The sequence below is a fragment of the Vombatus ursinus genome, unplaced genomic scaffold (assembly GCF_900497805.2).
Source record: "Vombatus ursinus unplaced genomic scaffold, bare-nosed wombat genome assembly UNPS02014826.1, whole genome shotgun sequence".
Lineage (NCBI taxonomy): Eukaryota > Metazoa > Chordata > Mammalia > Diprotodontia > Vombatidae > Vombatus > Vombatus ursinus.
In genome coordinates, this window is record NW_020954604.1 from 3,020,006 (window position 1) to 3,092,094 (window position 72,089).

At 36.7% G+C, this 72,089-nt stretch overlaps 1 protein-coding gene across 1 annotated transcript; it reads right to left on the reverse strand.

Moving 5' to 3' along the window:
* Window positions 1-15,263: 15,263 nt before the first annotated feature.
* GLYATL3 (glycine-N-acyltransferase like 3) lies at window positions 15,264-34,800 on the reverse strand. The gene is made up of 5 exons (XM_027838355.1): window positions 34,723-34,800; window positions 29,835-29,942; window positions 27,684-27,810; window positions 18,440-18,563; window positions 15,264-15,678 (listed from the first exon to the last, which is right to left on the reverse strand). Exons 1-5 carry the CDS (start codon window positions 34,798-34,800, stop codon window positions 15,264-15,266), a joined length of 852 nt encoding a protein of 283 aa, XP_027694156.1.
* Window positions 34,801-72,089: the final 37,289 nt, after the last annotated feature.

Sequence of the window (72,089 nt, forward strand, 5' to 3'; positions counted from 1 at the left end):
TCTGAAAGAGACAATTTATTAATAACAGTTAGTGCTATTTGATGTGGAAATTGCAATAGACTCCAGCAATTTCCTACATTTTATAGTGATCAGAAAACAAAACAAAAATTCCACAGAAATATTGATACAAGGGTACAAAGTTTTGATAATGGTTTTTGATTTACTAAACAGAATCATAAAAATGTTCATATAGGGCACACCCCTGGAGAAATATCTTCCCCCTCCCCCAGCCTTTTGTTACCTATTTAACCACTTCCTCTAAATATTCCCCTTTCAATCTGGTCAAAGGTGAACCCACAAGATTACTTCTCTTAACTGAATTAAACAAAGACACTTTCACTCTTTTCTTAGGTTAAAGGTGAGCAGAAGATAACCTTCTTGATTTGGGTGTCAGTAAACTGAGCAATACTTCTGTGTAACAAAGGGACATTCACTCTACTTAATCTTAATGTCAAGGAGCTATCAAAGATCTCTCTTTGAATTTGAGTAGGTTTTCTATTACAAAAACTGATTGTGTCTTTTGACTGCAGTGAAACTAAGGATTTTAGATCAGGTCACTGTCATAATATTTTTCTCAATATTTTAAATATCACTTAATACTTGAAAGGCAGCGTGGCATAGTGATAGAGAGGTGATTTGAAAGCCAAGAAGATTTGCTTTCAAGTCTTGCCTTTCACACAAACTGGCTGTATAATCCTGTGCAAGTTGGCAGCTAACGAAAAGTTCCAATGAAGGTGTAAGTAGAGGGATTTTCCTCACCCAAGAGTTCCCTATACCAATGAAATTAAAGTTCCATTCTCTATAATATTTTATAGCACAAAATGTTAGGGTGAATGTCTCACGGTCTCATGAAAGCTCTGTTGAGGGAACTTTCTCATGGGAGTTCTAGCTTCTATCAGCAGAAGCTGAGGGTCACAACATAGTTGCATGACAAAAATAAGGAAGTCTCACAAGACCTCTCCTTTGCTGACATGCAGCTCCCACGGTTGGCTCGGCTCTCCTCTCATTGGGAGATGAGTCCTGACACGAGCTTCAGCAGACCTGTTGATTGGCTGTCACGAGGAGATCATGCTTTGAGCAGGCATCTCTAGGGTTATAAAAGAAGGCTACTCACACTCAATAAACGGAGCTTCTGCCATCTTGCTGTCTCCTGCCTCATCCATGCGTCTCCGGGTTACTGAGCACTGAGCTGGTCTCATGCTCTCCACTGCAGTGGCCGCCACAACAAAAGAGGCCTTAATGGATAATAATAGCTAACATTTTAGATAACTTTAACATTTACAAAGCATTTTACAGATATTATTTTGTTTGATCCTCACGACCACCTTCCCAATAGATTATAGGTTATTATTATACCATTTTGCAGATGTGGAAACTGAGGCTGAGAGGTTGGTTGACTTGCCCAGGGGAACACAGGTAATAAGTGTAAGAGGAATAATGTGAACTCAGGACTTCCTGAGGCCAAGTCTAACTTTTCAATTTATCTCCTAGTGTTCCCCTATGGACACCTTCAGCTGAAGCTAAAGATGCCAACTGTTCCCTGAACAAAACTTTCACCTTTGTATACAATTTCTTTTTTCCTGGAATATTGTTCTTCCTCTTTCCCAGTTCAAATTCTATACATCCTTCAAGGCCCAATTCAAATTCTACTTCCCAGAGAAGGACTCTTCTGAACAGATCTGCCTAGGTAACAACTCCTTCAGTCTATCTCTCCTTCCCCAGAAATACTATACCATTTATTGTTTCTTTTTTTTCTTTTCTACTTAAATGTTTCCATCCATCACTTATTTAGCACATTGCATATTGCTTGGTTTGGTTAACTATATTTTCATCTGTTTATGTTTTATTTGCCCACTTCCATTGCACCTCCATTTCCATTCAAGGTGAACCTTGAAAGCCAATATTGAATTTAACACCTCTTATAGCCCCCATAACATTCTAAACACAATCCCTTGCAAAGAGTAGATGCTATGGTGGATGAAAGATGAAATGACTGAGGAAAACAAAGGTTCCATCTTCCAAGAATATTGCTTTATTAAGCAATGCATGCCAAGTGTCCAATAAAGTGGGACCAGGTCCCTTCCTCCGTTTAGGTTTAGACCTTGAATTCGGGGGAGGGAGTGATAGACTTTTATACATTAAAAACAATTAATCAAATAAGACCAAATAGTTAAAAGGCAACAATATAACACTAGTAATTTGATTTCTAATTGAATGAAACATTAAAGACTTTCCAAGTTGGGAGGGGGAGAGTGAACAGATATAATTCTCTGAATTCAGAAAAAGAAGTGTCCCCCACAAACAATACCTAATTGATCAGTATTGGTCAGTTTTCAGATAAGGCATATGGATTGTTTGAGATGTACAATTGTGAGAAAATTTGCATCAATCTTTGGATCTGACTGAGTTTCTGGTCAGCATAACCTTACTCAAGGTAGAGGTAGTCCAACTTTCCAGCCGCAAAGGGCTAGGTTCAAACACTGCAATAAGGTTTTCTCCCAATTTCCACAATTCATAAAACAGAATTTGGACTAGACCCATAATTGAAGAGAAACTAAGCTAGCTTCAAAATTGAGTCACAACAATTAACCACTTGCTGTCTTAATCCCCTAAATTCCCTCAGTGCTCAATAAATTATTAGAAGGGTGTGGGATATGCCTTAGTCTAGATATCCTGAGGAGGTTGAACTAAGTGATACTTGGCTAAAGTAAACAGAGAAATGGGCTGGGTTGAAGGGCTAAGGTAAACAAACAGAGCCATAAAACATTAGAGTTAGAAGTGACCTTATAATTCATCTCTTTCATTATTTTTATTTTTTTGAAGTTTTATTGATGCTTTTAAAAAGTGTCATGGTCATTATGCTATGGTCATTAGTAATGAGCACCCCCCCCACCCCTACCACCACCTCACACACACAGAGGGGAGTGAGAGAAAGAGAGAGAGAGAGAGAGAGAGAGAGAGAGAGAATTTTGTAATAGGAAAAAGAAATTACCCTATAAAGGAAAAACTGTTATGCAAAAATGATACTGAATATTCAACTTTCTTCAATTGAAGTCATAAGACCATTACTATAGGTAGATAGATGCAATGTAATAGAGTATTAGATCAAGAGTCAGGAAGAGCTGGGTTCAAATAGGTCTCAGACACTAACTAGATGTTAAATCTTAAGTAGGTCACTTAACTGCTATCTGACTCAGTTTCCTTATCTGTCAAATGGGAATAATAATAGCACCTCTCCTCATCCTTTGAAAGGATAAAATGAGATCATATTTGAAAAACATTTTGACAGTCTTAAAGCACTACATAAATGTTGGAAGGTACCTCAGAGGTCATCTTACCCCACCCCCTCATTTTACAGATGAGGAAATTCAGGTCAAGAAAGATTCAGGCACTTACCAAGGGTAACATAGCTGGTAAATGACTGAGGCAGGAGTCAAACCTGCTTTCCAGATTTCAGGTCCCACAGTTCATCCACTAAACTTTCTTCCATAGCTCTCTACGTGGAGTGGGAAGGTGTTCTTGATCATCTATCCTCCAGGATCAATATGGGTTATTGCAATCATCAGAGTTTGCTTTTGTAACCCTCCTATTATACGGATGATGAAACTGAGACCTGAGAAGAGGTGACAAACAAGGTCTTACAGCTAGTTAGTGGAAGAGTCAGTCCTAGAATCCAGGGAATTTTGCACTTAATCTCTCTACCTAGCAGTGTCTCCAGAATCCATAAAGATCCAAAGATAAATTAAAGCTAAAATGGGTAATTTTGCCCTATGGCTGCTATTGTTTAAGGAAGGTTTATTTTGCATTATAAATGACCATCCCAGGCAGGGTGTACCTCAGGGCTAGACTCCTTAAACATCCCTAGAGTACAGCACTGCTTGGAAGGATGACATAAAAGGATAATGTCCTGATTTTAGCATTAAATCACAGCTCAACTGAATCTGGATGTTGGGATGGCCCTGTGGGAATAAAAATTATCCAACCTATAGTAAGAGAAACTGAGACAGAACTCTAAGCCAATGGCACTTTATTAAAGGGTCCATGGTCCCCTCTAATGAAGTGGACCTCAGATCTTCCTCCCAATCTGAGATGCCCCCTCCTTCCAGGGCCCTATTTTTATAGGGTTAGATATGTAAGCGTTCAAGAACAGCTATACCAGATACAGAATATTTTCATTGATTGACATGACACATAGACTAAATAAGCAAAATAAGCAAAGCAATATATCATCAGGGTCATGAGTTGGGCAAAGCAAGGGGTATCTCCACTGCCTAAGTGGTCATAAGATGGTCACAAAAAATGGGCACCTGCTCATGTTGGACAAGAGAGAATGGTCCAAAGGTACAAAATAATTTTGGGGGACTTTCCATGTAGTTGAGTCACCACACCGGGTGTCTGCCACACTGGGCTGGTCACCACATCAAGGAAAAACAAGGGTGGAGGGCTTCCAGTCAGCTTCCCATGATTATGCAAGTGATCTTACCATCTGCAGCTGATAGCTCTGGGACCAAATATGTCAAATTGATTGATGCTGATTGGAATACAGTAGGGGATCTTCAATGAATCAGCTTCCTCATCCCCCAGCAGTCACCTAGTCACAATTTCCCCTTTGTTATAGCTCTAAAGTAGGATCTTTTATTCCCTTTTATATATCTATATCTATCTATCTATCTATCTATATATATCTATATCTATCTATCTATATATATATGTGTATATGTGTGTGTGTGTGTGTATATATACATATATATATATATTTATATATATATATCTTGAATATAAAAAAGATCTGGAAAAAAAAAACGGAAGTCCTAAGACAAAGTATTAAGGGAGTGTTTACAAAGAACTTTATATTTCTTATCTCATTTGATCCTCATAAGGTAAGTGTTGTTGAATCTTGTCCAACTCTTCGTGACTCCATTTGGGATTTTCTTGGCAAATATTGGAGTGGTTTGACATTTCTTTCTCTAGCTCATCTTACAGATGCGGAAACTAAGGCAAACAGGGTTAAGTGACTTGCTTAGGATTACAAAGCTAGTAAGTGTCTAAGACCAGATTTGAATTCAGGAAGAGGAGTCTTCCTGACTCCAGGCCTAGAGCTCTATCCACTGGGCCACCTAGCTGCACCATAAGGTAAGTACTACAGGTATTATTCCCAGTTAAAATATGAGGAAGTTTAAAATTAGGAAGTAATATGTCTATGAGTACATAGCTAGTAAGTGGGAGATAAGATTCTGGCCGGGTCCCACAGGACTCCGGCCTGAACAGAAATTTCTTTCTTGACAAGTAATAGTGTAGCCACTGACTGAAGATTTCCAGTAAGGAAAACCCAATACCATTCAAAGCAACTCATTACACATTGGGAGCCACTCTAATAGTTAGGAAGTTTTTTCTGTATGTCCAATTTAAATTTACTTCTATCTACAACCTATACCCAGGGTCAGAAGCCTATGGAATTACATTAAGTAATTTTAATGTATAAGTAAAGTGTATTAATAACAATAACAATGATAATAATAGCTCACATTTATATGGGCAGCTAGGTGTCAGAGTAAATAGAGCACTGGGCTTGAAATCAGGAAGATTTATCTTGCTGAGTTCCAATGTGTCCTCAGGCACCTAATAGCTTAATAGACCTGGGCAAGTCACTTAACCCTGTTTGCCTTAGTTTCCTCATCTGTAAAATGAGCTAGAGAAGGAAATGGCAAACTACTCCAGTATCTTTGCCAAGAACCCCCAAAAGAGATCACAAAGAGTCAGACACAATTGTAAACAACTGAACAGCAACATTTATATAGTTCTTACAATGTGTCAGGTACTATACTAAGGTCTTTACAATTATTATCTTGTTTGACCTTCACAACAACCCTGGGAGGAAGGGGCCATTTTTCAGATGAGCAAACTGAGGCAAATAGAGGTTAAATGACTTTTCCAGTTTCACACAGCTAGTAAGTGTCTGAGGCTGGATTTGAACTAAGATTTTTCTGACTCTAGGCCCAGTACTCTATTCTTTGCACCATCCAGCTGACCTTATGATATTATTTATTATAAATAAAATAGTGGTGATAGTCATGTATTTATGAGAAAGCAGTATTTCATACTTTCTTCCATTTCCAACTAACAAAGTCCCACAGCAGACCTCCCCTTGATAATGCAATAGTGTTTTTTTGTTTGTTTGTTTGTTTGTTTTGCTAGGCAATGGGGTTAAGTGACTTGCCCAGAGTCACACAGCTAATGAGTGTTATGTGTCTGAGGCTGGATTTGAACTCAGGTCCTCCTGAATCCAGGGCCAGTGCTCTATCCACTGCACCACCTAGCTGCCCCGATAATGCAATAGTGTTGAAAAAGACTTTGAGTAGGTAGAACTGTATGTATGATTTGAGAGGTGCTGCCACCCAGCCTATAAATCTCATTCCCATCAGCCTGTCAATATGTCTGAACTCTATGAATAGAAATTATGGAATAATTAATGGATTGGGGATCAGTCTTTTAGTTTTCAGCTTTTTCATTCTTCATTCACAAGCCTAGTGGCCCTGGGTAAGTCACCTAACCTCCCTAAGCCTTTGTATTCTCAACTCCATTTGTATTATCTGCCTTACAAGACTGGAATGAAGAAGGCCCTTTAAAGGAAGCAAATGAGAATTGTTGTTATTATTGTTACCACCTTAAAATGCAAATACTTCCCAGAAAGTAGAATACCATCTTAAGTTAGTATTAACTAACAACTTGTCCAGCTTCCTTAATCAGGTCCCTGCACGAAGTAGTATGTTACTGAGAAGGTACTGAGAGGAAGGCCAATAGGGAACAGAGCATAAAATAGTAAACAGGGGCAGCTAGGTGGCACAGTGGATAGAACTCTAGCCTTGGAGTCAGGAGGACCTGAGCTCAAATCCAGCTTCAGACATTTAACACTTACTAGCTGTGTGATCCTGGGCAAATCACTTAACCCCAATTGCCTCACCAAAAAGCAAAATAGATAAAATAAAATAATATAGTAAACAAGGATTGGAGGAAGGGCAACCTGATATAAGAGAAGTGAGTTGATAAGGATGGTGAGAAAGGGATTAAATAGCAATTTCATTTTATTCACAATATCTCTTAGGACTGACTAAATGATAATATGACTATCAAGCACCCCGATGACCTTTTCCCCCCACCAAAAATATTATCCCTACTTGTTAAGGATGTTACAATGCCTCTCTTAGGGTACAAAATTCCATTTCTATTCACGGTAGAACTGCATTTAGGTTTTAGGTCTGCCATCTAGTGCACATTATAATAACTGCATAGCCTTGATCAAAATAAAGGAAACTCTCCAAAATCTGGGTCTATTCAAATCAATATTTATTACAAACTTACAGTAGACAGAGTACTGTGGTTGGAAGATAGATAAAGGTCAATTAAGATTAATTTCCTTCCCTAGTGGTCTTTATAAATTAATAGGAATTATAAGGCATTCATAAACTTTTTTTTTAAGTGGAGGGAGAGGTAAATTAATGATTTCATCCATGTTGGGAATTCTTGGATGGAAAGTCCTTTCACAAGTCAAATTGCAGATAGCCATCTCTTCTACACCTTATAGTTTTGGAGTTGTCTGAGGCACTGAAGTACCTGTGATCACACAGCTAGTACGCATTCAAAGAACTTGAACCTAGCTCTTCCTGATTTCAAATTGTTGCTGTTCAGTCATTTTCAGTTGTGTCCAACTCTTCATGACACCATTTGGGGTTTTCTTGCCAGGGATACTGAAGTGGTTTGCTATTTCCTTCTCCAGCTCATTTTTGCAGATGAAGAACTGAGGCAAACAGGTCTAAGTGACTTGCCCAGAATTGCACAGCTGGTAAGTTTCTGAGGCCAGATTTAAACCCTGGAAGATGAATCTTCCTGACTCCAGGCACAGCACTGTATCCACTGTGCCACCTAGCTGCCTCAGATTTCAAATTTGTCCCTCTATTCATTGTGTCCCTTATCTCTTTGCAAATAACTAAAACAGAAAATAATGTGCTAAGTGCCTAAGAGAGGTAGAAACCAAGTGCTTGTGAAGGAAAGGTCATTAATGACTGGATAGACCAGGAAACATTTCATGGAAGACTTGGGCTCTGAGTGGGCCTTTAAATGATGAATGAGATTTCAGTTGTAGGGGAGGGAGAAGATAGCTTCTCAAAGTTCCCAAATTCTCTTGGTTCAGAATAGCTGATCAATGAACTGTTACCTTGCTTACGGAACATGGTGCTTTTGCCCCTGGTTTCATCCACAGAGGTGGATTAAGCAGGTCAGTCCTGAGGTCTAGCTCTTCATGGGGCTTGGTTGCTAGAAAACTGCTTTTTTTTCTGAAATTTTGAAGCTCACAAGGTCATTCAATCTCCAATACTCCACCTAACATAGGAGAGAATAAAAACTGCAGGGAAAGAAGAAATTACAGTCAGGTGTTCACAAACCACATGTCAGACTAGGGGAAATCAAAGTCAAAGTTTTCTCTCCCCACCCTGTAGTTCACAGGAGTGGTGTCAAATTCAAATTGAAACATCCCTATAGGCTGCATATTGACTTGGAAAACATCAAAATATTTATGTTGTACTATAGTTTTATTTATTTTGTTAAACATTTTCCAATTACATTTTAATCTGCTTCTACTCTACTCTTGAAAGTGGGCTGGGAGTTTGGCAGCCTTGGTTTACAATTTTTCTTCTTGGCGGCCACTGTGGAAGAAAAAGAGAGAAAGATCAAGTTTCTTCATTGGGGTCCTTTGTACTCTCTAAGCAGGTAGCAAACAGTTTAAGAGTATATGTAAGTGTTGTGAATCAGGGAGGGTACACCTCCAACCCTCCCAGGTGGGTTTACAGTGGGAAGAACCTTTTGAAAGTATAGTCCCAATTATGCCCACAGCTGGCCAGTCCTTGTTACATACAGAAGAAACTAGATGTTTATTTTATGTCCTGCTACTTTCCGGAAGTAATTGTTTGATTTAATTTTAGTTTAATTTCAAGGGTCCTCTAACATTTGCTGTAAAAAAAAATTTGTCTTGGGGCTCTGATTTGTTCTTTAAACTAAAAGCTGTATTTTATTTTTAGATCTGTGTTCTCTCCCTCCCACCTCACCCCGCCAATCGAGTAAGCAAGAAAAATAAAACCCCAGTTAAAAACATCTCTGATTTGTTGTCACATTTGACCATAAAGTATGTGTCATGTTCAGAAAATACACTTCAAGGGAAATAATGAAACAAAAGTACCCTGAAAACCTTGAATTATGAGGAATTAAAAAACCAAGCAATGTTAGAGTTAGAAGGTAGGCTAAAGGTTATATAGTCCAACCCATTCAGACCCAGAAAAATGAAATAACTTACCCAAAGTCATAGTAAATTATGTGATGATAATTTTGATACTCCCTACTCAAATTCTTCATCATTTACTCAGTTTATTGTGATTTAATGGGTATTTGTGACTGTATTAGTGAATTTGAGCCAAATAGGATCAAGTTTAAATTAGTTATGCAAGTTAATGCTGTTAGGATAAGAGGATAATGCTTAGGATAAGGATAAGATATGTTAGCACCAAATAACCTCCTATGGATTAGTGGTATTGATATTATGTATTAGTGATATCATTGTAGATTATAGGATAAAATCACATGACTGTTTTAGCGTAGCACATTACATTTGACCCTAACATTTGTTCTAGCAGTATCAACACCCCTCACCCCTATGAATCACTGTCACTGCTCCATTGTGACCTTTCTGTGTACCCACCCCTTCCTTAACTCCTAGAATACTGCAGGCCAAAACACCAGATGTTTTACTTCCTAGAAAAATCCCTGCTGAGGTGGCAGGTGGAATGATTTTACAGGGAAAAAACCTGCAGTTAATGACTCAAAAGCTTGCTGACAAAGTTGTTATGATTGACGGACGTGCCCCTCAACCAATCATAGAGTTCTCCTTGCTTCTGGTGCTAACCAATCATGAAATTGTAGTCTCATTCTGTTTTTAGTGCTCTCCCAAGTGTATAAAAGTAGCTAACACTCAAGGGAAGGGGGTCCTGATCATAAGGAAGATCTTGTACCCAGTTAATTAGGGACTTCTGGACTCTCTAATTAATTGAAAATACTTGGAGTGCCTCCCTGTCCCTTTGTTCTACATTGGATTGGAATTTGGGGGTCACAGGAGGAGAGCCAGAACTAAACCCAGGGCTTTTTCCACTAATTCTCTTTGAGAATTGGGACTTTTTTTTTAAACTGTTTTCATATCTCCAGTGCTTAGCACAATGTCTGGCTTTTTAATTTAATTTAATTAATTTAATTAAGCATTTAATAAATTCTTGTTGACAAACTGGGAAACTGTCTAAATTTCTCAAGCTAACTCAACTCCTTTTGTAACTCACTCCATGTTGCAAGTATGCTATTCAGGTTAGCACTAATACAAAGTGAATTCCATCTCAAATCTTCCCCAGAATGCTAGATATGGGTTTAGATTTCAAAAGACTTTTCAGTTCAATAAGTAAATATAATTGAGTCCTCAGCCAAGTTATAATTACTCAGGGTAGGTACTGACTGTTAATAATGGACACCTGAGAGATCAACAAAACAATGACTTCAGTAGAGTAGATGTTATTAATAAAGTATAAGATAAAATTTATCACAGGTTCACCATGCCTAATACAACTGATTGTATTAACATGCAAATAACTGTATTAAATTTTCTCTTATGCTTGCCAAATGGATGATTTGAATCTATGTTAATAACTGAATCACTATGTTCCCTTTCTAAATTTCGTTCATTTCTGCATCCATTTCTGGAGAAAAAAAAAATTAGAACACAAAATAGAATCAAGTGTTTTGGTATCACTACAGGATTGGACTATTACCATACCTCCAAGAGTAAGCCCCGTAAATTCTCATGACGAAAAGCTTCACAGTAAATGTTCTGTGAAGAACATCCTGCAAAAGTTCTATTCTGATCAAGAAAATTCAGAAGGCACACTGGACACATACTGTGGATACTGACAAATGCAATCATTTTGGGTAAGGACGTTTGCTTTCATTTACCAAATATTCCTTAACGGGTATCTGCTGTGTTTCTATCAGTGGTCTCATGCAATGCATTCCTCATTCTGGCTGAGTGGATGAATATAAATGGATAAATGGAAAGAAGCCCAAATTAAAAACTCACCAAACCATTTAGGGATAATCAAGAGTCATTTACACCATTAGGGAAGGATAAAATCAAAATAAAAGTTAAGAATAATAATCACAGCTGTAACTGATAGGCAGTCTTAAAAAAAACTTATTGATGCTTTTTGTCTTTACAACAGTCAGTTCTTTTAAAAAATCCCACTAAATTGGAATCTTCTCTTTTGACAAAGAAAAGCAATTAAGTAAAACCATTTGAATCTAACAATATGCAGCATTCTGCTATGGTAGCCACAGTCCCTGGCTCCTCCATCATGAGAAGGGACCTGTGCTTAATCATCTGCTCTGTGAGACCTCCATTGGTTCAGCTTCCTTTTGGTGGTCTTTTCATTTATATTGTTACAATCATTGTATTCTCTTGTTCTGACCCAATTCTTTATCAGTTTATATAAATCTTCCCATATTTTTGAATTCCTCCTATTCATCATTTCTTACTTCTGGCAGAAAGTATTACAGATACCTTATTTTTGGAGGTCAAGTAAAGGAGTTTGGACTTTGTTCAGGAAGCACAGGACAAAGGATATTTTTTTTTCTCTTTTTCTAGTGTGTGAGTGGAGGTTGGAGGGAGAGAAAATAAATGCTTGCTAATTGAAAAATAAAATCAAAACAAAAAAAGAAGCACCAACGAAGATGTTTAACAATTACTTTGGATGAGTATTCCCATTTACCTTTGGGAAAGTCACTTAATCTCTCTGGGTTTCAGTTTCCTCATCAGTAAGATGAATGATTTGGACTAAACGATCTCTAACATTTATTCCAATTCTCAATTCTATTATCTTCTTTTTGCTTGGCTCTCATACATTGTTTCTAGATAGGTTCTCTTTTTAGAATGATATTTCACCTTCTCACCATGTTCCCTAAGTGGTCGTATCTTTACTATCCTTCTGTTTGTTGAGATGAGATGATAAATGGACACTGGATACCTTCCAGTTCTCCTCCCCCTTTACTTCATTAATCTTGATTCATTTAATAGATTTTGTGTAAATTCTACATTTCACAATAATTAAAAATATTTGTTGGAGCATGTAATGAAACAATTCTATTTAGCAAGCCTTGCCTACTAAGTGCAAGGCACTGTGTTACATAACAGTGATATTGAAAAATGGTTCTCACTCTCAACTTACATTCTTTTGGAACAAAAGTTCTTAGTGAATTTAAATTCAGCAAAAGAGAGAGGATTATACTAACCACAGAGACCTATAATTTTTAGGCATGTCTTTTTATGTCTGATGATTCATATTCCTGATTAAAATTGAATGTCTATCTTCTCTAAACTTACGTTATATGCTCTTCAAAGGCTCTTCCTGGTCTACCTTTCCCAACTGACACATTCAGGTTATCATGACCTTCAGAACCCTGTGAAAATTTGGCAGCTCCACAAGTTAATGATGAGGCCCCATGAATTAATCTGTATGGCTGAATCAATCTTATCAGATGTTAATAGTTATTTTCTTCTATAGCTGCTCTAAAGCAGAAATAAATACACACAGACAATATGTGAATTTGTTCCTTTATTGTTAAATTCAAGAAATATTTATCAAGCATTTACTCTGTGTAAGGCATGCTTGGTAGGTGCATCTCTTTTGAGATAAACATACACAAACATCCAGAAACCTAGTAAGCAAGAGTAGCAAGATGGAGAAAAAGAGTTAAAGAATTCTAGCTTGACAGTTAGGAGAACTGGGTTCTAGTGAATTTTGTGCTATAAATATTTGATTTAGAGCAATTCATTCAAACTTTCTGGGCCCATTTACCCAGGGTTAAGGGGGGTTAATTTTTTTCCTAAGGTCACTTGACAATATAAAATTTATTTATTTAATGACTTCTAAAATTATATAAAAGGGAGCATGGTACAGTGAATGCTGTTTGATTTTGGACTACCTAGTGAATACAGAGCTGACATTAGAGCTAGGAAAACTTGGGTTCAAGTTCAATCTCTGAAATATGCTGGCTTTGCATATCTTTTCCTGCATGTACTATGTGACACTGGGCAAATCATTTAACCTTTCAGTATGTCAGGCATCTTTGAGATTAGGTTTCAAAGATGGTGTTGGCTTGCATCAAAAGAAGGAGTTTCTTTATCTGAGAGTTTTTATATCAATGTAGTCACAAGTCTATTTCCTATCCCTTAAATTACATGGAAGTTGTCTTTATGAATATGTTCTACTAAGGAGTAGGGGCCATACTCCACATATACATATTATATATTTCTTAATAGAGTGTCCTTCACATATAGCCTCTTAAATATTTATCTGTGAGGAAAGCAGTATGACTCAATAGAAAGAGTGCTAGATTGGGAATCAGAGGAACTGGGTGCTTAAGATTATGGATCTAGAGTGGAAAAGATCCCCAAAAGTCATCCAGTCCAACACCTTAATTTTCCCAATGAGAAAACTGAGTTCCAAGAAGTTTAAGTGACTTGCCCCATGTCCAAAATAGTAAGCATCAGACAATAGACTTCAATAGACTTTGACTCCAGAGCCAAAGTTCTTTCCAACTTCCATTTTGCTACTTTACTACCTATGTGAACCTTAGGTATAAACCTCAGTTTTCTCATCTGTAAAATGAGAGGATAATAGATGATCCATAGGTCCCTTTTAAGTCCAAATCTAGAAATTCACATTCTGTTTTTATTTAAATGGGACTTTGATCATTTAACCTAGGGAGTGGGCATGCTAGGGATGTCACAGATACCAGCAGAACTACTGAGATATTAAATTATGGAGGCTGTTAATAAAAAATCTCCCTGCTAAGCTGTCATTATGAATCTTCTTAGCTTTGTTTCTACTTCTTGAAATAATCAAATTTCTTGGATACCAATATATCTTTCCTGACTCCTACTCAAAGGTAAACTATGCAAGCATATTCACAGTTCCTACTCAGTAGCATGGCCATCCTATGACAATTGTTTTATTGTTATCAAATAGAAGTCTGGAAAAGTTATTAAAAAAAAAGATTTAGAGATTTTCAAAGTCAATGGTTCTCAAGTGTTTCATTCTGCCATGGCTTCTCCTTATAATAGAGGGGTTTCATTTTCTTGCACCTAGGACCAAGGACAGCTATAAATCTTGCCTTAGACCAGATAGGGTTTCTACCTTTAAAGTTAACCAGTGGAGGGGTTGGGGGAGGCAAGTGAAAAGAGGGAGATAAGTCACAAGATAATAGAGACATGCATCGTGGTTGACTTAGAAACAGTAACAGTAACAGCCACTGCTTAGGATTTAAACAGCCCACACTATTATTCTATCACCCAAGGAGTGTAGATTATGAAAGGGGCGAGAAGTGAAGGGAAGGAAGGGAACAAGCATTTATTAAGTGACTCCTTTCTGCCAGGCACTATGCTAAGTGCTTAACAAATTTTTCATTTGATCTTCACAATAGCCCTATGAAATAGGTGCTATTATTATCCCTATTTTATGGTTGAGGAAATAAAGGCAGGCAGAAGTTAAGTGACTTGCCCAGTCACACAACTGCTAATCTGAGGCTAGATCTGAACTGAGACCTTCCTGACTCCAAACCCAGCCTTCTATTTACTGTCACCACCTAGTTCTTAGAAACACAAGAATGAATCCCAATAAGATAAAGGGAAAGGGAAAGAAAAGGCTAATAAATGAAGAGCTGAGTCAAAAATGATGGGAATAGAAGATGATAGGTTAATATAGGGAGATCAAGGTGTTAGAGAGTTGGGTCAGTAGCCTAGATTATAGCAACTAGCTATAATTAAGTACTTACATGTCAAGTCTTTTATCCTGAGATGCTAACCTCTGTCATAAATGCTAAGGAAGGGCTGCTGACTGTCACATTAGCTTATCATGAAACTGGAACATGGAATTGCCTGAGCTGAGTACCAAAGAATGGCAGACATATCCACTTTCTGCTAGCTCCTGACTCCTTTAGTTACTTCCAGAGGAGCCTGGGAAGAATAGAATCATGGTCTCCCAGATCTGATCTTGTCTCTTCCAAGACAAGATTGGGACTCTCATATTTATATTTCAATTCCTTATTCCCTGGCAGATAAGGAAGCATTGGGTAAGCAGAAAAAGTAAGAAAGAGTATCAATTCTGCTTTAGGGATAGGTATATCTAGACAGAAAAAGCCCTAGGAGTGAGGATAAGTCTATGAAAACGGCAAGGCAAAAATCGAACATTAAAGCTTTTGAGAAGAGTTATCGATGCTATGTTATCATCTAAGACATTGCCTTGACATGGGAATCCCCGGCTTTGGAGCTTTCTGGTCAATGTCATAGTCACCAGCCGGCTATAACCTTTCCTACGGTGCTCCGGCAAGGTGTAACCATGAATCATTGTGGCAAATTGGTCTGTGATACTCCAAGAAACTGGTCTGCCATTTTCATCTCGGACACACACACTAGGAAAGCAGTAGATGAGGTTGGCAAGGTATCGGTGGCACTGTTCATTTCCACCCCGGGACCAAGTTCTGTTTAGCAGATCAGCTTCAGCAACACTCAGGTAAGACAGCTGAGGGGAAGGTGCCACTCTAAAGGAAAATGTGGCATGTTAGATGCAATTCAGTCACAGAATTAGAAATCATTTTGTCCATTTCCTTTTTGCCACACAAATTCACAGATAAAATCATTTTAGATAAGAGTAGTATCAAGCTAGTAAAGTACTTAATTGATGTACAAGTAATAAATTCCACAGTTCTCTGTGTGATCCTTTTGAGGCACTTAAAAAATTCTGATCATCAGTAAGTTTCTCCTTATACTTAATCTAAATCATTTCTGCTTTAATATTAGCTCATTTATTCTTTTTTTCAATATATGGAATAAAACAAACATTTCCTTAATAAAGTACAATAAAAAGATGATTATACATGAAACTGAAAATCTACTATGCACAACTTGCTATTCCTTTCAAACATACAACAAAATTATAATGTCAATTTCTTTTTTTTCTTCTCTCTCCCTCCCTACCCTAGAGATGGCTATCATTAAACACAAATATATATATATAATATATATACATGTATGTATGTATATGTGTATATATATATATAAAATTATTCTGTAACTACTTTTATTTATCAGTTCTTTCTCTGGATTCAGATATCACCTTTCTTCATATGTCCTTTATAGTTAATTTGGGTATTTATAATAGACAAAATTACTTATTTGCTAAAAATCATTCCTAAAACAGCATTACTAGGGGCAGCTAGGTGGCACAGTGGATAGAGCTCTGGCCTTGCAGTCAGGTGGACCTGAGTTCAAATCCGACCTCAGACACTTGACGCTAACTAGCTGTGTGACCTTGGGCAAGTCACTTAACCCCAATCACCTAAGCAAAAAAATATATATATATGTATATATATATATCATATATATATATATTGCTGTTACTGATGACAGTTAAAAATTGTTTACCATGGTATTGATAATACCCCTTTTTAGAATTTGAAGTTTTATCAAGTTCTGTCTTTGACACTCACTACATACACTTTTGGCAGGATTTATATCAGTTGAGAAAGTTCCCACACCAGGAATTCCCCACATTGATGAAATCATAGATCTTCCACATCATCACATATAATATTTTGCAAATTCTCTATATCTCAGTCTACAAAAAAATACAGGGAAAAAGTAGAAAAATCAGAGCTTACACCAAAAAGCTACAATAATGAGAATTAGATGGACTATACCTAAATCCTGGGCAGGAAGACTGTAATTACAGAAGAACTAGCAGAGAGAATAATATCAATAAAGTTATCATCTGTCATACTGTGCTAATAATAGCCAAAATTTAGATAGGGATATACTTTCTAATTCAAAGGTGCCTAACTGTCCTATGATCTTTTTTTGTAGGTTCCAGATTGATAATTGCAAAGCCATATCAGAAAAGAAGAATGTCACTTGCCTTGTAAGAAAGAAAATTCCTTAGCTTTATGTGGCATCCTTTTGGGTACCTTAAGAACTTCTGACCATCAGTAAGTTCCAGCACTGCATTGCCAGCTTTCTCTTTAGTGTTAAAGGTGACTTTATCAGTCAGTCAGCTGTCTAACTATGAAACAAGAAAACAATCTAGCCTTTGGCTTAATTTTAAAGCCTTTGGCTTTAATTCCTTCTTCAAAATTGTAACCAAAAGAGGCCAGAAGACATGAATCCAAAGATTGAAAGGTGTTGCCAATGAGGATATGGTCAATTACAAAAAAACAAAACAAAAAACAAAACAAAACAAAAACCCCACCAAAACAACAACAAAAAAAACACAAACAAAAAAAACAAAAAACAAAATAAAAACAAAAACAAAAACAAAAAAGTTCTATAGTTGTAGGATATTGTAGGATCAGTTGATCCTCTGGACAGCAGTGGTCAGGTAGGTTACCATATTCCAGTTTTTGTTTCTTTTGGTCAGTGAGCAGGACACTGAACAAAGAATGAATGAGTGGGGTCAGTGGCCTAATTACTACAGTTAGGTGGTCTAACTCTTTATGCAGAAGGTTTCAGCTCCTAGGCCAATGTCCAGTGTAACAAGGTTGTGATTAATAGGATTTAGTGACTATTGTTCTACAATGATAATATTCATAATAATATATTCCACATAAACCAAATAAAAAAGTATGAAAACAAGATCATGATAGATTATAATGATCACTACTTATATTTATAAATTAACCTTGGTTTCTAATTTTGTTTAAGCTTTTGTTATGCACAGAGCTAGAATTAGCATTTTTCATTCCTGGCAAGATTCACAAAATGCACTCTGGAAAGCACATGAAATGTACCCTCAACCCCAACTTTTTAAAAGACGAATTCAGTGGAAGTTGTGCTGAGTAGAGCTAGGGTGGGGCAGGAGTTTATCTGGATACAGTAGCCTCTGGAAGAGGCATGAGGCAGTATCTCATTTAAATCAGTTATTCTTGCTAAACAAATGCTAAACGAAGCTAATACTTTCTTTAGTTGACTTAAAACTTCTAAATTGAGTAAGGAGAATACAAGTGCAAAATAACATGATTTGAAGCTGACCATAGACAATTCAGAATCTATTCATACTTAGTATCCAGGAAAAATAAAGATCTTTTTTGTTGTATATTTGGTGCGAAAAAAAATATGCAAAAGTCTTAATTCATTGACATCAACTTTACCCCTCCAAAACCCCCTGAAAATTGCATTTCAGTTCTAGTACCAATTTGAGTGTCAAGTCCCTAATTATTCTCAAGGAAAGGTTTGGATATTTTGACCCCTGCTGCATATATTTTCTTAATGCTACTCCTCCCCTAAACTGAGAAAATTGGTTTAACATACCGGGAATTGACATCTGGCATAGAGAATGGAGGAAACTCAACTGCCTTAAAGGAAGTCAAATTTACATCCAACTGTTTCGAGTTTGCAACAGCCCTGGAAACTTCATATATCCCATCCTGGAGTCCTATGAAGAAAGAATTAAAAAAAGAAGTAATGAAAATGAGTGTTTTATTTGAGAAATAAAGGGCAACTGTTCATTACAGAATTCTTATAGAACTTATAGTATACACTAAATAACATAGCAACATGCAGGGTACAGCAAGAAGAAAACTAGGCTTGAAGCCTGAAAAAAATTGTTGTGCAGTGGCATGATTTGGAGGCAGAGAAACTCTTTCCATAGCTCAATCCTGGCATTTATTAGCTTCATGACCTTGTGTAAGTCACTTTATATCTGTTCGGCATTTTTCTGATCTGTAAAACAAGTAGTCAATTGACTTCTGACCTTTAAGGCACCCTCCTGCTCTGCATCTATGATTCTGTGCACATAGTTTCAAGTTCTGGATCAGTCAGTCACCTACTAGGAGAGAAGCCTCGAGTGTCAATTGACTTCTCTGAGGCTCTGCTCCTCTCCATCCCCTTTCCTCCCAAGATGAAAATTGTCAGGATTTTCCTCACTGGGTAGTTGTGAGGAAAAAATTAGGTAATATGTGAATGTGCTATGTGTACAGTAAAGTGCTATAAAAACATAAACTTGTTAGTTATGTATTTGTTGTGTTTTGTCATTTTTAGTCTTGTCCGACTCTGTGTGACCCCATTTGGAGTTTTCTTAGAAAAGATACTGGAGTGGTTTGCCATTTCCTTCTCCAGCTCATTTTACAGATGAGGAAATTGAGGCCAACAGGGCTAAGTGACTTGCCCCAGGGTCACACGGCTAGTGTCTGAGGCCTGATTTGAACTCAGGAAGATGAGTCTTCCTGACTCCAGGTCTGGCACTCAATCTACTGGGCCACATAGGTAGTCTTTTATTCTAATTAATGTCTATATTGCATATGATTTCCTATTTTTTTCTTTACATTCTCTTTTATGGTAGGAATTTAACAGTCATCAACAAACATATCAATTTACAAAGAACAAAAAATGAGGATTACATGTGAACTTGTGAACTTACTACATTTTTTAAAGGTATATTATTAAATTTAACAAGAAAGTAACAAATTTGCTGTTTGTTTGTTAAGCCTGATTTTCAAGATAGAATTGTTAGCCCCTTGAGGTCAGGTAGCATTTCCTACTTTTGCTTACAAAGTAGATAACAAAATATGAAAAATGGAGGGGATAATAGAGATGAAAGTATTCAATAAATACTTGACTGGATAATAATAATACTTCACATTTATATAGTGCTTACTATGTGCCAAGCACTGTGCTAAGTGCTTTACTTATATTATTATATCATTTGAACCTCACAACAACCCTGGAAGGTAAGTGCTATTATTATCCCCATTTTACAAATAAGGAACCTGAGGCAAACAGAGATTAAGTGACTTGCCCAGGGTCACATAGCTACTAAGTGTCTGAAGGCTACATGTGAACTCAGGTCTTCCTGACTCCAGACCCAGAACTCTATCCACTGTGCCACCTCTGGATGATCCCGAACTAGGTAATATGAAAACCTTAGAGTTACTAGGATGTCTCCATAGAGTTGAACTATGTTTAGCAAATCTAAGATGACATCTCAAGTGTAACAATGATAGTTAACATTTATATAGAGTTTTATGGTTTGCAAAGTACTTTGTGTGCATTATTTCCACATTATTCCATATTATCTCCACAAAACCCTGTGAGTTAGGGCTATTATTATTTTACCCATTTTACAGAAGAGTAAACTAAGGCCCAGAAAGTGTAAATGACTTGCCCAAGGTCATGCAGCTCATAACTGTCTAGTAGAGGATTTAAGTCTCGGTCTTTTTGAGTATAAATCTAACGCTTTATGGGGTATGCAGCTCTCTTACGGCAATAGAGTGTCAAATAAAATGTCATTTTTTTCAGAGACATACAAACGCACATATACCTAGATAGATAGATAGATAGATAGATAGATAGATAGATAGATAGATAGATAGATAGACGGATGGATGGATAGGTAGATATATGACCTAGTCCCCACAAGACAGCACAATACTTCCAAAGAATGACTTCCAAGAGATAAATGTGGCAACAACAAATGAGAACTCACATTTGAGTAATACTTTTAAGATTTACAAAGCATTGTTCTCACAACAAGCTATAAGGTAAGTATTACAAATATTCTTATTCCCATTTTACAGGTGAGAAACCTGACACTCCGAAAGGTTCAGTGACTTGATTTTGCTGTTCAGTTATAATTAGTAAATTCCCAAGATGGGATTTGAATCCTATGACTCCTGAATGAAATCCATCTTTTCATATGCTGTGAAAAGTTGCTTCCCTAAAATACATTGGTCATTGGTAAAAACACATTCTTCCCCTTTTTCTTTCTTTTCTTTTTTATTATGAACTTAACAACAATTTCAATATACAATGGAGAGCAAAGGATGAGGACTGCAGGTGAAATCACACTATTCCGTTATGCAGTTTGTCTTAAAAAAAAGTGTATATAAAACTAAGGAAAGCAAAAGAAAAATCGCCATTTGTGACTCCTGAAATTTTGGTTTTTTTTTTAGTGTGTTTTGGTGCTTTATTCATGATTTTTCCTTACTTTTTCCTTCCTTCTTTCCTTCCTTCCTTCCTCCCTCCCTCCCTTTTTTCTTTCTTTCTCTTTTTCTTTCTTTCCTACTAACTTGCCCTCCCCTCACTCTATTGTAACAAATAAGTATGGTCAGGCAAATGATATTTGAAAATATGTACCCCATTCTATACTTCTAATCTACCACTTCTCTACCAGCACCATCTCCTTTTTCATGCAGGTAGAATGAGGAACAAGAGGTCATGTGATGGATGAAGCAGGGGATAAAAATTAGCTCTAGCTTTTTTATTTTAAATAATTGCATAGAAATAAGGAAACCTTTGGAGATGTAAGAGGATGTAGTGCTACGATGAAAAAAAAACACACTGAATTTGGAGTCAGACTACAGGTTCAGATTCTAGTTCTGCCACTTTCTACCTGTGTATTCTTGGGGAAATCACTAGATATCTCTGGTTACATTTTCCAATTTATGCAATGGGTTTGTTAGACTTGATGACCTTAAAGATTCCTTCCAGATCTAAATTGATAATCCTATAAAATATAAGGGACCCAATTCATAGAATCCAAATTGGAGGGAACTGAAGCTGTGTAGTCCAACCACTGACTAAGTAAGAATCCTTTCTAACATGTCTGTGATAAATAGTCATCCAGCTTTTGCTTAAAAATTTCTACTGAGGGCGGAGCCAAGATGGTGGAGCAAAAGCATTGACTTGCTTAAGTTCTCCCCCAAACCCCTCCAAATACCTATAAAAATGACTCTAAACAAATCCTAGAGCAGCAGAACCCACAAAAAGACAGAGTGAAACAAATTTCCAGCCCAAGACAACCTGGATGGTTGATGGCAAAGGTCTGTTGTGCCAGGCTGGGAGAGGAGTGCAGTTCAGTATGGGCTGTACTGGCAGGGCCCCAGGAAATCCAGAGCAGGCTTCAGGGGACTGAATCATGGGCAGCTGTGGTGGTTTCTTTAGTTCTCAAACCACAAATGCCAAAGACAACTTAGAAGGTCAGTAGGAAAGGGTCTGTCAGACCTGGGTGAGAGAGGAGAGTGGTCCAGCACCAGCCTGGGCATGGCCCTAGGGTGGCAGCCACAGTGGCAGTTGATTCCAGAGCTCTCAGCCCACAGATGGTGGGGGATTGAGTGGCTGATCAGAGGGGGATTGCAGGGATCTCTTTGTTGGTGCTGAGACAGGATTATCTTGCTTTGCCTGTGCTTGGATCTGGGTCACAGTCCTGGGTGGCAATCCTGGGGTGAGGAGGAGCACTGGCATGGAGGAGCTTGTGGCAGCAGTGGAAAGGGAATCCTCCTTATAGTTCCAAGGCAGAAAAGAGGGTTTGTGTTCACTCATAGACCCGAGCACAGGCCAGGAAAGGAGTAAACACCTCACCTTTGATCATACTACCTTGGAAGAGCTGAAAATTTACATGTACCCAGAAGTATCTCTGAAAACAGCTGCACAAAACCCCTGAAGTTTGGAACAGTACACCCTCCACTCTGGAAGCAGAGCCCAGCCTTAACAAAGAGTTAAAAAGTCAAGTAATTGGCTGGGAACGTGAGGAAACAGCAGAAAAAAACCTCAGACTATAGAATCTTATTTTGGTGACAAAGAAGATCAAAACATACAACCAGAAGAAGACAACAAAGTCAAAGCTCCTACATCCGAAACCTCCAAGAAAAATATGAATTGGTCTCAGGCCATGGAAGAGCTTAAAAAGGATTTGAAAATCAAGTAAGAGAAGTAGAGGAAAAACTGGGAAGAGAAATGAGAATGATGCAAGAAAATCATGAAAAACAAGTCAAAAACTTGCTAAAGGGGACCCAAAAAATACTGAAGAAAATAGCACTTAAAAAATAGACTAACCTACATGGGGAAAAAGGTCCAAAAAGCCAATGAGGAGAAGAATGTCTTAAAAAGCAGAATTGGCCAAATGGAAAAGGAGGTCCAAAAGCTCACTAAAGAAAATAATTCCTTAAAAATTAGAATGGAGCAAATGGAAGGTAATGACTTTATGAGAAATCAAGAAATTATAAAACAAAACCAAAAGAATGAAAAAAATAGAAGACAATGTGAAAAATCTCATTGGAAAAATAACTGACCTCAAAAATAGATGCAGAAGAGATAATTTAAAAATTATTGGACTATCTGAAAGCCATGACTGAAAAAAGAGCCTAGACATTAACTTTCCAGAAGTTATCAAGGAAAACTGCCCTGATATTTCAGAACCAGAGGGCAAATTAGAAATGGAAAGAATCCACCGATCTCCTCCTGAAAGAGATCCCCAAAGGAAAACTCCTAGGAATATTGTAGCTAAATTCCAGAGTTCCCAGGTCAAGGAGAAAATACTGCAAGCAGTCAGAAAGAAACAATTCAAGTATTGTGGAAACCCAATCAAGACAACACAAGATTTAGCAGCTCCTACATTAAGGAACCAGAGGGTATGGAATATAATATTCCAGAGGGCAAAGGAGATAGGATTACAATCATGAATCACCTACCTATCTTACCCTACAGGAAAATAAGGGGGAAGCACACGATAAGAGAGGGGAGGATGATAAAAGGGAGGGCAGATTGGAGGAGTGGCTAATCAGAAGCAAACACTTTTGAGGAGGGACAGGGTCAAAGGAGAGAATAGAATAAATGGGGGGCAGGATAGGATGGAGGGAAATATAGTCAGTCTTTCACAACATGACTGTTATGGAAGTGTTTGGCATGACTGCATATGTATAACCTATATTGAATTGCTTGCCTTCTCAATGACAGTGGGTGGGGAGGGAGGAAGGGAGAAAATTTGGAACTCAAAGTTTTAAAAACGAATGTCAAAAATTGTTTTTACATGCAACTGGGAAATAAGATATACAGGCAATGGGGTATAGAAATCTATCTTGCCCTACAGGAAAAAAGAAAGGGAAAGGGATAAGAGAAAGGGAGGGGGGCAATAGAAGGGAGGGCAGATTAGGGGAAGAGGTATTCAGAATGCATGCTGTCTGGGAGTGGTGGGAGGGGAGAGATGGGAAAAAATTGGAATTCACAATCTTGTGGAAGTGAATGGTGAAAACTAAAGATAAATAAATTAATTAATTTTGGGGGGAAAAAAGGAAAAAAAAAAACAAAAAAAAATCCTACTGAAATGGAAATGATTCCTTCCCAAGGCAGGCGATTCCATTTTTTTGCATAGCACTAATTATTGGGAAACTTTTATTTAATCAAGCCAACCTCTAACTTTCTAAAACTTCTATCCATCAGTCAGTTTTGCTCCATGGGGACCCAAGACGACAAATCTGAACCCCTTTCCAGATAACAGCCCTTTCAGTTCTTGAACATAGTAATCATGTCTCTAAGTCTTCTCTCTTCCAGGTTAAATATACTCACTTCCTAATTAGACATTTTGGCATCTAAGACACCACCCTTTTCTCCCTCTGAATGACCCCACCTTTGAGGTCACCTTTGAGTCCTTGGTGGGGGGATAGAGAAAAGGTGAAAAAGGGAATCCAAAGAGGAGTTCAGCTGAAGTGGGATTGATAGAGGAATTATAACAATAATTATCCAACTCACGATAATAAGCAGATTAAGCTCAATTTTTTCTACTGAATATGAGTACTATCAAAAGATACATACAATGCATTTTAAAATTATCCAATTAAAATTATTATTATTATATATTGTATTTATTATATATAAAACTTGTATTCTTCCTCCTTCTCTGGTCTCCAAATTATCCATGCCTTGAAACAAAGTCTCAGGTGACCTACCAATTTCTTTCAAATGCTTCTTATTCATGGTTTCTGGACCCTTAGAATCCTAGATGTAGAGTGGCAAGGGATCTTAGATGTCATCCACTTCAGTACTTTCATTTTACAAAGGAGGAAGGTAAGGCTCAGAGGAGTCAAGTGACTTATCCAGGGTCACATAGATATTAGTGACAAAGATGGAATTTGAATGCATATCTTTTGAATCACTAATCTTTCCATTGCACCACACTGCTTCTTCACCAGGTTGTCCTCTGGATGCTTTCTAGTTTATCAATGTCCTTCTTAAAATGCAACTTTGAGAACTAAACACAATACTCCAAATGTGGTCTGACTAGAGGTACAGGAGAACTATGATCTTCCTAGTCTGGGATATTATATATCTCTTAATGCAGCCTCAGATTGCAAACTTTGTTCCAAAAAAGAACGGCTGTCTTCCTAATAATATGTATGTTATCTGTAATAGTAAGTACTTCTCCTTCATGTCTAAGGTCTTAAAGCAGTAGTTTGCAAAGTGTGATATGGGATCCACACCCCTGCCCTAGACTCTTTCAAGGTGTCCATTAGGTACAAAATATTTTCATAATAAAAGAAGAATAAAATTCTATGTTCTAATTTCTAATGTGATATATATATATATATAATATTTTCTAACGTGAAACGTGTGTGTGCATGCATATGCGTGCGTGTGTGTGTGTGTGTGTGTGTGTGTGTGTGTGTGTGTGTGGTATATTCCACCTAAACAGAAGCCTTTTGGGGCGGGTAGGAATAAAAGCTACTCAATAATTTTTTTTTATTTTTAAAAACTTTTTTTTAATCAATAATTTTTAAGGGACCTTCAAAATGTTTGAGAACCAGTGCTTTAAAATAATGAGTGAGTCTTTGGAATACCAAGTAGCAGGATATTTGAAAATAATGATAACTATATTTCACCCTAATCATTTTGTTTTTAAGACTGAATCTCCTTATTTCACACAAGATAGAAAAGCAGTAGTCACTCATGGGCCAATACCACCGCTGATCTACACAGAAACTTTGATCTTCTCTGTTTCTGACTTAGCCTGGTTCACTTCTCTTTAGGCAACCTGGTGGTCTTCTCTTCCTAAGAACTCACCATATTGGTGTTGTACAATCATCTTTAGCCCTAGTGAAGCTCAAAACTCCTGAACTTAAGCAATCTACAAGCCTTGGTCTCCCCCAACAGCAGAGATTACAGGCATTTATAACTATACCAGCCTTAATCATTTTCACTTATCAGTGATTTTGGTGGAGAATTATGGAAATTACTTGCATTTAAAATTTTATATTCATTGATATATTTTGTTTCTTTCATTTGAAAATATATTCTTCTCCCCTCCAACATCTAACAAGCCATATCTTACGGAAAAGATTTGGGGAAAAGGGGCAGGGCATTTTGGAAAATCAACAAATCCATCATGTCTGAAAGTATATGCAATATTCCACACATTTCCCTACCTATGCAAGAAAAAAAAATGAGATGCAATTTTTCCCCATTTTTGTCCAAGGTCAAGTTTAGTCATCGTAATTACTCAGTGTTCAGGGTTTTTCTCCCCTTTCCATTTATACTCCTGTAGCTATTGTATATGTTGTTTTGTTGATTCTGTTTATTCTACTCTGCATCATTTCATGTTCTTTTACTCTTCTCTGAATGCTTCATAGTCATCATTTCTTCAAATGTAGTAATATTCCTCTATGTTCATGTACTACAATTTGTTTAGCTATTCCCCAAATCAATGGGTATATACTTTATTTTTATTTCTTTGTGATTTTGAAAAGTAATACCATTAATATTTCTGTGTATATGGAACCTTGTTTTCTGTCTTTGACCTTTTAAGGGTATCTTCCTAGCAAAGTGATGTCTGGGTCAAAGGGTAAGAACATTTTAGTCATTTATTATTATTATTTTTTATAATTCCAAATTGCTTTGCAAAATTGTTGGACCAATTCACAGCTCCATCAACAATGAAATCTGATTGCATTTCTCTAAGCAAATGGTCATTCTGTGAATCCTATGGTTAGGAACTAAGAACAAAAGGGAAAAAAGAAGATACGTTGGTAAATATGAGTTGGGCTGATACAAATTTGGGGAACCAAAGATTTTTCATAGGCTTAATGATTTCTAAAAACAACTTACAGGGCAAGTTTTTTTTTTTTTTTTTTTTTTTTTTATGTGAGGCAACTGGGGTTAAGTGACTTGCCCAGAGTCACACAGCTAGTGAGTGTTATGTGTCTGAGGCCGGATTTGAACTCAGGTTCTCCTGACTCTAGGGCCTGTGCTCTATCCACTGCACCACCTAGCTGTCCCCAGGGCAAATAATTTTAAAATGAACATCATCAAGCACCAAAGTTACAATAATTTGTTCTGCCATGTTTGCTGAGAGAAGGAGAGAGATTGTGGATCTTGTAATGAAAGAATAGGAATGCTATTATTACCTCTTTCTAGTTGTGGAAGAATAAAAATCTTCCCTATTGGATCAATCTTATTTCAAGAGATTGAGAAGAATTATAGTGGGATTGTGTAAAGGAGGATGTGAAAGGAATAATATTGCATGTATCCACCTTTTGAGAGCACCTATAGAAATCTATAACCAGTGCTATTAAAATTCCTTCCATTAAAATGAATTGTAATTAAAAGGGTCTTTTTTCCATAAGAGCCAACTCTTCATATCATATAACAAAGAAACAAACTTTTAAAAACAAATATTACCTCCCCACCAAAACAAACAAATAAACAAAAAACAAAACAAAGCAGAGCCATGAGTGGAAGTAGGAGGGAAAATTGCTGAACCCATAGCTCTTTTGACATACTACTTCACCTTGTATCTGAAAGACTTGCTCCCAGTTGATAACATCAGGCTCCTCTAGAAGCTTACGATAAGCCCTGAAATCCTTATAGAAGACTGCATAAGCATTGGTATAATGGTCCAGATCATCTGTTTTAGCCTAGGGAAGAAGTATATCATCATGAAATTAACAAAAGCCTATATGAGATCCAAATCTTGAAGGTCTATGGCCTGCTCAGTTACAAATTTTTAAATAAAATTTCTCCTTTACAACTTCCCTTTTTTTTTTAAGGCAACTGGGGTTAAGTGACTTGGCCAGGGTCACACAGCTAGTAAGTGTCAAGTGTTTGGTCTGAAACCAGATTTGAACTCAGGTCCTCCTGACTTCAGGGCCAGTGTTCTATCCACTGTGCCACCTCGCTGCCCTTCAACAGTTTCTTCCAAAAGCTATTATAGATGTATATATGTGCACAGATGTATGTATGCAAGGCAGACTCATCTTCCTGAGTTCAAATCTGGCCTTAGATACGTACTAGCTGTGTGACCCTGGACAAATCACTTAACACTCTTCGACTCAGTTCCTCACCTGTAAAATGAGTTAGAGAAGGAAATGGCAAACTGCTCCAGTGTCTTTGCCAAGAAAACCCCAAATAGGGTTACAGAGAATCAGACATGACTAAAAACAACTGAACAGAATTTGTATAATATGTATGTGCGTATTTTGATATGTTTATATATATGTATATGTAGGTGCATATGTGTATAGATGCAGATATGTATGTATCTATTTGTGTATATATGTGGGTGAATACATATGTGTGTGTGCATATCTATATGCATCTTTATGAATGTGTGTGTGTGTGTGTGTGTGTGTGTGTATAATAGTCACTTAATCTCTCAGTTCTCTAAGTAATTCTCTTAACTCTAAATTGCAGAGAAGGTGCCACCTGGCATTGGTAGGATGAATTTCCTCACCTAGAAATTCCCTATACCAATAAAATCTAAAGTCCAGTTCCTATCCCTATTTAATCTTATGATCCAGAACCCTGAAATTCCTCCCTATGTTCATGACAAACTACTCTTCTTTCTTTTCTTCTGCCTCACTCCTCTTAAGCCTGTTTTTCTTTCCATTTTGACCTCTATGTACTCTATCTCTCCCTGTTCTCCCAGTCCATCTTTTTTTTTTTTTTACAATTAGGGTTAAGTGACTTGCCCAGGGTCACACAGCTAGTAAGTGTCAAGTGTTTGGTCTGAGGTCGGATTTCAACTCAGGTCCTCCTGACTTCAGGGCTGGTACTCTATCCACTGCGCCACCTATCTGCCCCTCTAGTCCATCATTTTTGCTCTGCTCTCCTTCCCCTCCAATGTCAATCTTTACCCCTGTAGTTAACCAGTTCAACAATACACTATCCTCTCTCCTTGAATCCCTTGCTGGCTTGTCTTATTGCTGACCACATCTTGCCAAATTTCAACCTCAGGTTATCTCCCACAGACTATATTCTCTGATCCTACTCCTGCACTACTGCATGTATTGTGGGGAAAGTCATACAAGTGAAAAGCCCTATATTATGAAACTAATTAGTACATTAATAATATAGTTCTAATAGCATAGCTATAAATAGGGTGGGTCAACTGGAACTTTTCCCCAGTGCACCACATCTGAAGTACTTCCTCCAAATGAAAACCTCTCTGTCCATTGGCCCTAAAGGGTTTCACCACTCTCATAGGGTCTATTTTTCTTCAGCTGCCTCTTTTCGTGGGTTATGGTCCTAGGGTCACAGACAATACCAGGAGGAGGATTAAAGCTTGACTTTCAGTAGTCTTCCAGCCCAATTACATCTGATTAGAGTAGACTGTCTCCTGTGTTGCTCCTTCTCTTCCCCACCTCATCCCCAACCTCTACACGCTACTTTGACCAAGGCCCCAGAAAGCTACTTACGGTTCAGAGTAATAATAGAAAATAACCAGTTTGTTAAAAGTGGAGAGGTGTTAGTTATGTGTTATTTTGTATGATAACGATTTCACTTAAAAGTATATAAAATTACCCTGGCCCTGCCTCTGTTCCTTTCCTCCTGAATGGTTCTAATCCCTATTCTCCTTCTTCCCCTCCAAACTGTCACCTATCCTCCATTACTAAACTCCTTCTCCGTTCTTGGATAACACAATTTCAATACCAATAGATACCTGTTTCTGCCGCCGAGTGATGACAGTTTTGAAGTCTGGCCATGAATCCACTACCACTTCCTTCTGAAAGGGATTTCCACGATTCATGTTCATTACTGCTCCATAAACCTGAGCCAACAAATTCAGAGAAGAAGGAGAAGAATGTAAATAAGAATCCAACCCCTAATGGCTTCCATTGAGGTGGTATTCTTCACATGATGTTCTTCATTTCATATTGTACTGAGCAATGATAGCCATCCTACCACTGGTTATCTAACCAGGAGAAAAATGAAAAGGAAATGGATTCCTTTGCTTTCTCTGTCCATTTTCTTAGAATCCCACCCCCTTCAAAAAAAACAAAACAAAACAAAACAATAAGTGCCAGATTTAGGCAATCCTGTGTGACTCCACACAAATTTAATCAATCGGCAAACATTTATTGAATTCTTTCTGTGTTCCAAGTACTAGTCTAGATGTTGAAGACACAAACACAAAACAAAACAAACAAACAAAAAAAAACAAACCAACCCTGAAGTAGTATCTATCCTCAAGTAATCCACAGTCTATTGTAGGAGACATGTACATATGTAAATATATACAGAATAAATGCAAAATAGTTTAGGGAGGTCACTAGCAGATAGGGGACGAAGAAAGGCTTCATACAGAAGCTAGTGCTTGATATGGCTGCATCATAAAGTATAATACAGTTATGTCAAACACCTTTATGATGGGCACTTGATACCTATGACCTAATAAGAACTGTCAAATACAAATACATCTTTATCAACCACTTGAGACTGTCAAGTAAGGTGGGAACATGGTATAAGCAAAAAAGATCACTAGACTTGTAACGAGGAGAAATGTGGGCTCAGTTCCTCCCTGAGACACTTATTTGATATGTAACACTGGACAATTCATTTAACTTCTCTGAGCTTCAGTTTTCTTAACTGTAAAATGGGGGCAACAGTACCCACAGGGACTTCTTTGTAGTCATACATCACTGGAAGAAAATTGGTGTTAACAGGATGGGCCTTTGTTTCAGGGAGAAAACTTGGATACATAAAAGAAATGGGAAATTTCTCAGAGGTGATCCTGCCTGAACTCTTCCTCTTTCTCTTCAATTTTGGGATGCATAATGGAATATTATAACCTCTGAAGATTTGAAGTTGAATATCACCCAAAGGGCAATGGAGAGGCTTATGATGGGCATGTTCTGGCTGCACCCATTAGAAAAGATATATAGGAAAAATGATAGAAAGGAAGTCATCAAAGAAACATATTACCAGAATAAAAACAATTAATTGGTTACATATGGAGAACAAGAGATGGCTGATAGCAACCTATGTCCTCCATTTGTATTTACATAGTGTTGAGAACTTAAGATTCTTAGCCTTTAAGAAACAGCTCAAGTGCCATCTTCTCCATGAAACCATTCCCAATCCTCCCATTGCTAAGGCTCTCCTTCCTAAATTACTTTTTTTTTTTTTTACTACTTTGTACATATTTGCATTTATTCATTTTATAATTCACTTGGCAGGTAGGTAACCCAATGGATAGAACTTGGAGCCAGGAAAACCTGAATTCAAATTCTGCTTCAGACATGTACTGGTTGTGTGACCCTGGGCAAGTTGTTTAACCTCTGTTTGCCTCAATTTTCTCTTCTAAATGGGAATAACAATAGTATCTATCTCACCAAGGTTGTTGTAAGGATGAAAGGTGATAACATATGTAAAACACTTGGCAAACCTCAAAGCACTATATAAATGCTAGCTATTATTTAGTAATAATGTATGCTTTATTTTTAAATTTACTTTTACACTCTCTCATTTAAATGTAAGAGTTTTGGTATTAGGGATTATTTCATTCTTTATACTTGTATCCCTAGTGCCTAGCATAGCACTTGACACACACTATGCATTTAATAAGTGTTAATTGAGTGGTTCATTCATTTGTAGGAAAACATGAATGAGAATCACACAGGATACAGGGGTATGTACATACATACATGTATATGTTTGCAAATATATGTCAGATGATATTAACATTTTCATTGGGAAAGTGTTGAATAGGGGGAAATCTAAATAAAATACAGTTGTATATCAATGAAGGATATAACAAGGTTGTATACTAGTTTGAGCTTTTATATAACGAACATAAGATCAAGCATAAAGTTATATTTTTGAGGCATTCTACAATTCCAAATGCTGCAGTAGATAGTCCCTTTGCTAGTGTAGATCCTCTGTGACTTTTGTCTGTGTCAAATCACAAAAATCCAATGGTGGATCCATGTAAGATACTAGAGGCCTTTCTTGAAGTCTTTTAACATTTTTTGAGTCCCAATGCAGCTGTCCACCTATCTGTCTCTTAACCTTCACTCTTTTACTATCCTCAGCTAACTTCCTTTTCAAACATTTCCAACGACATTGTTTATCCAAGCTTTCACTTTATGAAATTAATGAAAGAGTTCTCTTCTCTGGTTCCCTTTATATCAAAAATGATAACTTCCATTAGGCATTTTCTTTGTGGGTTTCATGACATTATGCACAGATGGTTTAGAGGGTAGTTAAGTCAACTTGCTTTTAACTCCTTAGATCACTTTTTTGCTCTAGTGTCTGTGACTTTCCAAGTTGTTCTGTGTTCCTAGAGAATCAAAGCTGTTTGGAAGCAGCATAGTACCATGCATAGAGAATGGGGCTGGATCCTGACAGCCCCGAGTTTAAGCCCTGCCTCTGACACTTAACAAGCTGTGTGACTTTGGGCAAATCACTTAACCTCTCTAGGACTTGATTTCCTCTTCTCTAAAATGAGGGGTTCAGACTACATGAATGCTGAAGTCCCTTCCAGCTCTAAATCTATGAGCCTGTGATCTTTCCTTTCAATACTCTCATTAAGTCCATTTGACTGAGGAAGCCTTCCCAAACTTGGAATGATTTTTATAAATAGGCAGGTGATGTAAATCTACTTTAAATTCACGTAATTCTAGTAGATTGGAGATGTTATGTGTGTCAAACAGAATAATAAACTATGTCTATCCAAATAGATACAATAGTAACATAAATTTTACAAAATCATAAGATTGCTGAGTTGGAAGAAACTCAGATGGCATTTAGACTAAGGCCTTCCAGAGACAAGAATCTTAAAACACCCCCAACAAGTGACCATGCAGCCTTTACTTGAAGGTATCCAAGTTGTGAGGTACTCTTTACCACTGTGATAAATCAATTCTTTGAATTCTTTGACAACTGTACTTATTATTAAGTTTTTCCTTATACGGAGCTAAAAACTTTTCCCCTGTAACTTCTTTCCTGCAGTTTCAGTAACTTTTTTTCCTTCAGTAGTAGTAGTAGTAGTAGTAGTAGTAGTAGTAGTAGTTTTAGTAGTTTTCTACTATTTAACCTAGTTTTCTTTCTGTTCCAAATGATGAATTAAGAATTCTGAAGTTGAAAATGTAACACTTCTTTCAAAACTCAGGTTTAGAACAAAAAGAAAAAAAGTGACTGGCCTCAGGATTAGAAGAGAAAATTTTAAAGTCTGTGGGGAGACATGCTTCAGTAACAATCATTATTTAAACATTAAGTATTTGTTTTTTAGGGTTGGCAAATGAAGAAACTAGAGGAATAAAGAGTTATAGAAGCATGATTAAGAGTTAACTATAGTTAGTTACATAACTATTTAAGTTACTAGCTATACTAATTATTAAATACTTTTTTGTTGTTCAGTTGTTCAGTCATTCAAGTTGTGTCAGACTTTGTCACCCCATTTGGGGTTTTCTTGGCAAAAATACTGGAGAAGTTTGTCATTTCCTCTTTTACAGATGAGGAAACTGAGGCAAACAGGGGTAAGTGAATTGCCCAGGGTCACACAGCTAGTAAGTGTCTGGGGCCAGATTTGAACTCAGGAAAATGAATCTTCCTGACTCCAGACCCAGAACTTTATCCTCTGTGCCACTAATCTGCCCACTAAATATTTTCCTAACCTATAGGCTCCCTGAGAGCAGAAACTATGGTTTATCAAAACTTTCCTCTCTTAGCAACTAACATTGTGCTCTTAAATGTTCAATGCTTTTCCTTAATAAATGTTTTTATTAGTTAATCAGTTAAACATAGTAGAACCACAGCAAGAGTCTTTGAAAAAACGAGGACAGGAGAAATTTTGCTATATGTCTATGTGTATATGTAATAACATATATTATATATATCACACACACACACACACACACACACACACGCACACACACACATATATATATTTATTGAGAGGCAACATGGCATAACCTGGATTCAAGACCTACCTCCCAAGTGACCCTGGGAAAATTACTTGACCTCTTAGTTTTCTAGACTCTCTAAGATTGTAAGTTATAGAGGAGGTATCAACTTGTACTGGTAAAAGTTTCCTCACTTGGGAGTTGACTATACCTGTGAGATCATAAGCACAGTCTCTATCCTACGAATAGTAATATACAAAGGTGGCTATTTAATCAACATTTACACAATTTTATCAATTATGTTTTTGCTAGAAAATGCACATGTAACTAGGTCAAACAATAAATGTTCTGAAAGATAATTTTTGGAGTAAGTTTGTCCTTTGGGCCATTGTCATCCTGTTGTAACTACCCAAATTTCATATATGGTGGCAAGAAAACTAGCAAGCCTTGAAGACTCAAAACTATTTTCACCATAGCAAATATCATGTATGCATTATGTAATTGGACTGTCATCAACCTGTACGTAATCAAGCAGATAGTATCATTTTCAAATGAAGAAATTGAGGCCCAGAGACGTTAAATAACTTGCATATTGTCACACAGCAATATGTTCTCACAGGCATCTGGCAGTGCTACCTCTTACTAAAAAAAAAAAAAAACTAACAAACAAACCAAAAAACCCCCCAAAAACTAGGTATATAGTACCTTGAGTGATTCAGGAAAGTTACTCTTCAGCATTTGCTCTAATATCTGAAGTTTGGTGGAACAATTGAGCAGTATCATCTTCTCTAGAACTATTAGGAACAAAATAGCTTCTAATAAAAGACAAAAAAAACCATGAATGTTTACTTTCAGATTTTGACTTAAAAATTAATAGTATTTTTTTCTCAATTATATGTAAAGACACTGTTAGCATTCATTTTTACAAAATTTGGACTTTCATTTTTTTTCTTTCCTCCCTTTTCTCCCCTCTTCCTAAAATGTTAAGCAATTTGATATAGGTTATATACGTGCAATCATGTAAAACATAATTCCAAATTAGTCACAGTTGTGAAAGAAGAAACAGACAAAAAAGAAAATAGCCACCAAAAAAAAAATGAAAATAGTATGCTTCAATCTACATTTGGAATCCATCAGTTCTTCCTCCAGATGTGAATAGCATTTTTCATCATTAGTCCTTTGTAATTGTCTTGGATCCTTGTGTTGCTGAGAAGAGCTAAGTCATTCATAGCTGATCATCACAATATGTTGCTGTTACTGTGTATAATGGTTTTCTGGTTCTGCTCATTTCACTTTGTATTGGTTCATACAGTTTTTTCCAGTTTTGTCTGAAATATGCCTGCTCATAATTTCTTTTCTTTCTTTTTTCTTTTTTGACTAGGCAAAGGGATTAAGTGACTTGCCCAAAGTCACACAGCTAGTAAGTGTTATGTGTCTGAGGTCAGATTTGAACTCAGGTCCTCCTGAATCCAGGGCGGGTGCTCCATCCACTGCACCACCTAGCTGCCCCTCATAATTTTTTATTACACAATAGTATTCCATTATAATAATATACCACAACTTGTTCAGCCATTCCCCAAATGATGGGCATCCTCTCAATTTCCAATTTTTGACATCACAGAAAGAACTGCTATAAATACTTTTGTACATGTAGGTCTTTTTTTTCTCTTTTTCTATGATCTCTTTATGATACAGACCTACTAGGTATCACAGGGTATGCACAGTTTGGTTGTCTTTTGGGCATAGTTCCAAATTACTCTCCAGAATGGTTGGATCAGTGCATTGGTGTTCCATTTTTCTCACATCCTCTCTTACATTTATCATTTTCCTTTTTTGTCATATTAGCCAGTCTGATAGGTGTGAGATGGTACTTTAGAGTTGTTTTAATGTGCATTTCTCTAATCATAAATGATTTAAAGCATTCCTTCATATGATAATAGCTAGCTTTACTTTCTTCATCTGAAAACTGTCTGTTCATATCCTTTGACCATTTATCATTTGGGGAATGGCTGGTATTCTTATAAATTTGACTCAGTTCTCTATATATTTGAGAAATGAAGCCTTTATCAGAGACACTTGCAGTAAAGATTGTTTCCCAGATTTCTGCTTTCCTTTTAATCTTGATTGCATTGGTTTTGTATGTGCAAAAGTTTAATTTAATATAAACAAAATGATCTATTTAACATTTTATAGTGCTCTTTATCTTTTGTTTGGTCACAAATTTTTTCCTTTTCCATAGATCTGACAGGTAAACTATTCCTTGCTTTTCTAATTTGCTTATGGTATCACCATTTATGTCTAAATCATGTACCCATTTTGACCTTATCTAGTTATATGGTATAAAATGTTGGTCTATACCTAGTTCATGTCATATTGTTTTCTAGTTTTCCCAGCAGTTTTTGTCAAATAGTGAGTTTTTTTCCTGGAGGCTGGGGTCTTTGGGTTTATCAAACACTAGGGTACTATGGTCATTTACTACTGTGTCTTGTGTACCTAATTTATTCCACTAATCTACCACTCTATTTCTTAGCTAGTACCAGATAGTTTTGATAATTGTTGCTTTATAATATAGTTTGAGATCTTGTATGACTATGCCACCTTCCTTTACATTTTTCCCCATTAATTCCCTTGATATTCTTGACCTTTTGTTCCTCCAGATGAATTTTATTATTATTTTTTCTAGCTCTATAAAATAATTTTTGGTAGTTTGATTGGTATGGCACTGAATAAGCAAATTAGTTTAAGCATAATTGTCATTTTTATTATATTGGTTCAGTCTATCCATGAGCAATTCATATTTTCCCAATTTTTTAGATCTGACTTTGTTTGTCTGAAAAGTGTTTTGTAATTGTGTTCATATAGTTCCTGGGTTTGTCTTGGTAGGTAGATACTTGAGGATTTTATATTATTTACAATTATTTTAAATGGAATTTATGTCTTGCTGCTGGCCTTTCTTTGTCATATATAGAAATACTGATGGTTTATTTTATATCCTGGAACTTTGCTGAAGTTGTAATTATTTCAAGTAGTTTTTCAGTTGATTCTCTAGGATTTTCCAAGTATAACATCATATCATCTGCAAAGAGTGATAGTTTCATTTTATCATTGCTTATTCTAATTCTTTTAACTTCTTTTTCTTCTCTTATTGCTATAGCTAACATTTCTAGTACTATATTATATAATAGAGGTGATACTGGGCATTCTTGCTTTACCCCTGATCTTACTAGGAAGGCTTCTAGCTTATTACCATTACAGATAATGCTTGCTGATGATTTTAGATAAATATTACTTTAGCTTATCATTTCAAGGAATGTTCCCTTTATTCTTATGCTCTCTAGTGTTTTTAATAGGATTGGAGGCCGTATTTTGTCAAAAACTTTTTCCACATCCATTGAAATAATCATATGATTTCTGTTGGTTTTGTTATTGATATGGTCAATTATGCTGATAGTTTTCTCAATATTGAACCAACTCTGCATTCCTGGTATAAATCCCATCTAATCATAGTGTATGATCCTTCTGACATATTGCTGTAATCTCTTTGCTAGTATTTTATTTAAAATTTTTGCATCTATATTCATTAGGGAAATTGGTCTATAGTTTTCTTTCTCTGTTTTGACTCTTCCTGGTTTAGGTATCAGCACCATATCTGTTTCATAAAAGGACTTTGGTAGGACTCCTTTTTCACCTATTTTTTTCCAAATAGTTATATATTATTGGAATTAATTGCTCTTTAAACATGTGGTAGAATTCACTTGTGAACCCATCTGGCCCTGGGGATTTTTTTGGAGTTCATTAATGGCTTGTTCAATTTCTTTATCTAAGATGAGGTTATTTAGGCATTCTCTTTCCTTATCTGTTAATCTGGGTAATTTGAATTTTCATAAATATTCATCAGTTTTGCCCAGATTATCAGATTTATTGGCATATGATTGGCCAAAATATTCCCAAATGATTGCTTTAACTTCTTCTTCATTGGTGGTGATTTCACCCTTTTCATTTTTGATCCTGGATATTTAGTTTTCTTCTTTATTTATTTTTTAAATTAAATTAATCAATGGCTTATCTATCTTACTGTTTTTTTCATGAAACCAGATCCTAGTTTTATTTATTAGCTCAATAGTTTTCTTACTTTCAATTTTATTAATCTCACCTTTGGTTTTTAGGATTTCCAATTTTGGTGCTTAATTGGTGATTTTTAATTTGTTCTTTTTCTAGTTTTTTAGTTGCTTGCTTAATTTATCAATCTGCTCTTTCTCTGTTTTGTTGATGTAAGAATATAGAGAAATGCATTTCCTCTAAGTACTGCTTTGGCTACATCCCATAAACTTTGGTACAGGGGTGGAGAATCTTCATGTTGGAAAGCATTAATATTTAGTTGTAATCAAATAAGGCCACATTCAAAAAACTTCAATTAGATATACTTTAAAATGTATATTATTTTGTAAAAATCTAACTACTATGCACTTAATAATTTCAAAAAATGAAAACTATTTATTATTTTTAAAGTTAACTAACTTTTAATGACTTTGTTGTGTCTGCTTTTTGTTGGACAGCACTTGAATTTTTGGTTGTAGCAGTTTCAGTTGATCCTCTAAATGGGTATCAGTCATTTGTGACCTTAAGGGTGTCTTGATTTGGGTTGGGTAGCAGAATGTAGATTCGCAACAATAAGTGGTTGAAAAGCAAGAAAGCATTTTTTGGGCATGTTGCTGAAAACATGGGTATTCTACTGCATTTTCCTATATTTCTATTGGATCTTTCTTAGCATCAAACAACAACTTTAAAATGTCATCTGCTGAGAGCTCAATCAATTCCATTTGTAGTTCTTTAGGTACCTTAGTGATATCAGCTAGGTGAGGGTGAAATGCTAATTTGAGTGTGATGTCATGATTCTTAAAGTTAGTGAATCTTTCATTGTATTCTCCAATTAATAAGTCTATAGCAGTTGTGTATTCTTCAAATGATTTGCATATATCATCCTGCTCATCAATGACCTTTGCTAACTGGGGAAAATGTTCATCTGAAATTTCCTTTTGAAAAAGATGTTTTGAAAAAAGATAGCTTTTTTCAAAATACTTGGATTTTTTGCCACATCATATATAGACTTAGTTTTACCTTGCAAAGAAATATTCAAGTTGTTTTGACTTGACATGATGTCACATACAAATGTAGCATTCCTATAGAAATCTTCCTTGGATAATCCACATTGCTAATTCTGTTCTTCATAAAATTTAACTATCTGTTCTCACAGAGATAAATTTTGGCTAACACCTGTCCCTGTGATAGCCAATGCACTTTAGAATGATATGGCAAATCCATACTGAATACCTCATTATTAAACTTTAACGTGTTATGAAACTGACAATGCTGTGTCACATTTGTACAAATATAGTTAACAATACTTATGACTTGGTGAAAAATGTCACTTAAAATAGTAGCCTTAGCACAGAGATTTTGCTGATGCAAGATACAATGAAAAGAAGTAAGAGTATCTAGATCTGTTAATTTTGCTTTTTATCTGTGCAATAAACCTTTCGTATTTTTCTGTCATGGAAGAAGCACCATCTGTATATACCCTCACTAAATTTACCAAATTTAGTCCAACTTAACAACATTTATCTTGAAAGTTGTTGAGGACTTCCACTTCCAGGAGCCAAGATGGTGGAGTAAAAAGGTAGTTGCTCTCACCCTCCCCTAACAACTTCTGAAAACCCAGAAAATATCACCCCAGAAAAAACCCTGGAACAACTGAACCAGAAGAAAGACAGGGTGCAGCAGTGCAGTAGCCCAGGTAGCTACAGGGATTAACGGGAAAGGCCCCTCTTACCCTGGGGGAAGGGGAGCAGTATGAAACAGGAGTTGCCCAGCCAGCTAGTGGAAAGACCCACTTTAGCACACCAGGAGGAGATTCTGGTGCCTTGGCATTCTACAGCAAACGGGTCTCCCAGTGCCTCAGCAAAAATAAGGGAAGCAGCACTACAAAGGGCCCTAGGCAGATCAGCACCTGGCAGCATTCACTGAAAGGAGCTGAAGAAAGCAACCCAGAGGTGCCGAAAAGTTCCAGCCTTGTTGATTTCAGCCCAACACTAGGTAAGCTGTCAGAACCCTACAGCCTCCAACTGCCAACCAGGAGGAGATCCCGAAGCCCAGGTGGTCGAGCAGGCAAATGCCAACAGCTGGACCTCCGAGTGCCTCAGTGAGGATAGGGTAACTGGTGGAAACCAGCTCAGAAAACCACCAGGTGCCTCAGCATTCTACAGCAAAGAAGTCTCCCAGTACCTCAACAGAAATAAGGGTGGCAGCACTGCAAGGGGCCCCAGGCAGATAAACACCTGGCAGCACTTATCTAAAAGGAGCTAAACAAAGCAAAAGGAAAGGAAAAGCAGGCAACTTAGATTTACCTGAAAGTCCCAGCCTTGCTGATTCCAGCCCAACACCAGATAAGCTGCCAGAACCCTACAGCCTCCAATTGCCAACATAAGAGGCCCCAGAACACCTAGGCTCCCAACACAAGAAGCTTGGGTCAGTGTCCTCTGATCCTCAGCAGGAGAGCTTAATCTCTTTAAAGGCCAGGGAATAAAGAAACACCATGAGTAAAAGGAAACATATGATAGATTCATATTATGAGAAGAGTGAAGATCAAGACAGAAATTCTGAAGAGGACAGCACTGTCATCAAACCCACATCTGCAACATCAAAAGGGAATATGAACTGGTCTGAAGCCCAAAAAGCCTTCTTAGAAGAACTCAAGAAGGATTTTAAAAGTCAAATGAGAGAGATAGGAGTCCTTTAAAAGTACAATTGGTCAATTGGAAAAAAAGTACACTGAAGAAAACAAGTCCCTAAAACACACAATTGGCCAATTGGAAAAAAAGTGCAATGAAGAAAATAAATCCCTTAAAAATACAATTGACCAATTGGAGAAGAAAGTACAAAATCTAACAGAAAAAAACAATATGTTAAAAATTAGAATTGAACAAATGGAAACTAATGACTCTGTGAGAGAGCAAGAATCAGTCAAACAGAAACAAAAAAAATGAAAAAATAGATGAAAACATAAAATACCTCATGGGTAAAACAGCTGACCTGGAAAATCAATCCAGGAGAGACAATTTAAAAATTATAGGCCTACCTGAAAGTCATGATGAAAAAAAGAGCCTGGACAATATTCTTCAGGAAATCATAAAGGAAAACTGCCCTGAAGTCCTAGAACCTGAAGGTAAAATAACTATAGAAAGAATCCAACGCTCCCCACCTGAAAGAGATCCCAAATTGAAAATGCCAAGGAATATAATAGCTAAATTCCAAAATTACCAGATTAAAGAGAAATTACTGCAAGCAGCTAGAAAGAAACAATTTAAATACCATGGAACCACAGTCAGTATTACACAGGACCTTGCAGCCTCTACATTAAAAGACTGTAGGGCATGGAACATGATATTCCGTAAGGCGAAGGAGCTTGGAATGCAGCCAAGGATTAACTACCCAGAGAAAATGAGTGTGATTTTTCAGGGAAGGAGACGGATATTCAACAAAATAGGGGACTTCCAAACATTCCTGACAAAAAGACCAGAGCTCAACAAAAAATTTGATCTTCAAGTACAAGATTCAAGAGAGACATAAAAAGGTAAATGGGACAGAAAGATATAATATGTTGTTAATAAGGGCAAAATGTTTACATCCCTACAAGGGAAGATGACACTTACAACTCTTGAGAACTGTATTGTTATTATACCATGTTAAAGGAGTATACATAAAGGGGGTGGATATAAGTTGACTTTGATGTAATGATAAAAAAAAATTTAATCAAGTGGGTTAAATGGATCCAAGTAAGTGGATTAGTCTGAGCTAAGAAAATGTACTGAGAAAGGAGGAGGCAGACAAGGGTAAATTACATTACAGGAAAAGACACAAAAACCTATTAGAGCAGAGGTAAAGAAGGGATGGGGAGGAGCACTGTTTGAACCTTATTCTCATCAGATTTGGCTCAAGAAGGGAATAACATAATCAGTTAGGTATAGAAATCTAACTTGCACTATAGGTAGTAGGAGGGGGAAAGGGGAAAGAAAAGGGAGGGGGGATAGAAGGGAGGGAATAAGAAGTAAGGGTAAAGGGGAAGAACAGAGAAAGGGATAATAGAAGGGGTGGGACCGAAGGAGGTGCTGGTCAAAAGAAAAACAGTAGTGAGGGTAGGAAAGGAGAAAGGAGAAAGAAAAGCATAAACGGGGGGGGGGGGGGGGGGAAGGATGGAGGAAAAGACACAGATAGTAATCATAACTGTAAATGTGAATGGGATGAACTCTCCCATAAAACGGAAGCATATAGCAGATTGGATTAAAAACCATAATCCTACAATATGTTGTTTACAGGAAACACATTTGAAAAAGAGTGACACGTACAGGGTAAAGGTAAAAGGCTGGAGCAAAATATATTATGTTTCAGCTGAAGTAAAAAAGCAGGAGTAGCAATCCTAATCTCAGACAAAGCAAAAGCAAAAATAGATCTTATCAAAAGAGATAAGGAAGGAAGCTACATCCTGCTAAAAGGCACCATAGACAATGAAGTAATATCATTACTAAACATGTATGCACCAAATGGTATAGCATCCAGATTCTTAGAGGAGAAGTTCAGGGAGTTACAGGAAGAAATAGATAGCAAAACTATACTAGTTGAGGGGAACCTCAACCTCCCCCTCTCTGAACTAGATAAATCTAAGCACAAAATAAACAAGAAAGAAGTTAAGTAGGTGAATACAACATTAGAAAAGTTAGGTATGCTAGACCTGTGGAGAAAACTGAATAGGAATAGAAAGGAATATACTTTTTTCTCAGCGGTCCATGGCACATACACAAAAATTGACCATGTACTAGGGCATAAAAACCTCACAATCCAATGCAGAAAGGCAGAAATATTAAAGGCATCCTTTTCAGATCATGATGCAATAAAAATTATATGTAATAAAGGGCCATGGAAAGATAGACTAAAAAATAATTGAAAACTAAATAATCTAATCCTAAAAAATGATTGGGTCAAAGAACAAATCATAGAAACAATCAATAATTTCATTCAAGAGAATGACAATAATGAGACAACATACCAAAATTTATGGGATGCAGCAAAAGCAGTTCTTAGGGGAAGTTTTATATCTCTAAATGCTTACATAAATAAAATAGAAAAGAGCAGATCAATGAATTGGGCATACAACTAAAGAAACTAGAAAAAGGCCAAATTAAAAATCCTCAATTAAACACCAAATTAGAAATATTAAAAACCAAAGGAAAAATTAAGAAAATTGAAATTAAGAAAACTATTGAATTAATAAATAAAACTAAGAGCTGGTTTTATGAAAAAACCAATAAAATAGATAAACCTTTGGTTAATCTAATTAAAAAAAGAAAGGAGAAAACCAAATTACTAGTATCAAGAATGAAAAGGGTGAAACTACCACCAAGGAAGAGGAAATTAAAACAATAATTAGGAATTATTTTGCCCAACTATATGCCAACAAATTTGACAATCTTAGTGAAATGAATATATATTTACAAAAATATAAATTGCCCAGATTAACAGAAGAGGAAGTAAAATACTTAAATAACCCCATCTCAGAAGAAGAAATTGAACAAGTCATTGATGACCTCCCTAGGAAAAAATCTCCAGGGCCAGATGGATTTGCATGCAAATTCTATCAAACATTTAAAGAACAATTAATTCCAATACCATATAAACTATTTGGTAAAATAGGTAAAGAAAGAATCTTAACAAATTCTTTTTATGATACAAATGATACCTAAACCAGGAAGAGTCAAAACAGAGAAAGAAAATTATAGACCAATTTCTCTTATGAATATAAATGCAAAAATTTTAAACAAAATATTAGCAAATAGATTACAGCAAGTTATCACACAAATAATACACTATGACCAGGTAGGATTTATACCAGAAATGCAGGGCTGGTTCAATATAAGGAAAACTATCAGCATAATCCATCATATCAACACCAAAACTAACAAAAACCACATGATCATTTCAATAGATGCAGAAAAAGCTTTTGACAAAATACAACACCCATTCCTGTTAAAAACACTAGAGAGCATAGGTACAAATAGAGTCTTCCTTAAAATTATAAATAGCATCTACCTAAGACCTTCAGCAAGCATAATATGTAATAGGGACAAACTAGAAGCATTTCCAATAAGATCAGGGGTGAAACAAGGATGTCCATTATCACCACTGTTAGTCAACATCGTACTGGAAACGTTAGCTTTAGCAATAAGAGAAGAAAAAGACATTGAAGGCATTAGAATAAGCAAAGAAGAAACAAAGCTATCACTCTTTGCAGATGACATGATGTTATACTTAGAGAATCCCAGGGAATCAAGTGAAAAACTACTTGAAATAATAAACAACTTTAGCAAAGTTGCAGGCTATAAAATAAACCCACATAAATCATCGGCATTTCTATATATTACCAACAAAGCTGAACAGCAAGAGATAGAAAGAAAAATTCCATTTCAAGGTACTGTAGACATTATAAAATATTTAGGAGTCTACCTCCCAAAACAAACCCAGGAACTCTATGAACACAATTACAAAACACTTTTCACACAAATAAAATCAGATCTAAATAATTGGAAAAACATCAGTTGCTCATGGGTAGGCTGAGCTAATATAATAAAAATGACAATTCTACCTAAGCTAATTTACTTATTCAGTGCCATACCAATCAAACTACCAAAAACTTATTTTGTAGAGTTAGAAAAAATAATAACAAGATTCATTTGGAAGAACAAAAGGTCCAGAATATCGAGAGAACTAATGAAAAGAAATGCAGGGGAAGGTGGCCTAGCCATTCCAGATCTTAAATTGTATTCTAAAGCAGCAATCAACAAAAGTGCTTGGTACTGTCTAAGAAATAGAGTGGTGGATCAATGGAATAGGTTAAGTATGCAAGACACAGTAGTCAATGACTATAGTTATCTATTATTTGATGAACCCAAAGACCCCAGCTTCTGGGATAAGAACCCACTCTTTGAAAAAAACTGCTGGGAAAACTGGAAAAGAGTATGGAAGAAACTAGGCATAGACCAAAATCTCACACCATATACCTAAACTGGGTTCATGATTTAGATTTAAAGGCTGACACTATAAGCAAACTGAGAGAGCAAGGAATAGTTTACCTGTCAGATCTATGGAGAACAGAAGAATTCATGACCAAACAAGAGATAGAGAGCATTATGAAAAGCAAAATAGATAATTTTGATTACATTAAATTGAAAAGGTTTTGCACAAACAAAGCCAATACAACTAAGATTAGAAGGAAGGTAGAAAATTTGGAAAGAATTTTTACAACCAGTCTCTCCGATAAGGGCCTCATTTCTAAAATACATAGAGAATTAAGTCAAATTTATAAGAATACAAGCCATTCCCCAATTGATAAGTGGTCAAAGGATATCAACAGACAGTTCTCAGATGAAGAAATTAAAGCCATCTATAGTCATATGAAAAAATGTTCTAAATCACTATTGATTAGAGAAATGCAAATCAAAACAACTCTAAGGTACCACATCACACCTATCAGAATGGCCAACATGACAAAACAGGAAAATGATAAATGTTGGAGAAGATGTGGGAAAATTGGATCACTAATGCATTGTTAGTGGAGTTGTGAAATGGTCCAACCATTCTGGAGAGCAATTTGGAACTATGCCCAAACGACTATAAAAAAGTGCATACCTTTTGACCCAGCAATAGCACTTCTAGGGCTATATCCCAAAGAGATCACACAAATGGGAAAAGGACCTACCCGTACAAAAATATTCCTAGCAGCTCTTTTTGTGGTGGCAAAGAATTGGAAGTTGAGAGGATGCCCATCAATTGGGGAATGGCTGAGCAAGTTGTGGTATATGAATGTGATGGAATACTATTGTGCTATAAGAAATGATGAACAGGCTGACTTCAGAAAAACCTGGAAAGACTTGTATGGTCTGATGCTGAGTGAAGTGAGCAGAACCAAGAGAATGTTGTACACAATAACAGCCACGTTGTGTGATGACTAATATTGATAAACTTAACCCTTCCTGACAATACAAGGATCTAAGACATCTCCAGAGGCCTTGTGATGCAAAATGCTATCCACACCCAAAGAAAGAACTATGGAAGCCAATTTCTTTCTGATGGTTCCTCCTATTGGTTTTAATTTCTACTTACAACATCACTAATGTGAAAGTATGTTTAATATGAATGTAAATGTATAGCCTATATCAGATTGTGCGCCGTCTTGGGGAGGGTGGTGGGGAGGAAGGGGGAGAAAAATTTTAAACTCAAAAGCATATGGAAGTGATTATTGATAAATTAAAATAAATTAATAAAAAAAGAAAGTTGTTGAAGATATCTATTCCCTACATTCTGTTCCCAATAGTGTCCAAAGCAAGTAACTCTCCACAGTGAAGAAAATCTTCTGTTATGACTTGAATGAAGTATAAAACCTGTGCCAAGTGAGTAGCATCAGTTTATTCATCCAAATCAATTGAATAATTTATATTTTCCTTTTGAAGTATTGCATGAAGTTGTTCTGTTAAGTTGAAGGCTATTTCATGCGGTTATGGTTTTCCTTGAAAGAGGCAGTTGTTTGTACTTCGAAATATTGTCAGGGTCTAAGCATTCTACAACTTTGACAATGCATTCTTTCACAATTTCTACATCACTGAATGGCTTCCTTTATCCCCCCGAGTATATAATCTACTTTATAAGTTGCTTCAGTGGCATTATTTCTAGGTCTTATTGCTGCTTGAAAGAATTGTCTTTGCTTTTCTTTTCATCTTTTAATTTCTGCAGTACAAACTTTTGTGCTTCTCCCTCTAATTTAAAATATTTGTGGTCCTTATGAGTGTTATAATGCTTATGAGCATTGAATCTTTTTATATTGATATTGCAGTATCACAAAGCAAACAAATTATCTTATCTTTAGCACAAACAAGATAATATTGCAATTCCCAATCCTCATTAAAAAAAAATCTGTTTTCTTCCTTCAGCATTCTCTTGGTCTTCTTTGATATGATGGGCTGTTAAACAGACAGAATTAAAAAATACTGTCGAGCTATGCAACTATTCACAAGTTGCACTTCAAATAGAAACACAGTGCACCATTGTCAAAAGCTAGTAACAGACTGGTGTACTCAACTCCCATAAACTCTCGCCAGCCAGCCTCATGGGGTAGTGGTGCCAGTAAGGTGGGGGAAGTTAGAACCAAATCATGAGTGTAACAGCCATCAATTTAGTCATTATGGCTTACTAATGTTCTAATGGTGCCAGTCAATCTAGGACGATTATTTCACTGAAACTTTTTTTATTCTTTGGTGTTTTAAATATGTTCATTTTAAAAGTAAAATAAAAATATAAAAGATGAACAAAAGTAATTATGATTAATTATTAATATTATTTTATAATACATTTATATTATTATTGTTGTTAATATATTATTACTGAAAATAAAAGTATTTGTTCTGTAAAATTTGGATTTGGACAAAGGACACACTTAAGGACCTAGAAGGCCACATGTGGCCTTAAGGCCCTAGGTTCCCCACCCCTGTTTTGGCATGTGGTCTCATTTTTGTCATTCTCTTTAATGAAATTATTGATTGTTTCTATGATTTGTTCTTTGACCCACTTATTCTTTAGGATTATTTATTTCCAATTAATTTTTAATCTATCTTTCCACTGCCCTTGCTGAATGTAATTTCAGTGCATTATGTTCTGATAAGGATGCATTTAATATTTCTGCCTTTCTGCACTTGATTTTGAGGTTTTTTTGCCCGAACACATGGTCAGTTTTTGTGTAGGTGCCATGTACTGCTGAGAAAAATGTATATTCTTTTCTATTCCCATTCAATTTTCTCCAAAAGTCTATCATATCTAACTTTTCTAAGATTCTATTTACCTCTTTAATGCTTGGGAATGTGGAGGGTCCCAGCATTGGTGCTGTATGCTTGATATAAATGGGTAGGTCCCTCTACTGGCTCATGCCTATTTGCCTGGAGCTACATTGAAACATGTAGCAGTCCCTGCACTGGCATCTGCTCATTCTTCTTGATATGCTGAGGCAATTGGGGGGTTCCAGCACTGATATTTACCTGTTGCCTAGCTATGCTGAGGCACATGGGGGGCACCCCAGTGTTGATGTTTGCCTACTCCACCACTCTGGGTCTCAGGACCTCCTGCTGGCTTGCTGAGGCAGTGCTTGCTGCCGGCTTGCCATCCAGGACAACACTCCACCACCACCCCCCTGCTTTTTTTTTTCAGCCAAAGACAAGATTTATTAAAGATCTGCCATATTGGCCAGACTCTTAAGGAATCTAAGCATTTGTATCGCTAATGCAAATGGGCCAAATTTTAAGACTTTGAGCACCTTAATGGAGACAAGATGGATCTTACATACAGAAAGCCTGTGGGAGGGATCTAGAAGTGGCCAAGTAGTTTGGGGTAACTGGAGGAGGGGTCTGGGAAAAAGAGAGTCTAGGGAGGATCTTGATGGAAGTGACTGGGAGGTAGAATGGGGTATAGATAGAATCAAAGGTGAGAAGTGACTGAGGGGCATCCAGAGATAACAGACAATAGAGGGCCGGGTTCCTTGACCAAGTGAGAGAGTTCAAGGAGAGTCCAAGGAGAGTCCAAGGTGGGGTTTTCTAGGGCCCATAGACAAATAGGGCTGGGCCTGTACTCCATCATTCTACCCTCAAACAAATGGGACCCAAATTCTTTTGCAGTGAGGGGTGAAGGTCTTGGTTTCTGATACTGCTTCCTGCTGGCAAGGAGCATAGAGTTGTCTTTGCCTTGAGGGGGCCCCAAAGAGGAGGTTGATTGGAACCGAGCATAGGCTGCATCCAGGGGATGAGGGGGGCACATTGGCTGGTACCCCCTGTTTACTACCAACTGTAGATGAGTGGCCTGTAGTCTGAAAGACACAAATCTGACAGAAAAGACTGCAGGGCCCAGATATAGGGAGAAGTAATAGGTAATAGCCCCCTTGAAATCATTTACATTTGACCTGCAGGATTATCTGATCTTGTTACTTTTTCAAAAGTTTAAGTAATACTTTTACAGGTAGAAGTTTTCTGCCCAGGTTCATTAGTTACACCAATGAATTTGCCAGAGACTGACTTTCACTTCAATTATCAATGAAAAGAACTATGGAGTCTGAATGCAGATGGAAGCATACTATTTGCTCTCCTTTTCTTTTGTTAATTTTGTTTATTGCTTCATTCTCGTGGCTCTTCTCATTAATTCTAATCGTTCTTTACATCATGACTAATGGGAAAATATACTTAACATGAATGTATATGTAGAGCTTATATCAGATCTTATGCCATCTGGGGTGGGGGGGGAGAAATGGGAAAGGGAGAAAATTTAAAACTCAAAATCTTATAGAAATGAATGCTGAAAACTAAGAATAAATAATTAAAAAAAAATCACTGAAATTATCCTCCTCAAACCAAACTGAAGGTGTTTCTGATTTAATTTCAGTTGTTTGGAGGTATTAAATGACTACACATTCAGGTCAAAACAGCAAGATCTCACACACTTGCATTGATCTTTTACTGACCACTTGCTCTGATTATAGAAATTTGCTATAAAAGGATAAAGCAGGGACTAGGTTTAGGGCCCAAAAGGACAGGATAAAACATCCTTAGCTCTGTTTGGATTTAGATAATTCAGTTTTCCAACCATGCAGTATCAAATCCACCTCATTGCCAGACTCAGGGAATAGCCAGGTGGGTAACATACCTTTTTAAAGAAACATAATGGGGAAACTGAGCCAGGAGGATCCCATCTTAAACTGAGGCTAAAATTGTCCTCTCAGCTTTTTCCAATGCAGATTTCCCACCAGAATCACATTTTCTCTGAGTAGCCTGTGGCACCTCTCTCAGAGATGGTGGATTACTGATTATTGATGGATTATTATGATCCATCAGAGAACTCAAAATAAAATCAGTTATGGTCCCATGAGCTTTTACCTCAAACAGCAAGTTTCACTAATCACAGCTTAGGAAAAACTTTTCCAAGATTTACATCTCAAATTTAAATTTGTCATGGTGTTAAAAAATCAGTCATTAGAGATTATTTTTATATACTTGCAAATTCTCAGCAAATCATAACCCAAACAAGCTTTTTGGCAAGTTTATACATTAAAACAATAAGCAACAATAGCCAAATTGTTTTAGCTGTAACCAAATTATGAAAGGTTGCTTGACATAACTGGTACAAAAGTGTACCAATCTGAAACATATCAATCAGGTGACTTCAATTTTCTTAAGTGCATTTACAAATTATTTTACACAGAGAATCAACATCTCATTATTAACAGTTCAAACTACAACTTTAAAAGAGCAGCTTACCCAAGTTTGGAAGCTAGCTTCTTTACCTTGACCCATCCTCCTTCTCTCTCTCCCCACAGCTACTCGGGGTTGAGGTAGGAGTGGGGGAGGGTGAGCAGGATATGCTGAACCTGGGTAATGCTTCCAGGCAAAGGTTGCCCCAGGACCCAAGGCCATTGCCAGTGGGGCCTGTGATGTAGCTGCTGCCCCTCTCCCCTCCTTCCTTTCACCAGATAGAAGAGGGCAAATTCAAAGAACACTCCCCTTTTACTGGAGTGGGACAGACCTTTCCTGCTGACCTTACCAGCTAGAAGAGTGTCTTACTTTGTCTTTTTGCTGGCTCTGCTGTTCCAGGGTTCATTTTGGGGTGCTATTTTATAGTTTGGAAATGAATATGGGAGAATTAAGGTAATTTCCTGCTTACTGTGACATCTGGACTCTTGGAAGTCTGATCTCCAGATTTTGACATTTTAAGCAAATTTTTGCATCTCCCACTCCCACTCTCATTTTTGTACTGATTCCTTTTTTTTTTAATGCCACTCTTGCCTCTCACCTCCTTCCTCTCCATCCAACATGCACTATCAAACCTTTCACAGTAGCAAAGAGGTAGCAAAATTAACTTGCAAAGTAACCATATGAAAAACATATGTAACATTCCTCAACTGTAGTTCCCCACCTTTCTGCCAAGAGGAGGTTTTCATCCATTCTTTTCTGGGAAGAAAATTATTCATTATAAGTAATCTGATTTAATCTGCCAATTACTGTGGACTTCATTTGCACTATTGTACTCATTATGTGCATTTTTCTTTTGGTTCTATTATCTTTACACTTAATCATTTCCTACAAGTCTCCCCATGTATCTCTAAATGCCTAGTATTAATTTCTTATGACCCAATAATGTAGTACCTTGATCAATTAATCAATCAACAAACATATATAAAGCACCTAACATATTGGCCAGGGACAGAACTAGGTGACAGGGATACAAAAAAAAAAGAAAAGAAAAGAAAAGAAAAAAAGAAATAATCATTCCCTGAGCTTTGGGAACTTATCATCTATTTGGAGAATCAATTTGTATACATATAAGTTGGAACAAAATATATACAAAGCAGATTGGCACATTTGCAGCTGGGGGAGGGGCAGTCGGGAAAGGTCTCATGTATTAGGCAGCACTTGAGCTGACCAGGAGCCAGTGAAACCTGAAGAAAGCACAGATCTGACAAATCAGCTTGGCACATTTGGTTATATGGAGAGTTCAGGAAAGATCAAAGATGGTGTGAGGGATGGCCACAAGAGTGGCTTTGCAAGCCAAAAGTGGAAAAGAAAAAAACCTGGGTGTTTTGTCTTGTTAACAGCCCTCGCTTAATTAATTTTTGAAGTGGTATTTATTAATCTTAGTGTATGATTACTGGTCTTTTTCATTTATCTGTAATTTACATTAAGAGATTTACAAATCAGAAATCATCTTGCTACCAGTATTTAGAAGCCAGCCATGATTTTTAATGACAGTCTATGCCCAACACATCTGTGCATGCCAAGGTCGACATTACTCTTAATAACCTTCCTCATTCTCCCAACCAGCACATCAGGCACTAATTCAAGGGAATTCTTAACGTGCTCCTTTCTAGAAAGAGAAAAAAAAGGTAATAACTTTTGTGAATTGGGCTTTAACTACTTTTATACCTAACATGTCCTGTTGCCATCAGAGTAACTTCAGAGGAGGACTTCTTATAAGACTTTTATTGGTATAGCTCTGGGGTACTATTCAATTGTTTGAAAATCGGACCCAGTCAGAGATAGCAAGTCCCTAAGCAGCTGGGGCAAAGCCACAGTTCCGTGGTTTCATGTTAGTTACCTTAAAGTTACTGTGTAATTAGTGCCACTTAATGTCTGTTACCAAAAAAAAAAATAAATGTATCTACCCGGACTGTACAAGGCAGAGGGGAAGAGAAAGTATATTCCAGGTACAAGAAAATAAATTGGGCAAAAACACAAAAATGGGAAGTGGAATGCCATGTGTACAGGAAGACAAGAAGGACAGTTAGGCTCCACCTTAGAGTAAGCAAAGGGGAGTATATATAGGCTAGAAAGGCTAGACACAGAGGTGGGGACTCTGCAGCCTCAAGGCCACATATGACCTTCTAGGTCCTTGGATGCAGCCTTTTGATTGAGTCCAAGTTTTACAAAGCAAATCCTTTTATTATGAGGATTTGTTCTGTGAAGTTTGGATTCATCAAAGGGCAGCATTTGAAGACCTAGAGGGCCACATGTGGTCTCAGGGCCGCAGGTTCCCCACCCCTGGCTAGAGCCAGTTTGTGGAGTGCTTTAAATGCCAGAGATTATATTTTATTCTGAAGGGAGTCACTGGAAAGGAGAGACTAGAGGCAGCGACATAAATTTGGAGGTTATTATAATAGTTTAGACAGAGTCTGATGAGGACCTGAAGCTGGGGAGTTAACTGAGTGAGTGAAGAGTAGGGTATAGAGTTAGAATCAATAAAACTTGCCAATTGAGAGGACATGATTGATAAGAGAGAGGGAAATGTTGAAGATAGTGACTCTGGTCTTATATAAACAAGGATGATTAGGATGATGACGATACCCTTCACAGAAATAAAGAAGTAAGAAAGAAGAGTGAGTTTGGAGGCAAAGATTGTTAGTTCTATGTTGGACAAGTTGATTCTAATATGCCTAATGGAAGTCAAGTTAGATATAGCAATAGGCAGATATGGGATTAGAACTGAAGAGAGTAGGGCTGAATGTATACATCTGAGAGTCATCCAGACAGAGGGGGCAATTGAGTTTTGGTGATGAGATCACCAGGAGGAGTTTAGAGAGAGAAGAGGACATATTCCATACTTTGTTCAGCCATTCCTCAATCAGCAAGAACCCATTCTGTTTCCATTATTTTGTTTTATTTTTATTGCTGTTGTTGTTTTTCTTTGTTTTTAGCTACTGAGGAGAGTTGCTACGTTTTTTTTGTTTTTTTATTTGTTTGTTTGTTTTTTTAGGCAATCAGGGGTTAAGTAACTTGCCCAGGGTCACACAGCTAGTAAGTATATGGCTATTTTTATTCTTATTTTGTAGATATAAGAACCTTCATTCTGTTATTGTTGTACCTGAAGGATATAGCTAGTAGTAGGATTATTGGGTCAAATGGTATGAACAATTTAGTTCTATAATTTTTTTTAACATCTTTCTCTAGACAGCAGAGAATTAATTACTTCATTCGTTTGATTGGCATCCACATATAGTCTACCCTGGCTTCATTTTCATATCCCATCCCCTAGCATGTGAATGTATAATGTATAATGCTGAATGTATAATACTTTGACAGTTCTCTTACTTTTATTCTCCTGAATATGATTTTTCTTTACAATATGAGTATCAATATCCAATATTCTATTTCCTCTAACAATTGTCTTTGTAGTGAAGGTACACAGAGATGCAAAGCTTCTGCCAGCATCAAAATCAATAAAGAAGAGCAATTTGGGGATAGCAAAATACTTTGAGCTAGCATTCACCCAAGTTTTCAAAAAAAAAAAAAACGAAAACAAATAATATATATCAGCTTAATTGTTATCTCTTCAACAGGAATGTTGTCTTGGTTTGAAGAATTTGAAAAGGGATGAATGTGTGTGTGTGTGGGGGGGGACCTCAAGGCCATCTTGCTCAAGATACAAGTATAGAATCCCTGCTACCACATAACTGGTCATTCAGTTTGTACTTGAAGGTTTCTGATAAGAAACCTTCTACAGAAAAACTAGACAACCCATTCTTCTTTTGACTGCCACCTACAATTTTTTTGTATATTGTCTTGTAATTTTCTTTGATGAAATTATCTATTGTTTCTAAGTTGTTCTCTGACTCACCAATTACTTAGAATTAAGTGATTTAGTCTTTGTTTAGTTTAAATCCTTTAGCATCACCTTTCTGTTTATAATTTTTACAGTGTTGTGGTCAGTTAAAATGTGTTTAATATTTCTGCTTTTCTGCTTTTGTTTATGGTGTTTTTTTTACTGACAACATGATCACTTTTGGCAAAGTTGTTATACGCACCTGGAATATCTATACTCTTTTCTATTTCAATTCAATATTTGCCAAAATGCTATAATAAAATAAAAAATGATAGATTAGAATATTAGAATAAATTATTCATATAATAAAATAAAATTTCCATTTATATATATAAATACATATAGCTTTGATATTATTTTATTGTTTATGTCACTTTTAAGCATAGTGTAATTTCCTTCTTTTAATAATGTCTATTTTTATTGTTGTTGTTTTTTCTGATATAGTGATTACTAAGTTTACTTTTTTTGAGTTGACCTAAAGCTCAATAAATTTTCTTCTAGCTCCTACTACCAAAAGTGCTGCTGTAAACATTTTGGCATATACAGGAACTTTCTTTTCTCATTGACCTCCTTAGTGTATATATCTATTAATACAGTCTGTGTGTATATACATTTTAGTCTTTTTTTTTTAAGTTGCAGATCATGTAGTATGTCTTAATTTTAAATAGCTTTCCAGAATGGATGGAGTAATTTACAGCTGCACTAAGAGCAGATTAGTGTGCCCTTCTTTTCACAAACCCTCCAACATTAACTATCCTCATCTTTTATTATTTTTGCTAACTCATTGTATTTGAGATGAAGCCTCAGAGTTGTTTTGATTTGCATTTCTCTCGTTAACTAGGCTTCTTTTAATGCACTATAAGATCTTACTGCTTTTTAGGATGCCACATCAGAATACTGACTCATATTGAGTAAACAAAAACCACCAATTCTTTTCAGACAAACTTTTGTCTTATTATGTTTCCTTTTTTTAATATTTGTGAATGGAATTTTTTTTCCAAACCCTATACAACTTTATATTAATCCCTCTTAAATTAGATTTGGCCCAATGTTCTAGCCTTTTTGAGATCTTTTTTGGATTGAATCTATTATCTAATGTATTAGCTCTCCATCCTAATTTTGTGTCATGTCCAAATTTGGTAAGAATGCCATGTATGACTATATTCAAGTTATTGATAAATTGTTAAAAAAAAAAATAATTGTTGATTAACTCAAGGCCACAAATCCCTGTGACACAGCACTAGAGAGTTCTTTCCAAGTTAACCTCAAATCATTAATGACTAATTTTGTAGTCGAGTTTCCAATTATTTCTTTTTTTTTTTAAAGGCAATTGGGGTTAAGTGGCTTGCCCAAGGTCACACAGCTAGTGTCAAGTGTTTGGTCTGAGACCGCATTTGAACTCAGGTCTTCCTGACTTCAGGGCCAGTGCTCTGTCCACTGTGCCACCTAGCTGCCCCTTCCAATTATTTCTGAACTCACCTAAATAAACTGTTATCTAGCCCAAATCTATCTTATATACAAGAAAAGCATGATAGGGTTTGTCAAATATTTGAATGATAATTAGGTGACTATATTGCATTCCCATGATCTATTTGCCAAAAAAAGGAAATAAAATGAATTTCATATCACTTGTTTGGATGATGCCATGCTACTACTTTGTTCTCAATGTTTCATTTTCTAGATGGTTACTAACTGTTCCTTTATATTCTGGAATTTTGACAGGATTGAAAATAGGGTTTATTGATCTTTATAGTTTGCAGGGCCTTCTGTCTTCTATTTTTATTTTTTAAATTATTTTCAGTTCCAAATTCTCTTCCTTCTTCTATTGTATCCCCCACTCATTGAGAAGGCCAAAAAAAAAAAATTGATGTCCATTATGCATATGAAGTCATGCAAAACAAATTTCCACACGAGTCTTGTTGCAGAAAATAAAAACAAGAAAAACAAAGAGAGCAAAAAAAAAGTTTCAATCTGTACTCTGAATCCATCAGTTCCCTATCTAGGTAGCACTTTTTGCCATGTGTCCTTTGGAAATGTTATAGATAATTGTATTGGTCAGAGTTGCTAAATCTTTCATGGTTGATTATCTTTACAATTTATTGTTACTGTGTACATTGTTTTCTTAGTTCTATTCACTTTGCATCAGTTCATGTAAGTCTTCCCAAGTTTTTCTGACACTATCCCCTTCATCACTTATTATAGCATCAATAATATTACATCATAATCATATACCACAACTTGTTTAGCCATTCCCTAATTGATAGTATCCCTTAGTTTTCAATTCTGTCACCACAAAAAAAAAGAGCTACTATAAATATTTTTTGTATATATGGGTCCTTTTCTTTTTCCCTTGATCTCTTGGGAGTATAGACCTAGTAGTGGTATTGTTGGGTCAAAGGGTATACATAGTTTTATATCCCTTTAGGCATAGTTTTACATTGTTCTCCAGAATAGTTGGACTAATTTGGAGTTCCACCAATAGTGTAACCTATTTTCCCATATGTTCTCCAACACTTCTCATTTTTCTTTTCTGTCCTCTTAGTCAATCTGATAGGTGTGAAGTGGAACCTCATAGTTGTTTTAATTTGCATTTCTCTAATTAATTTGCATTTTTTTATATGACTGGTGATAGCTTTGATTTCTTCTGAAAAACTGTTTGTTCCTATTCCTTTGACCATTTATCAGTTGGGGAATGATTTTTCTTTTCATAAATTTGTCTCAGTTCCCCATATATTTGAGAAATGAGATCTTTATCAGGGAAATTCTATAAATTGTTTTCCTGTTTTTCTTCTAATTTTGACTGCATTAGTTTTGTTTGTGCAAAAACATTTTAATTTTATGTAATCAAAATTGTCCATTTTACTTTTTATGAACCTCTCTGTCTCTTGTTTGGTTATGAACTCTTTCCCTGTCCATAGTGACAGATAATTTTTTTTCCCATGATCTTCTAATTTGCTTATATTACCCTTTATATCTAAATCATGTATCCACTTTGAGCTTATCTTGGTTTGAGATGTTAATCTATGCCTACTTTCTTCCAGATTACTTTCCAATTTTCCCATCAGTTTTTGTCAAATAATTAGTTCTTATTCTAGTAGCTGGGATCTTTGGGTATATCAAACACAAGGTTACTGTGCTCATTTGCTTCTGTATCTATTCTAATCCATTCCATCGATCAACCACTCTATTTCTTGTTCAATATCAAATCGCTTGATGATTGCTACTTTGTTGTATAGTTTGAGAACTAGTACTGCTAGACCTCCTTATTTCACATTTTTCATTGATTCCCTTGATTTTGTCCACCTTTTTGTTCTTTCAGATAAATTTATTATATTTTTTTAGCTCTCTAAAGTTTTCTTCCGTTAAAAAATAAAAACCAACAACAATATAACATCATTTCTTCAAATCTAGTTTTATGGCAGCTCTTCCATTATCAATGACCTTGCAAAGATCACTAATAGTTAACTTAGTAGTGACATCTGGCAGATTGTTAAGCACCCTGGTTTGTAGTTCATTTGGGCCAGGTGACTTTATTTGGGCCAGGCTAGGTAAGTGCTTTCTTACTATATACTAATTTATCCTGGGCTTCAACTCTCTACTAGCCTTTTTTTCTGGCCTTTTGAGTACAAAAATTGTACCAGAAAAAGAGAAAAGCAAATTAAGAGTTGAATAGTTCTGTATACTCTATCATCCATTATCTTCAATATCACTTAAAAACAAAGAAAGAACCCTCTTTTTCTTGGCCTTAGCTTTCCTTTATTAACTTTGGCTCATTCTGCTCCAGTTTTTGTATGTTTGTTTGGTTTTTTTTGGAGGGGGAGCTGGTCACTCTTAGCATGTAAACAAATTGAGAAAGAGGAGGATAATGTTCTTTCTGCACAGCACACATACCATTAAGTTCTTAGTAAGAATTACACAGTTTTCACTCAACATAGTTCCAATTATTTTGAGAGGATTAATGTAACTTATTGAGTTTCATGTTCAGATAGTGATTTTCCTTAAGGTAGTATTTTTTGCAAATCTACTCTAATTTTATTTTTTTTAAAAGACTAACCAAAGAAGAAAAACAAGATATATTGTTTTGAATGGAAATTTTCACGTCATAGAAGGGAACAGGATTTCGGACACATTTAAGAATGTCATCATCAATGATATTAACAAATTAAAATGACAATTCCAAGTTGACTTGGAAGGATATACCTTCCCCTCCAAATCTGAGCAACCACAAACAATTTGCATCCAGGGACCAGAGTTGCTTCTGATGCCTTGACTAAATTTACTTTAATAACAAAATCCCTAATTTAAAGAATGTGCCAAGAAAAATAATTATGCCTATATAGCTTTTAGGGATTTCAGTTTCTCTAGAGCGTTTCTGTCCCCACCAGGATACAACAAATGCTTAGAAAATTTCATTAATTAATGTGTATTGTACACCCACTGACAACACAAAAACATAATAGATATTTTGACAATATCATATGGAAAAAATAAAATATTTCCTTTACAACAAAATGGTAGAGATGACAATCATAAATATAAATACTCTTTTAAAATACTCTTATTTGCAATGTTTTGTTATCAATTCTCTCTGAAGACAGGCTTTGAGCCTTCAAAATGTCACTCACCCACATGTTTTTCTGGTCATGCCTGTATTCAAACGAAAATTATTTTATACTTTGTGAAGTTCATTTTTAAAAACAATTTAAAAATTAAAAAATATCTTTCACATTGATACATGTACTTATAACTCTAAATGTGTGCCATTTTTTATGTACGGGGCAAATTATCATTTTTCATTTTTGTTTTTTAAAAATTTTCCTCCAATTGCCACTCTTTGCAACCCTTATCAATTAAATAATTCCTACCTGTTGTTGATAGTTCACCTTGAAATTGAAGTAGTAACACCAATACCTGGTTCTGTGGGTTTGACGACTGATAAAGGAGAAGAGAGCTTATAGTCTTGGAGTCTGTTATAGCCTTTATGTGGAAGAGGAGGGACGAAGAAAATGTCCACACCTTTAGAAGAGGAGGGGTTTTTATGATGTCGACGAAAGGGAAATCATTTTAAGTCCCCTGTTCTTTCATCTATTCACTTCTTTCTTTATCTCTTTAACATAATATTCATCTTCCTGGTAATTGGACCAATTTGTTACAAACATATTGTGAAATCGAAAACAAGGTTAGCATAGGTATTAGGACTGGATCTATGATTTCACTGGCATAGAGAACTCTCGAAGGGGACTTCTAGGAATGTAGGTCCCCACCTTCTGTGCAAGAGGTACCAAGGCAAATGGATACGAAATGACTAATAATGGCCATCATGATAGAAACATTCTGGGAGGCTACTGGAAGGAAAAGGGACACAGGGCCAGGAGGGCATTATGGCATCCCATGTGTGTAAGAGGGGCTTTCCTGCCACCCCTGAAATCTAAACCAGGAAAGCCTCGGTTATATTTGAAATCTCTTTATTTTCCCTAAAGTTAACTTTCTTGTATGACGGCTTCAGTCAAACAAAGAAGAAAATAAGATCTACTTGAGAATTTAGAGAATTTTTAACAGCCTTTTTTTCTCCTAATGTAGAAATTTTGGTGTTTTTTTTTTCTAAAAAGTGCAATTCCATGTTTCTTCATCTCCAAGAAATGAATGTTAGTTACTTTAGCTGGCAGAAAGCTGATTATAATGAGTTGCTTTTTAAATCTCAGTCTCTCTCTCTCTCTCTCTCTCTCTCTCCCCAAAACATTGTCTCTACCAAAGGATGATTAATGGTACAGAAGTCTCTAAGGTCCACAAGAGATTGCTTCAATTCAGAAAGTTAGTCACATGGGAGAATATTGTTTTCTATCTTACCTGATCTTAATGTAATGTGGCAGATTTCCAGAAGTTTTAGCCTTTATTTACTAATGAAGGGGAACAGTTGGGGCATCCTTCAAATGATGCCATGGGGTGAAGGCACCCAAGCTGCATTATATCTAAATCCTGGAAGAAGCTGGGAATCAGCAGTCTTTAATAGGTAAGAGCGTATTAAAGATTTTATTTTTAGTTCTACTGAAAATATTTAGAAGTAATATTCTTCTAGTCTAAAGTCATTTCAAAATTGTTCCATTTATGACAGTGTGTCAAGAATGATAGCCAAGACCTAGGAAAATGGATTAAAGGTGTTAACCAAACTTAGAAAAAGCCGTATTTCACAGCTAGTTAAGATCATTGTTTTCTCCCTTTCACAGAAGGGATTAATGACTCTTGTAAAAACAACTGCTTCTTTCCCCAATGGAGGGATTTTTGATAACTTTGATTACTTCAGGGCATTTTCGACATGTTGGGGAGACAGAGCTCTTGAAATGAATGCTCAAAGAGGGATACGTGGTTTGAGAAGTATGGTTTTCCGGGATATTCTCTAAAATTAAGGAACCATTTTCCTATTAGATTGAGTGGAATATTAACCCCAAACTATTTTTATCATTTTGTGATATTTTTCTTGTTCATGATTCCTATGTTATTTCAAATTTTTAAATTGTCTTGGTAGAGTGATATCAGAAGGCTTGGGTGATGGTGAAGAAGGGACTATATCATTTTGGACATCTCTCTCTAAGCTAGAAATGCTTGAATTTGGAATAGCGTTAAACTAATAAAAACTGTTTCTTGGCAGGCTTGTGCCTAAAACATAGAGTACAGTACTAATATTATTTTATTCAATAGATGTCACTCATTTAACACCAAAAGGAAGACCAGTTATTTTTCTAATTAAATGCTTATTGAATGAACTAATATTTATTACCTATGCAACCTTGTGAAAGTCAAGACCTCTATAGACTTCTGTTTCTTAGCCTGTATAAATAGGAGATTGGACCATATGGTCTCTGAGGTTCCTTCCAGCTCCAGATTTATGATATTATCACCTATGAACCTGTGAATGAATGAATGAGTGATTATCCTTCACATTACAAGAGAATACTTTAGAGCTTAACTTCTTCCCCATTAATTGTGGTTAAAAGATTTAGTCCTTTCCACACCAAGAACACAAGGCAATTGTTTTAATTTTTTGGTCACAGTTATTATCTATAGTCTTTTCTGATGCACTGTTTTAATTTATATTTTCTATACATATGTGTGTGTGTGTGTGTCACACACATATTATACACACACATGTTTTGTGGAATGTAAGTTCCTCATGGGTGGTATTTTTGCTTTTTATTCTCAGTGCCTAGCACAGACATGGTACATTGTAGGGGCTTGACGGATGCTTGGTGATTGACTGATAGATAATGAACAAGAGCATTAAATATCTTAGAAAGGTGACAAAGCAGGGATGCCCCTCAATTGGGGCATGACTTAACAAGTTGTGGTATATGATCGTGATGGAATACTCCTATGCTATAAGAATTGATGAGCTCGATAATCTTAGAAAAACATGGATAGATTTGCATGAAATAATGAAGAGCAAAGTGAGCAGATGAGAATGTTGTAGATAGTAACAGCAATATTGTTTTAAGAACAACTTTGAGCAAATAAGTCATTTTGATTATTATAAATACCCAAATTAACTACAAAAGACATATGAAGGAAGATGCTAGCTGCATCCAGAGAAATAACTGATAAAGAGGTATGCATAGAATGATTTTATATATACATATTTGCACCTAATGGTAGCTATCTCTAGGGTGGGGTGTAGGGAGGGAAGAAAAAAAAGGAAAAGAAAAATAATTTACATGATGACTTTATTATATATTTAAAATGATAGCGAGTTGTACATAATAGATCTGCAGTTTCATGTGCAATCATCCTTTTTAAAAATTATACTACATTATGGGAATACTTGTTTTATTCCATAAATTTAGAATAAATTGTAAAATTTTAAAAAAAGAGAGAGAGAAAGGCAACAAAGTCAGTTATGGCATGCCAGAGAACCAGATGGAATATACACAAGTTATTTTGTGAATCCTTTCTCTTAGGCATGTTGACATCTAGTTATTTCAGACAGATAATGCTATTATTTTTTTAAAGTACCTCTCCCAAATCACAGGTTTTAACCAGTAAGTTCATTGATGCCCCAGATCAAACTTATGCTGTAGAATCTCAACTGTTTTCCATTTCCATGTGGTATTGTGGATAAGGAGCTGGCCTAAAAGCTAAGAAAACTTGGTTCAGGTTCCACCCCCAACACATCCCAACTATGTAAACTCAAGTAAGTCATTTAACCTGTCAGTGCTCTAAGCAACTCTCTAAGATTATATATTGCAGAGAAGATGCTAACCTGCATTGGTAGATGGGGTTTCCTTCCCCAGGACTTATTATACCAATGAAATCAATAGCTCCAATCCCTATCACCTATAATTTTATCATATTTATTCTACACTCAAACATTTCAGATTGAATTGAACTAGATTGATACTTGACTAGCAAAATAGGATAATAAGGAAAAACAATCACATGTAAAAGAATATTACTCTTCAAGGTAAGTTAATTTGGAGGAATAATTTTGGAAGTTTTAGGCAAAATTAATGTTAAATATTTAAGTTAATAAATTAGGCATTCACTAAATACTTGTCAACAAGAGCTATACATAGATGATAAATGAACAGGTGGCATTTTATATGATCATCAGAAAAGAGAATATAGAAAGGGAAGAGGGCCCAGGACTATTCAAATCCTAAAGTACACTTAGACAAAAGGATAGGATATTGGTGACAACTCTGCAAAAAAGGAGGCCATGAAGAAATGGTCAGACAGGTCAGAAAGCTAGGAGAGAGCTGTGTCAGGAAAACCCAAAGAGGAAAAGGTAGTCAACTGGGCCAATGCTGCAGAGAGGTAAACACAAATGAAGACTAAGAAAAGACTTTTGAATTTAGAATTGGTAGCTTCCTCTTCCATTTCATAATTCTAATGTATGGTGTTTATATCTCTTTAAATTTTGCAAAGTGCTTATATATTATCTCATTTACATTCCCAGTAACCCTGTGAGGTAAGTACTAGAGGATTTTACAGATGGAAACTGAGGCTCAATGAGGTTAATTGACTTGCCCAAGATCATATAGTTTAGCAACAGAAAGAGGTTTTGAACCTAGGTCATCCTGATGGCAAGTTCAGTGATCTATTTATTTTGCTATAATACCTCTCTCACTTTATGAGAGTTACTAATTAGAAGAAACCAATTTTAAGAATTTGGGCTGTAAGTAAACACTAACTAGAAAGAGCTTGTTTTTGCTAGTGGCTTAAAAAATGAAATACCAATTTTTAAAAAGCTTTCAAATTATTTCATTTACTTAGAAAAAAAGGTCCTCTCCAACATCTCCATTGCTCTAATACAGCAATTATATAAGGTCTAATTCCTTAGAGTGTACAGAACAGGATAAATTATGTGTTTTCATCATTAAATGACTCTCTAACAACTAAGCAGTAGAAGTAACCCTATTAACCAGAGCAGCTAATTAAAATACAGATCAGTAGTTAAAACAGAATCACCTGGAAGATGTCGAAGCCCACAGGGAAATCTGAATTTCTTCCTTTTTTCCCCTGTCAGGTGAAATACTACTTGTCAGTTCATGAAATATAAGAGGAAATTGAAGGTCTATATTCAGAAACTACTGTTGGGTTTTCCATTGTCACCCTGATTAATACGAACACTGCTTTTTGTTTTGATTTTTAACCAGGTGCAAAGGCATTCATTTTGCAATAAATAGAGAAAACCAGGAAACTCTATATCCTCAAGTAAAATGGAAGCTAATCCTTTCATTTCAGGTTTCAGTGCTGGTATTTTGTAGGCAAACAAAACATGCAATTATTTTTTTTCCAGCATCAGTTGAGGATTGGGGGAAAAGGGACACTCAGTGACTCTTAAGTATGAAGGTGAAATCTCTGACAAAGCACTGGATTTGCCTCAACTAATTTTTAGACTTTCTTGCTTCTAGGTGGTGAGGTTTAGAGTTGGGAGAGCTGTTTCAGGTGTGAAAGAATTCACTTAGACCTTTGTAACCATTGGGAGCTTTATTCATGTAAAAGCAGCAGAGTAGCCCTGGAAAGAGGGCTAGCAACTTAAAGAGAGACAGGGGCTTATTTTATAAGGCCAGGATGAGGAAGATGATTGCTTACAAGATAGTTTTATAAGTTTTTATGGGGGGTTAAAGATTAGAGACAGGCCAAGGAAGGATTTTATGATATAGGATGAAGGAGAGGAAGGGAATTCTTTACAGTTTAAGGATTTAAGGACAGGGCATGAGGGCACAGGTTAAAAAATTAAAGGACAGGGGGAACATAGGCTAAGGCACACAAAAGCAATTCTTTTGGTACTAGTTCAAGATAAGGGGGAAAGGACTTTAGGACACCTTTCAAGTTACAGAATAAGCTAGGGTTTCAGAAAGTACTGGAAAAGCAACATTAATATTCTCTCAACTCTTAGGGCACTGCGTGTCTTCTGCATCGTTCCCCACTCAAACACTAGGCAGGAAAAATCTTTTTTTTGGGAGGGAGGAGGTAAAGATCATTGTCTTCAGTAGCTCCTCCCTGATGAACAGGGGATGAGAGTCCATTTCAAGAGACTGAAAAGAGAAGAGATATAAAAGGGGCAGTCAACATGGGGGTGCAGAATGTGGTGCCAGCTGCGTACAGGATGAAGAGAGGCAAACCACTTGGGGACACCAAGGGTAGGGGTTGATATGAAAGTGGAACTTCTGCAGATGAGAAGACACAGAGTAAACTAGGAAGTTAAACAAACATTGGCCAAATATAAAAGCGAGTAAAATGATGGAGGAACCACGACCCCCAGAAGGAGGTAGTGGGAGATATCAGGCCAGAGTGGATGCCTGGCATTCAAGAAGCTGCCTGTACAATCCTTCAAGTGCTCAAAGGGTAAATTCCATGCAGGATTTTCAGGGAATGGGGGGAAGCTATGGGGAGTAAGCTAGTATCCTGCGAATGATGGTGACACACCCAGCAATCATGTACTCCACCAGAGAGTTCCCTATTTGAATTAAGGCATTAGACTTCCAATCCTAGAGAAGCAGGCCTAACCCTAGGCACAGGGTGAGCTAGGAACAGAAGTGATTCAAGGTGGGGCAGAGAACAAAGCATAGCCAGAAAGCGCACAGGCAAGTCCCCGAAGTGAGGGGCTTCAATGCATAGTCTTCTTTGATCACTCCTCTGGCTACTCACACCCTGTATCTTATCCCATATCTCACATCCTGCATCCTGCTTGCTCCATCTGCCTCAAGCACTCCTGTCTGCCTCACCATTCACTCAAAAGCTTTTGGGAGAGGGACAAAGAAGCTGTCCCTGCCTGAGTGGGGGTGGGGAGGGGAAAAAAATGAGGCTGAAGCAGCATCCAGGGGATGAGGAGAGTGTGGAACAGGTATCCTTGTTGTGTGACCATCTGCAGGTAGACAGCCAATAGTCTAGGAGACACAAATCTGACAAACAAGTTCAATATGAAGGGCCCAAATAAAGGAACATTAAAGTGATGTCAGAAAAGAAGAAAAAAAAGACAGAAACCAAGAGCTCCATGATGCTATTATTTGCTTTTGACATACAGGATTATCTGATCTTCTTATTTCCTCAAAAGTTCCCACTCTGATTCCACTTCCTTCGGGAGGATCAGATGCTATTGAGGATCCAACTCTGTACATGTAAATGTAAGTAACAACACTTTTGCAGGTAGAAGGCTTTCTACCCTTGAGTTTAATAGTTATACAAATGAACTTACTTATAAGAGGCTGACTTTTACTCCAGGTATCATCAAAGGCTTAGGAGGATCTGTAAGTAATTAATTCCAAAAGAGTACATATCAATAAGTTGCTTATAATAAAACATGTTTGTACCATAGGATACATAGAATAAACAGGTATTATTTCCACATTAGAAAGGAATATAATCTTAGGCTGAATAGCTCACATCTTAAATATATACTTTAATATAGTAGCTCAGATGTATGCCAGCCTTAGTCTGTGGGATAATGATTCAACCTTGGGTTTGTACCTTTGTTTTGCAAACTTCTTTTCATTTTGTCTAATTCTCTTATTCAGAAAGAATGTTCTATTCCACAGATTTAATCTTTCACATGGCTATGCAGGAGTACTAATTTACCCAGTTGTCTGGGGTATAGAATGACTACACATTCAGAATGAAAATAGCAACTTTTCACATACTTGCATTGTGCTCACATCTTTTACTGACCACTTGCTTTGATTACAGAAATTTGCCATAAAAAGAAAAAGTAAGAACATCACAGTTTTCCAACCATGCAGTATCAATTCCACCTCAGAGATAGACTCAGGACATATACCAGGAGTAGTATATCAGGAGTAGTCAGGTGGGAAACATTCCTTTTCAAAGGAACACAATGGGGAAACTGAGCCAGGAGGCTCTCATCCTAGGCTGGGGCTAAGACTGTTCTCTGAGCTTCTCCAAATGCAGAACACCACCTGTAACAGTCACATTCTTTCTGAGTAGCTTGTGGCATTTCTCTCAGATGGTGGATTATTGACTATTGATTATGGATGGATTTTTATGATCCATCAGAAAACTCAAAACACAATTTGTTATGGTCCCATGAGCTTTTACCTCAGATGGCAAGTTTCACTAATCAAAAATTTACCAGGACTTACATCTCAAATTTAAACTTGTCCTCGTACAAAAGTCAATCACTAGAGATCATTTCTATATACTAGCAAATTCTCAGCAAGCCAAGTTCCTTGTTTAGGAACTCCATAACCCAAACAAGCTCCTTAAAGCTAAGTAATCAATTACCAGCTTTAGGTTTTAGCATTAAAACAATACAATTCTCGTTAAGTGATAACCAAATTGTTTTAGCTGTAACACAAAACAATAAGCTTCAGATGACAATAATTGTGTGTCCAGATCATGTAAAAATTATTGATAAAAGGATGCTGTCTTACCAAGTGCAGACGTTGACTGGCTGGCTTGTTTACCTTGACCCATCCTCCTTCACTCTCTCCGCATGGCTATGGGTTAGAAGATTCTTCCAGGCTGTAGCTACTGCCCCTCCCCCTTCTTCCTTTTGCCAGGTAGGGAAAGGTGAATTTGCAGATGGGAATGGAGGGGCCTAACTCTCTTTCTAATCTGATCTGGGATGAGAGGGGTTAACAGAAAAAACCCAGGCCTGTTTGGAATCCCTTTGCTGAGATATCCTCCACTCAAGGAAAGGGAGTCGGGGAAGGGACAGACCAGGGTTGTATGGAGGTGTTTTGAAACTTCTTAATGATCAATTTCAGGGGCAGCTAGGTGGTGCAGTAGATAGTGCACTGGCCCTGAAGTCAGGAGGACCTGAGTTCAAATGTAGCCTCAGACCAAACACTTGACACTTACTATCTGTGTGACCCTGGGCAAGTCACTTAACCCCAGTTGCCTAAGGAAAAAAAAAATGATCAATCTGAAAACCTCCAGAAACTTCTAAGAAGTTTTAGCTGTTCTAACTTTCCTCAGCCTGGTCACAGCCAGTCCCACTGAGTTCAGCTGTGAGGATCTGGTGACCAGGAGATAAGGGAGATCCTGCCTGCATGGGTGTAGGGACAGGAAGTTTTGGGGTGTAGCTGGAAAGGAGTACTTGCAGTTTTCCTAATTCCCTAGTGCCCAGACAATTGAGAAGATTGACAGAATTAGGCATATGCTTCCAGATAGGGAGTCCACCCTCTATGCTGCAGAAGGTGTCCTCAGGTCCATGGCCTCTAATTGCTGGACTGAGAGTCTGAAAGGTCAGGCCTTCCTAGGTGCTTGGAGAGCTACTTCAATTACAGGATAAGAAAAAGGATAGGGAAAGAAAGGAGGCTTAGATACCTTCCAGTCTTGGCTGGTAAGGAGCTGTAGTTCCTTGTCTCTTTTACCTTTGCACAGAAACCTAGAAACCTGGGTGCAGGCCCAAAGAAAACCAGGCACAAAGACCCACTTCCCTCATGTCCCACAGGGGAGGGGAAGAAACAACACAGGGAAAACCAGGGTGCAGGGGGAATAAAAATCTGCTCAAGCAGAGCAAAGTGCCTTTTCTTTAAGTTTTGGAGACCAAATTTCTTACTAAGCTTGTCTTATTTAGAAATCCTTTCACAAAGTACTTCTCTAGATTACATCGAGGTCAGGTTATGTTACAATGGAACACTAGGCACTTTTTGTTAAGATCTCTTTCTCTAAATTTCCCATCCTAGTATTCTCCTAGCAGCCTCTCACTTGTCTTAGCATCTCAAGACACATGAGAGTAAAAAATGTGACCCACCCAGCACAAAGGCATCCCCTTCCTTGTATGAGGGTCAACAGTTCAACTGACCACCCAGAGGTCAGTGGAGCTTCAGACCCGGCTGGCAAGTGTCTGGGCACTCCAGGGGTCTCTCAGCCAGGGTGACAGTAGGAGCAGAAAGGTTTAGAGAAGAGAACAAAGAAAAGGGTGCCTATCTGTTATCCCAGTGACCAGGAGAAGATCAGCAGAGTCCAATTAATATTTGGATTCCCAGGTTTCAGCACCATTTTATGTTGAGGTTTAGAGTTGGGAGAGCTGGTTCAGTTGTAAAAGAATTCGCTTAGACCTTCTCTGTAACCACTGGAAGCTTTATTTACATAAAAGCAGCAGAGTAGCCCTTGAAGGAGGACTAGTAACTTAAAGAGAGACAGGGGCTTGTTTTATAAGGACAAGATGAGGAAGATGGTTGCTTACAAGATAGTTTTAGAAGTTTTTATGGGGGGTTAAAGATTAGAGACAGGCCAAGGAAGGATTTTATGATATAGGATGAAGGAGAGGAAGGGAATTTTTTATGGTTTAAGGATTTAAGGACAGGGCATGAGGGCACAGGTTAAAAAATTAAAGGACGGGGAACATAGCAGAAGGCACATAAAAGCAACTCTTTCGGTACTAGTTCAAGATAAGGGGGAAAGGACTTTAGGACACCTTTCTTTCAAGTTACAGAATAAGCTAGGGTTTCAGAAAGTACTGGAAAAGCAACATTAATATTCTCTCAACTCTTAGGGCACTGCATGTCTTCTGCATCATAGGGACATTTTTAAATAAAATCTCCTTTGTTGTCCTTTTTTCCATTTTACCATTTTCTTTTTGTAATCAAAAATTCCATTTTAATTAAAGTTTTGAAATCACAAGAATGTTCCTGTGTCAACAGTGACTTTATGAAAATATCACCTACTGCTAGATAAACATGTTTTTTTCCAGTGATATCTACATGTATTCTGCACTTCAAGTAGAAAAGCAGAAAATTTTACTCAATAAGCATACATGTTCTCTTTTAGTTCATGGAAGCAATGTTTGGCAGCACCATGGCTTCTATTTAGGGGTGTGCTGAAACCACATAAGATTAAGAGAATCATTAGTTAAATATTCAATGTGGTTGCACCTTGGAAATGTAGTAAACATTACAAATCAGGGTTTAATTATTGCTTTGTTGATTGTCTAGACTTAAGAAGTGATGGAAAAATATTAATAATTAAGGTTAAATTTAAAAATGTTAGGGGTAGCTAGGTGGCGCAGTGGATAGAGCGCCAGCCCTCAAGTCAGGAGGACCTGAGTTCAAATCCGGTCTCAGACCAAACACTTGACATGTACTAGCTGTGTGACCTTGAGCAAGTCACTTAACCCCGATTGCCTCACTAAAAAAAAAATGTGAATAAAAATGTTTTGTGCATTTTTGGAAGGCCAGTTGGTAAACATTTACCTCTTCCCCCTCATCACCTTTGTGTATCTATCTGCCACCAAATAACCCCTGTTCCATTCTCTCAAGTTATTTTTTGTTGTTGTTGTTCTTGTTGTTGAGTCATTTCAGTTGTGTCTGACTCTTTGTGACCCCGATTGGCATTTTCTTGGCAAAGATACTGGAGTGGTTTGCCATTTCCTTCTCCAGCTCATTTTACAGATGAGGAACAGAGGCACACAGGGTTAAAGTGACTGCCCTCTCCCAAGTTTATATTTCTTTACATCCCTAGCCATTAACTTCAGGTCTAAGAACACAGCCATACACATTACTTAATCAATGAGAAATGCTACTTATAAAACATAGACATTTTAACCACAGGCATTTTTATTAACAGACCACTAGAAAAAACAGACATGGTAGCTACCTTTAGGGCACCTAGGTAGGACAGTGGATAGAGTGCTGGGCCTGAAGTCAGGAAGACTTATCTTCCTGATGTTAGAAATGCTTGACAAATGGTGAATGTCAAAGTAGCAAAATTTATTACAGGAGAATCTTAAGGAAGTTTTTATATTTCTGTCCAGAAGCAGGCTGCACTCTCCTTCAGGGAGGAGTGAGCACTGAGTATAGAAGCGAGAGAAGATTTATACTGTTAATTTGGCATGAGCCCTCCCATCAGAAAGCTGGTTGGCCAACCTTCTTCCAGGTCACAATCGTCCTCATACACCCCTCGTAAGTTTGCTCCCTGATGGGTCTAAACATGTTACCATGCATCCTGTGATCTGTTAATGAGGCTCTAATTTTATGTAGGGTGTGTCAGTTAATATTGTATTAGTTAATTAAGCTTTTGAGCCATCGGGTCATTGGGGTTGACTGGTTTGAGCCGGATTGGCCCTTCTTCTAAACTTGCATTTTTCTTGAAACTACCAGCTTACTTCTTATTGGCTAAACCTACCTGCAGTGCAACTGTTTCTTTTTACTTTGAAACAACTTGGTTGTTTTGTACTCCCAGCACTATTCTATCTTTGTGGAAACTTAACCCTTGTCTAACTCTCACACTGAGTTCAACTCTGGCCTTAGACACTTATTATCTGTGTGACCCTGGGCAAGTCACTTAACCTTGTTTGCCTCAGTTCCTCATCTGTAAAATGAGCTGGAGAAGGAAATGGCAAACCACTTCAGTATCTTTGCCAAGAAATTGCCAAATGGGGTCATAAAGAGTCTAACATGACTGAAATGACTGAACAGCAGCAAGATACATTTAATCCATTCTTCTAATTAGCCTGTTTATCTGTTTTTTTTTGTGAGATAAATTACTCCATTCTACCTCTCCCTTTATCCTTCTCCCAGTGTAATCCTCTCTCACCCCTTAATTTTATTCTCCAGATATGACCCCTTCATCTTCAACTCACCCTGTGCCCTCTATCTATACATAGATATATACACATATATATCTATGTATATGTGTGTGTGTGTATATATATATATATATACATATATATACATATAATTTTTTCCCTCCAACTACCCTAATACTGACAAAGGTCTTGTGAGTTATAAATATCATCTTTCCGTGCAGGAATGTAAACAGTTCAACCTCAATAAGTCTCTTATGATTTCTCTTTCCTGTTTACCTCTTCATGTTCCACTTGAGTCTTGTATTGGAAAGTCAAATTTTCTATTCAGCTCTAGTCTTTTCATCAAGAACGCTTGAAAGTCCTCTATTTCACTGAATATCCATTTTTTTCCCTGAAGGATTATACTCAGTTTTGCTGGGTAGGTGATTCCTGGTTGTAATCCTATCTCCTTTGCCCTCCAGAATATCATATTCCAAGCCCTAGTCCCTTAATGTAGAAGCTGCTAAATCTTGTGTTATCCTGATTGTGTTTCCACAATACTTGAATTGTTTCTTTCTGGCTGCTTACAATATTTTCTCCTTGACCTGGGAACTCTGGAATTTGGCTACAATATTCCTAGGAGTTTTCCTTTGGGGATCTCTTTCAGGAGGAGATCGGTGGATTCTTTTCATTTCTCTTTTGCCCTCTGGTTCTAAAATATCAGGGCAGTTTTCCTTGATAATTTCTTGAAAGATAATGTCTAGGCTCTTTTTTTAGTCATGGCTTTCAGATAGACCAATAATTTTTAAATTCTCTCTCCTGGATCTATTTTCCAGGTCAGTTGTTTTTCCAATGAGATATTTCACATTGTTTTCTA

What these genes read in the sequence shown, in the direction of transcription:
- GLYATL3 (XM_027838355.1), bottom strand. Translation starts at nt 34,800, where the DNA reads ATGATACTGCTCAATTGTTCCACCAAACTTCAGATATTAGAGCAAATG. An exon ending in GCAAGTCTTTCAGATACAAG is followed by an intron (nt 18,564 to 27,683) that starts GTGAAGTAGTAT and finishes CTTTCTTCATAG; the next exon opens with GACTCCAGGATGGGATATAT. An exon ending in ATGCCAGATGTCAATTCCCG is followed by an intron (nt 15,679 to 18,439) that starts GTATGTTAAACC and finishes ATTTTCCTTTAG; the next exon opens with AGTGGCACCTTCCCCTCAGC.